Below are 72,089 nucleotides of genomic sequence, written 5' to 3'. Positions count from 1 at the left end.
TATTTGTATGTTCCAAAGAACTTTGGAAGTTCTGTTTTTGGTTGAAAACATGGTGCAATGGGATGTTGTATCTATTACGCAAATTGGTTGTACCAAAAATTATTGTGGACTAGTACTCAGATTTTGTCATAAGGTATCAGATCAAGGTTTTTGATATGGTTGTGTATGAATCATGTAGGTGGTAAGTTGCATGTTTTGAGCTTCCAATGGTGATGGTGTCTGGCGTTGGTAAGCTGGCCAGATACATTGTTCTTTCAAGTTGGTTCATCCATGAATTGACATTGTATCCATTGATTTAATTCATGATTGTTTGTAAGAAAAATTTTAATGTTCGATGTGTTGGTAATTATACTTCTACTAAGAAGTTTATATAATATTATTTGGTAGCTTACAAGCTTTATTTTTTGTCTGATTCTGGTAGTGTTTTGTCAGTTATTGGGTAGCATGATGTTGGTTGGGGGTGACTCTATTTTGTGTCTTAGATTTGTATGTCTTGGGTTTTCTCTTGAACAGGAGTCTTTGACAAGGCATATCTTTGATGAGGCATATCTGCCATGTTCATGTAGTTTTGTTTGCTCAAAACTTGCTTTTTTGCGACTTGCAATTGTATGACCCTTTTTCTGATATTGTTATGCTTCCATGCTTTAACATTAATGTTTTTTAGTTGGCATCTGTGTGTATTCTTGGATTTTTCATGACTAAATGACTGTACATCACCAATTTTTGAGTGTTCATCATGAGGGGAATTTGTCCTCAGTTTTCTTCGTTGGTGAGGTGTTTATGAATCTTAATTTTGTTTATTAGGAATTTCGGAGTATCTAATTTTGGTTGTATTTATTTATTGAATTGTGAATTTTTGTATTACATTATTGTTTCATGATTATCTTCTATATTGTTTGTTGATATTTCAAAACTATTCCAGTAGTCTATATTTTTTTAGTAATTTGCTAGGTTTAGATAGTAAGCTGAGTTGGAAAATGATAAGTGGAAGGTGTTCATAATTGTCTTCAGGTAACAATAAAATGTTATTTAGTAAAAAAATATAACTATTGGGAAATAAGCATATGATTGTTTGCAAGCATGTTTGAAAAACATGTGATGACAAAATTTGAAGCTTGAAGAATATGAGAAAAGGGTTATATAGCTATCTTGAAATTAAAGAGCATGTGTTTATTTATCCCTTGTGAATTTGCTTGGACTGTTTATGAGGATGTTATGATACTTGTGAGACTTTTTACTTGGTGTTGCATCTTTGAATTATTTTATAACTTATTCAGTATGGTGACAATTCCTGTTCAATTATGTTTGCTTTTTTTAATTATTACATTTTCCATGCTTTTACGACTAATTTACTGTGTTGAATGTATTTCCTGTTCAATCATGTTTGGTATTTTCTTTGACTACATTTTCCAAGCTACTATGATTATTAGATTACATTTTCTTTGACTACATTTTCTTTGTCGATATATTTAGCTACTATGCAATTTGGTTATTAGTAATTTGATTTTGTTGTTCGTATAGGTTGTAGCATATTTTGCAATTAGTATGAGATTTGCATTGATTATCGTTTATCAAACAGATGGGTTTGCTGTTTAGAATTTAAAATTAAATACAAAAACGAACAAGAATAGAAGACTGGTAAATTGGACATTGCAATAACCACTTTACTATCATTGTTGTTTTCCAAGCTTAGCTAAGAAGACTATAAAGTTGGATATTATGTGATTTGTAGTTGCATTGGATGTTTTTTATGTTCAGAAGTTCATTGTTGGATAGGTATTCTCCAGGGAGGTTGATCAACTTCTCCTTTTGTCAACATTTGGTGATTGCATTGGACTTCTACTTTACAGCTTGATTGTTTTATCTAATTCTATTTATGTATTCACATTTTTCTTCTTCACTTTTTTCCCTAATTGTCTGTATTTTTTCTGGTGGTTGGTAAATTTTCTATTGTTAATCATAAATTCTATAATGGTATTCAATTGGCAAATATGTTGGGCATATGATAGCTGTTGGCTTGAGAATTATGGGCATTATCTTTTTCCATGTGATAGCTGTTGGCTTTGTAGTTATCTATTGGTTCATTTTGTGAGAAGTCTGCTTCTTGTTTTGCTGTTCTGTTGTGACATTCCAGAAGCATTGTTCCATCACCTGGTGCAGTCTGGTTTTGCATATATAAGAGATATGATGACATCTATCTTGACTCTCTCCAGATAGATTATAAAGCCTGGTGACTGATACATCTGCTTATTTTCTACATATACACCTGGTCTCTTTATGTATTCATTTGTTGTCTTTCAGATCTTCTGAACATTGATCTCCTCCTTGATTTTTTGTTGTGTGTCATCCAATAGCTTTTTTGTTTCTGAAATTTTGGGGTGTCTTAGCTTCTGAACCTTAATTTTGGGTTTTTAATGTGATCTTTCATGATCATGGGGTCATCAAAATGTCTGTTTTTGTTGTAACTTTCTGTGATATACTGATAATGAAATTGGTACATTCTCTGTTCTAATGAGTTCATTACATCCATTGTTATTTTTCACTTGGCTATTGAAGAGCCTATAGTTTTTATGTCCTGGTTTTGGTGTTTTAGTTTTGGTTAATTTTTCAGAATTTCCTTTTTTTTTCCTCTTGACATTGCATTGGGTGGTACAAATTATTTTGTGCTTCATCTTTGTGAACCATTGGTATCAGAATTTCTGTGGTCTCTTTCCCTTTATTCAGCTTTTGCTTTTCTTTTCTTTGAGACACATGCCTGTTTCTCTTATTCTATGCTTCATTTATTGTTCAAGAAGCTAGGATGGGGCTAACAGTGAATGCAGTGAACCTTTGGTTGGTGATCTCGAGCAATAATGGTATGTAATTTTGACAGTCTGTTAAATATTCACCAATAGGGTCACTCAGCGAACTGGGTTTTCAATTCTATTATATTTTGTAGTTGCAGCAATCTGTAAGTCATTATATTTTGGTTTCTGAAATTTTGGGATGTCTTAGTTTCTGAATCTTGATTATGGGGTTTAATGCCATCCATCATGATGAGCATGGGCATTTTTATATACAAACTAGGTCATCAAAATGTCTGATTGTACGAATAGATCATAAAAGTGTCAAAGAACCTATAGATTAATTTTCACAATATCCTTTTTTTTTTCTTTGAAATAGATTTTAGTTATACATTGTCTTCAATTCTATATCACAATTTTTGTTGTTACTTTTTGGACATTGTATTGGGTGGTACAAATTATGTTGCACTTCATCATTGTGAACCATTGGTACTAAATCTCTCTGTTGCTCTCTTTCCACTTATTTAGCTTTTGCTCGTCTCTTTTTCTAAACATGTGCTTGATTCTCTTCTATGCTTATTGTTCAGAAGTTAGGATAAGGCTAACAGTGAATGTGGTAAACCTTTGGTTGGTGATCTTGACTAATAATGGTATGTAATTTTCACTTGTTTGGATGGTCTGTTAAATATTCATTAATTGGGTCATTTGGCAAACAAGTTTTTGATTTCTGTAATATTTTGAAGTGGCAGCATTCTGCTAGTCATGTTCGAGTCTAGGGATGTTCAGACGTACTCTATATATGAAGTTTTTTCTTTTGCATTATTTCTGAATTTTTTTTTTATTCCTATATGCATCTATCTCATGTTACTTATTTTGGTTTTGTATCTTGATCAAGGTTCGTGATTTCGTACCACACCAGAGTTTCGACGTTCGCTCGGTACGGTATGATACTGTATAACGAGCGATATATCGTTCAGTATACCGTTCGGTATATATATTTATATTTATATATATATATAATTCGGTGATGTGATCGAAGCAACGTCGTCTCGTTTATATATATGTATATATATATATTATATATATATATATAATTTATATATATTTATATATAAATATTCGTCGAAAAAGGCGATGTCGTAGAAAAAGGTGATGCGACGTCGCATATATATATATATATATATATATATATATATATATATATATATATATAATCGTTTCGTTATGTAACGGGCAGTTTGTGTATCACTCAGCTGACGGACCGGTATGTACTACCCGTACCGAACAGTATTATTCAAAATTGCATACCTTGATCTTGATTATGTTATAAATTATTTCAATATGGTTAAAGAGATCTTACCGGTCCGTATCGAGCTGACTAGTTGTTGGTATTGTACGTATCGAGCTGTATCGAATGTATCGAAACATGGTACATTGGGGCATATTGATATACTACCCATACCGGTTCCTTGTTGGATTGGTATGTACCGCTCATATCGGTACGCTCTGGTACAACGAACCTTGAGTGTAAGAGTTATAAATGAGTTCAATATCTCCTACTGACATCCACATAGTTATAGTTGCCTTGTTTTTTGTTTTGTGTTTTTTGTATGTTCGGTAAATTAATAATTTGTTTGTTTAATGTTTTCTGTTTGGCATTTGTATTGTCACAAAAGTTGCTTCCTCTTGAGTATCTTCAAGAAAAAAGAAACCATGCCCATTGGTGAACATTTTGTTGGCAGCATTCTAATGCATGTTAAGGAACATCATCATGATAATTATAAGCTTCTCTGAGAGCAGTTGTAGGAAAAACTTGGATTTTGTTCTTTACTGGCAGGGCTTATGAATGATACTGGTGTTTTGAGTTCGAGACTTAAATAAGCCCATTAACTTACTCTAGGGGCTGTTCTGGTTATGTAAGCCACACATTAATATGAGCAAATACATCAGAATTTCTAAATTGGATACTGGTGAACCTACATGGTACATGGATGCAGAATGGGGTATTCATAATTTCATATTATTGTCTATCTTATAGCTTGAGCTAATCAGCCGTAAGTGTTATTTTTTTGGTAATGTTGAAAAGAAGTTTCAGGAGTCCCCACAAAATTAAATGTTTCAGTGGCATCAATGTTATACAAACTCCATATACAAAATTCTTGTAAAAACTTCAGTGGTGAAGAACCTCATCGGTTGTCTACATTGATTTATTCAAGGATGTGGAAGGCATTAACAATTTTTTTGTAGTTGAAAGTTTTTTTGTGATGCATCAATATGTTGGCATCTGTTTTTTGTCTTCTTAGAACTCTGACATGTATATTCCTTTTATATTAGAGATCTAAGAAATTTTTATTTTTTATCCGTTGTTAGTTGTAATTTTTTACTAGGATGTTTTTTGATTGTGATGTCAAAAGAGTGCTCTTAAGTGATTTAAAGGTAGCACAGTTGTGGTGTTAGAACACTGTTTTAGTGATCATTCAAGTATTTAGATGTTATTTTAAGCACTATGTAGCCTTGTTTGGGTAACTACCTTTTTATGTCGTGTATTGTGTGTATGCCCTATACTGTGTATATGTAATGTGTACTTGTTGTGTGTATCAAAACAACAGGTGTTTCACATTACAAGTCTTCCCTTTCCTTTTATTTGCATCAGACTTTAGATATTTAGTTGTTTTGTAATTATATATGAATTTTTTGCATGTCTTGCGCAACTGATGTGTGTTCTGTCTTGCAATGTCTATAATTCAAAGACATGAGAATGTCTTGGTTGTTGCATTTGGTAATGTGTATTTATGCTAGATTTATTTTCGACTACATAGATTAGTAATAACTTTATATGTTATATTTATGTCCCTGTTCATGTCTAGTGAATTCATCATGGAAATTTGATATTGCTTAGAAATTGTGATTGTTCTGTTTTCTGAATATTTGTCATGTACTCTATATGTTATATTTATGCAACTTTTGATCCGTTTTCATCCTTTCTTTCTGACTTGTTATCCATTCCACGCTTAACTGACGGAAATTGTCACAATGTTGTATAGTGATGTCATTTTATTCTCCTTCGATAGTATAATTTTGAATTGCCTTGCCGTCCATTCGAACCAAAGAATTGTACCTAAACTATTAGACATACACTAGTTTAGGTCTAAGAATAATATTGAGTATTAGACCTATATCTGTTTAGTCCCACATTGGTATAGGTCTAAACCATATTGGCGGGGAAGGGTGTGGGCGAGGCATCACACATAGAGCCACGAGGCCTTGCAGTGGGAGCATAGGGCGAGGGCGACGGACGGGCTAAGGGTAGAATTACAACAATTAGGGGTACTATTTGGGTAAAATGAAAATAAGGGGTATCTTTTAGAAAAAAAAGGGCATCAACAATATGTTTACGAGCTCTTACTAAACTACTCAGTTGATTTTTCTTCTTTCATGTTGTTAGGGTTCTCTAGTATCATCAATTGAGATGTGATCTGTCATGAACTTAAGCATTCTTTGGTAGTTTTATTATTGTTATAAAATTCTATTTTTTTATGAACCTAGAAGGTCGGGCAGAGAACTATGCCAATAATGATAGCTAATATTTAGATCTGGGCTGTTGGTTATCATTGTGTTTGAAACATTAATTATAGAAGGAAAGCGGAATTTGGGTTTCTTAGTTTCTTTAGTTGATTCTTGGTCTGCTCATGATGAGTTGTAGTTTCTTCAGTTGATTCTTAGTCTGCTCAGGATGAGTTATAGTGTTTCTTTTATCGGTTCTTATTCTGCACAAGAGTAGTATATGATGTATAGTATGTCATCTTATTCTGCACAAGAGTAGTATATGATGTATAGTATGTCAGATTATTGGGAGTCCTGACATTGATAGTCAATTTCAATGAGTTCAGCTGGTTGGTTCATTAATTTCATACATGAAATGGTTCTGGATTTTGGATCCGCATTTTGTCAGTGTCATGAGCAAGCTCTGGTTATTCTAATTGATTAGGTTTTTAATTTGCTGATACTCTTCTCCAAGGGAACCATACTCTTAGCTAGAATATGAGCTTTTGCAATTGAAGAATGTAATTGTTGTGATTGGTCAAAAATGGTTTTAATGTTATGATACTCTTCTGGAAGGAACCATACTCAGTTAGAATATGGACATTTGCAATTGCAGAATATAATTTGTTGTAATTGGTCGAATAGGCTTTCCTATAATAACATGCAATTAGTAGGATTGGCTTGGTGCTTCCTTCAAATTTTTTAGAATCTTACTAATTTCTGAATCTTCCTGTCATTACATCTTAATATCCTTAAGAAAGTCGCTGGTCGGAAGTGAAACAATCGAAATTTCAACTTGCTCGGGTAGCTACGAAAGCGCATCTGCAAGAACATTCTCTTTCCCTTTTTTGTAAGTTATTTCATAATCAAATCCAAGAAGTTTTGTTACCTATTTTTGCTGCTCAGGGGATGATATCTTTCGCTCCAAAAAGTACTTGAGGCTTTAATGGTCGGTTTTAATTTGAAATCATCGGTCAATCAAGTTGGGTCTCCACCTTGTTGCTGTGCACGTAATGGCGAGCATCTCTCCTTATCATATGTTGACTTATTTTGATGGGAGGGAGATAATGCCTTGCTAGTGTATGTGAGTGGTCGATCATCTTGCATGAGAATGACTCCATTTCCGACTCCAGATGCGTCGGTCTCAATAATGAAGGGTCGGTTGAAATCTGGTAGTGTTAGCATCGGCGTCATCGTCATGATTGCCTTAAGTTTGTCGAAGGCAGCCGAGGCTTTGTCCGACCATTGGAAGACATTTTTTTTCAGTAAGGAAGTAAGTGATGCACTGATAGTTTTTCACGAACTTGAAGTAGTAGATCTACTGCCAGTTTTGCATTCCTCGGGGTCAGCCAGTTTTGCATTGCTCCAATTTTGAAAAGGAGTCTACTGCCACACCTTCCTATGATATGATATGTCCAAGATATTCCACCTTCTTTTGAAGAAAGCAAAAATTCATAGTGGTTGTTGTGTGTACAAAAGGTGATTTTCGGTATGTCTTCTTCGCATACTCGTATTTGATGATACCCGGATCAAAGGTCCAGCTTTGTGAATATTTGTGCTCCCTTTCATCTAGCAATTCATCTACTATTGGAATAAGGTATTTGTCCTTGATGGTTATGTCATTGAGAGCTCGGTAATCAATGTATATTCGTCATGTTCTGTCCTTCTTGCGTACATGTAGCACCGGTAAAGAGTAGAGGTTGCAACTGGTCGAATAACCCCTGTTTCGAGTATCTCTTTTACAAACTTTTTTATTTTATCCTTATGGAGAAGGTTTGTTTGAAAGAATCGTTATATAAGGATCATACCGACGGGTAAGAGATAGGTTGTGCGGTTCGTCAAATATATCTGAAAATTCAACAAGCAAAGGAAGTAGGTTTGGATCTTCAAATTCTATTGGCTCTCCGTTAGTTTGCTGCTCAAGTGTACCAAAAAGCCGCTGCATGTTTTATGCAAAACCTTCTTCATTTGTTGTGTGCAAATCGTCGTTACGTCGCCCCCATGTTTCCTATTCAATATCACCTGTTTCTCCTTACTGTAAAATTTCATAATTAGTTGTATAAAATTCCAAGAAATATCATCTAATGTCGTCAACCATTTAATTTTGAGCATGACTTCATGATCATCAAGAGGGAGAAGGAAGAAATATGTAATTATCTTTTGGTAAGGCCTCATGATCAGCAATAGTTTCACTTGCGGGCGCCTACGATCATACTTCAAAATCCATCCATCGGCGACCTTAACGTCAAACCTGTTGTAATTCTCGATAGGTAAGGCCATTTGGATAGTAACCTTACTGTTTAGAAAGTTATTAGTACTGCCTGTGTCGATGAGAACAGTGATCGGTTGTTGTTTGAGAAGGCTTCCAACTTTCATCGTTTGCGGGTTTGAGTAGTCGGCTAGTGTATGTACCGTAACTTCGGTCGGTTGTGGCTCTTCTTCTGCATCTTCATGTTCAAGGCTCTCTTCTAGATGTTCAATGACCTCTTCTTCTATTGGTTCAATTATAAGAAGTCTCCCTTTACTATATCGATGCTCACGGCTCGTCACAATGCCAACATAACCCCTTCGCATATTGCTCCCGAAGCTCTTCTCTTGTTAACCTCTTTGGTGTGGGGACTTGGTCGACAGTAGGGGGGCTGAGGGCTTCAATATTACTGGTTGAGGAGCAACCCTAGTCTTTCGAGCTTCATGGTTCAATTGCTCCTCTTGATATCGTGCGAAAGAGATGGCTGTCATAAGCGTATATGGTTGTCGCGCTTTAACTTCTCCTTGGATCTCCGGCTAAGCTCTCAATGAAGGTCCTCAATAGTTGTTTTTGAGACCAATCACGAGTTCGATTAGATAACCTTTCAAACTTGGTTTGGTACTCCTGAATGGTGGAGGTTTGTCGGATCTTTGCTAGTTGTCCGTCAATATTCTCGTAATCGATTGGTCTGAAGCGGATCAACAGTCATTCTTTGAATTGTTGCATTGAAAGGACTCCATAAGTATGTTCAAAACAGTCAAACCATTGTATAGCATCCCCTTCAAGATGTATAGCTGTAATTTTCACCATAGATGCATCCGCGGTTTTGTGATACCGAAAATATCACTCCGCGCGCGAGATCTAACTAATCGGGTCTCCTTCTTTCCATCTAGGGAAGTTCACTCTCATGCATGGATAGTTGGGGTCGGTCATAGAGCTTCCCCTCTCTTGAAAGTTATATCTTCGGGCTTGGTGTGATTGGGCAAAGCTCTATCCTTGATGATTTCTTTGGGCTTAGTGGTCGGCCCAATCTGAGTTCGGTAAAGAGCGTCCGAATCTTATCCTTCATTCGTGCCTCGAAGGCTTCGAATTTAGCATTGATTACCTCTTTAGATGTCATAGTATATGTCGCCAAATCTGTGATGTTAAGATCTCTCTTTTGTTGTCGGGTTAAAGATATGTATTGGTTGAGAGAGGTGATGGTCAAAAGAGTTGGTGGATTGGTGGATGTAGGCTACGGTTTAGGTTTGTTTTTGGCTATTTTGGGTGCAGTTTGAGGGTGTGGTTTGGTGGAGTTTTAGGGTTGTAGGTGAAAGTTTTGGATCTATGGTAGATGGTAGCAAAGGTTTGATAGAAATCGGTGGAAGTTGCAGCAAATATGTGCTGTCTTGTAAGAGTAGAATTGTCGTCGAAGAAACAACGGTTTCTCGACGTAATTTCCACCAAAGACTTGAGAGAATTGATGAGGGAATTGATAGCAAAATCACAGTTTATATGATAGCAAGGATATTTAATTTAATCAAGAAAATTTCGGCAGTATAACAGCAAGGAAATTGGTGCAAGTTGCGATTGTAGAATTCTCGTCGAAAATTTTCAGCGGGTTACAACGAAAATTTGCAGCAACACAAAATCGTTTTTAGAGATGAATTTCTTAATAGATCAATCTTAGATGGAAGCCAAGATGATCTATGAAGTGTATAAGAAATTTCATTCAAAAAAGATTGCAAATAGATAGGCTAAGGCAACAATATGCGCCTGAAATATTTTACAGCATAGATTTTTAAGTATAGCAGATTAGACGTAAAAGATCAGTGGTTTATATTGAAAATATTTTGATGAAACCAAAGGGAAATCCACTGTTAGTAAGTGTCAAAGCTATCATAAAAATTTCGTAGAGATTTGGATAGAAACAACATAGTATCAAGATCAAACAGACTGTGATATACGGTTGGAATTCTGCAATGTATCTTTCGTCGTAGAGATGAAAATTTTATGACGAAAAGTTTATGCAGCAATATAGGAATAATTTTTTTGGGCTTTTCAAATAAGGATAACTAAATTGCAGCAGTAGTAAGGTAGAAAACCAGAACCTGTTGCAATTCACGGGGAGATCAAAGGATGATCCGTGGTGGTGGAGATGACGGTGGAATTTGACAACGATCTCTTATGCAATTATGGGAATTGCTTTGGGCGGTTGTGGAGGGTTGATGGATGGCTATGGAAGGGCAGCGAGACGCCAAGAACGTTGCTCTGATACCAGGTGTTAGAACCCTTGTAGATTCTAAACTTGGGGTTGATCTCTTTAGGGGATCGGCCTCCTTGGAACTCTATAGGGGTTCCTCCCTTCAAGTTGCTGCTCAAAGGCTGCAGAAAAGATTCATCTATTGCTTATGAAAAGAGGTGGAATACATGACTATTTATAGGGCTTATAAACCCTAACTCCTAATAGGACTCTTACTTAAGACTCCTACTTCTAACCAACTCCTAATAGAACTCTTACTCAAGACTCCTACTTCTAACTAACTCCTAATAAAACTCATATTCCTTTACAACTCCTTATTCTTCTCTAAGAAATAACCTCCTAACCCTAGCCGGCCTCTTCACATCTTTAATAGGGGTCGGCTTAGGTAGGTTTTACATGAATGTCCCTCTCAATTAGGACTCTCATCGCTAGAGTCCTAACAATTTAGCACCGTTACAAATACTTCAATTTGGAGTGGATACTTTTGTCTAGTTGTGTAATAATTTGGAAACTTTTTTGTCTTCACATTGATTGTCTAAATGGATAAGAGGGGGTGGGCATTGTTGTAGATAATGCATGCGAGTGGACGATCGTAATGTGCTGCTTGTGAACGTGGATGCTTGGTTGTGGGTTTCTGTTGTGTTATAATTTGAGATTATCGTTGGTTGCATTTGTGTTTGTTTTGACATAATTTTTAGGTTTATTGCTTGACACTTCCATTGCATGTTTCAAGCCTGGATGAGAAAACGTGGAGGGGGCAATAGCTGATCGGTACCACTCTGTTGTAAACAATCCAAATGATCTGCGAGTATCACTACATGAGTGCATTGCTCAACCTGCCCATAGGAGCAACTTGTATGACTCTCATGTTTTCTTGATTAACATGTATTTTTTATTGTTAATAACATATCCAAGAAAAGTAAATTTATTAGTGCAAAAAGTATAATTTTTAAGATTTGCATATATTTTTTTTCTAAGTATATAATTTTTTTTAAATATATTACATGTTCATTTAAACTTTTGCTATACATAAGTATATCATCAAAATAAATCAATATAAATTTTCTAATATAATTTTGAAAAATATGGTTCATCATGTTTAGTTTTTCATTTGTCTCGCTCACGCATTCTTAGTAGATGTTATCTAGATTTTAAATTATTTTTTGAAAATATATAGGAATCGTGTAATTAATCCAATATGTTATCTTGCGTATGAGTAGGATGTCTATATCGTGTTTTTGTTGATGGTCTGCAATCAATGTATTTTTTTAAGATTCATCTTTTTGGTTCCCAACAAAACAAGAACTATACATGGATTCATACTTTCTTACACTTATTTTTGGATATCCTTGGTCTCTTCGGGGTTGTATTTATATGTTGGGTTATTTGGTATGCTTACAAAATCAATTTGATCCTCAATTTCTTAAATTAGTGTTTAATCCTTAAAAACTTCCTGGGGTAAGAGATATTTATTTTTTTTTCAAAAGATCAATAATAACACCAAACTTGTATCAATTTTATTAGTAATAATTAAAATATCTTTGTACATAAGTACAAATAAGGGTTGTTTCATGTTTAAGATTTTATTTACATCACTCATTTTGGTGTAAATATTTATTTATTTTTTCATAAGCTCTTTTTGTTCTCTCTTCTTCTGTTTCCTAATATTCTTATTTTTATCACTAATTTTTTTTTTCTTTCTTACTTTATCCCTAAAGTTTTGGTTAATGAAGACTCAAACTCCTCGTATTGTTGTTTTTTATATATTTGATATTAAAAAATTATCTTTGGAGGCAATGGTCGAAGCTGATATTTTTGCCTATCTATGATCAAAGAATAATGGTTCTTGAACCGATCATATATTATCCTTTGATCATATTGCCAAGGTTTTCCTAACATATAACCAACATACATATGTACTACATTACATCAAACTTCATCCTTATATTTACGAATTGAAAAATAAATTAACATTTGATTTATTTGTAGTACATTATCAATCAATCATTGTATTTTGTAAGGTTTTAGATGTTCGATAATAGGTAATTTCAGCTTCTCCACGAGCAAGGTGCTTGTCACATTTATTCAACTTCCATTATCAACATTCACATTGCATAATTTGTTAGTAATCAAATAATAAGTATGAAAAAGATTTTCATCATTTTAATTACTAAGTATGCATTGAACAATTAGATTTTCACCTTTAGTATACTATACATAGAATGTCATCATCATCTTCTCTCACTTTCAGATTTCATAATTTTATCATTCATAATTATAACTCTTTTATTAGGATATTAACGTGTCAAATGTTCATACCAAAGGCACTTGAAACATTTAATGCCTCTAGTTTGATTATGTTGATTCTTACCTAATTGATTCATTTTTGTCTTTGTTGTTTGATTTATTTTTGTTTTTAGTTTTATTAATTTTAAGTTTAATAATTAATGGGTTTATCATCATTTTTACTTTAATGTGATTTTCAAGAAGAATCCGAATAAGGTTTTGAATCATACCTTGTGCCTTTTATTTTGAGTTGTCTCTCAATCTTTATGGGTACATTCACCATGTCCTTAATCTCTACATATTGTTGCCAATCCCTATAGTAATAGCTAGAGACATCTCCTCATGATTTGTTTTATCTCCAACCAAATCTCCATGGGCTTTTTATCATTTCTATGTTTGTCTTTACATAATTAATCCCATCAAATAGTAACATAATTAAAAAATTCAACAACGATTAATTTTATCTTTCTCTTCGGAGTAGTTGTGATATTCAAAGATTAACTTCACTTTTTTGTTCCCACTTTAAATATGCATCTAGATTATTTTTCTCTTGAAAAGATGAAATTTTCATTTTGTTGCCGCTTATGATTTTATCCACACCATCAAAATGTCCTCTCTTAGTTTGTCTCGTAGGATTAACATCTTGATCAATTATTGTAATGTCATCTCCACCATCATCTTCATTATCAACAAAGGTTGATTCTCTCATGTTATGATTCACATTATAATCTATTAATTGTAACATCATGTCTTTTTAGATGATCGTTTACATCTCCCATCACTTTGAACATATGTTAAAATTGTTGATGCAAGAATTATTTGATGAAGAATTCATTTTTTTATCTTTAGACATGTTTAGAAAAACAAAGTTAGAATAACCTCACCGATACTTCCTCACGTGGTTCACTTAAGATTTGATTTATTCCACTTGTGTTTCACACAATTTTTGGTCGATCTCAATATTGATCTCACCACTCTTGTTTTGTACCTTTTTTGTTTTGTTCTATTCTTAGATTAACTAATATACATAAATAAATAATTTAAATTATGATAATTTGAGGATAGTAAAATTAGACAGATATAAAAGAAATTAAAAGATAGGCTAATTTAAAGATACGTGAAATATACTTCATTCATAAGCAAAGATTAGAATTCAAATATGAAAGAAGAATTTTTGGAATAAAGGAAGATTTTCATATCGAATCAAGAATTCGAACGAAGATAGAATTTCGTAATTGATAAGAATTCCTTGATTTTTTTTTAATTTTGATCTCTTTCTCTTCTTTTTTTTTACCATTGATCTCTCTCTCTCTCTCGCTCTCTCGCTCTCTCTCTCTCTCTCTTTGATATTTTTTACCATATTTTTACTTTTTGATTTTTTTTATTTTTTTTATATTATGAAGTGTGAAAAAAATAAACGAAAAATAGTAATAAGACACGAAGCAAAGATAAAGGAAGAATATCGATTATAGATATGGTGTTGAAAGAAGAAAAAAAAAAGAAAAGGAAAAGTTAAAAGATAACAAATAAATGGATACTCAAACTTATGTGTCGCGCTTTGATATCAAATGATGAAAATACAAATTAACATCATCTAGCGAATTGTAACAAGACGGATCGTTTAAGATTGAAGTAAGAAAAACTATTCTAATCATTTTATCAATAAAAAATTGATGAAATAATTGGAATAGTAATTTGATTTTCTTAAAATGTCACAAGCAGAAAAACTTGATAAGTTTTAAAGTTTCTTACAAGAACTTAAAAATAAAATACTCACCAGTGTTGAAAGATGATTATACTTTTTAATTGCCTCCTCACAAAGGGAGTCAGCTTTGTTTATATAGTACAAGGCCAAGTATAAAGGGGATAAATCTATTAAATATATTAAATAATGTTTATATTTTAAATTTATGAATGTAGATCATTTATGAATCTATCTTGAATTGTTTTGAATGATTATTCATGAATAAGCTCATAATTTCTAATTATTGAATTTTAAATTTTGATGATGAAATCAATTGGTAAATTGTTTGATCTAATATATATGTTGAGATAAGTGTGCAGGATTAACTACGATAGTGATAGACATGAGATAAATGTTGAGCCGGAGTTAAGATCGAGATTTTGTTGAAAGTTTGAGAGTTCGTCGGAAGTTCAGACATTCGTTGGAAGTTCTAACGGAATTGACCGAGATGTTTAATAGCTTGTCAAAGAAGCTTGCCATAACTCGCTAAGAAGATCATCGTAAAGTCCAAGAGCTTGTTGGGAATCCGTTGGATCATTGTCGAAAGATCGTCGAAAGTTTGTCAGAAGCTCGCTAGAAGAACAATCGACACACCAGATAGAGTTTGCTTGTTTAAATGTCTTAAATATCGTAATTAGACCTTAAGTTGAGTTAGGATTGAGAGGTAATCTCACTAACTCAGTTAGGTGTCAATTGGGCCCTTAATATGGCTGAATTGGGCCGGTTGAAATAGCTTATTTAACACCTGAAGTCACGATCGGCGGTGGCACACCTAGGGCCAGCGGTGGCACTGCTTATGACTCGGCCTCCTAGGTGCTCTAGGCGGTGGTACCGCCTAAACTGTATGGTGGTACTATCGATAGTTAATGTTATTAAGCGGTGGTATCGCCAAAGCTCTGTCAAGCGATGGTACTGCCTAGACTGAACGGTGGTATTGCCTAGTGTTAGTTTGCAAGTGGTGGTATTGCCCAATAATGGTGATGGTACTGTTAGTATCCTGAAATCCGAGGATGTGACATTTTTTTGTTCTAATTCTAAAGTCATTGGGGTCTATAAATATCCGATCCTTTTTTGAATGAAAGGACATGAAAGTATGAACAATATCTTGAATTCTTGGGGTGTTAAAAGTATTGTAAAAGTACAAAGAGTCACCCCTTTCTAGTATTGTGATCATTCAAGAGAGGTGTGAGGCTTGTAAGGGTTACCTCCTAAACCCGTGAAAAGGAGAAAACGTTGTAAAGAGATGGTTGGTCTTTGTCTATTGAAAGAAGACCATTAGTGGACACCGGTGACCTCGACGGAGGAGGAATTAAAAGTGGATGTAGGTCACAACGATTGAATCATTAGAAATTTTGATTTGCATTTCTATTATTGTCTTTTACTTTGCAATTGCTTCACTTCCTCCTTGGTTTTTTACTTTTCAAGCAATCTTTCGAGATCGATTTTTATGATATGAAGAAATTTTTCGGATTGTATAACCCTATTAATGGCAAAGTTATTATTAATAGAAATGTTATATTTGATGATCCATTGCAAATGAAGTAAGGATCAGATGGAATTTTTATTTCACAAAGAAAGCATGCAATGGATCTATTCAAAAAATAACTTTGCCACTAACAGGGTTATATAATCAATATGCTTTCGATTGTAAGGAATAACCAATTAAGATATATTTTTTAGATATTTCATCAGGCTTATGATGATTTTGTGAATTCACCAAAGCATAAGCAATATAACAAAAAAATTTTAGATGTCTAACACTTGGTTTTATACCATACCAAGTCTCAAAAAGAGTTTGATTCATAACAGCTTTGTTGGTGAAATATTCAATAAATAAACTGCTATTACAATTGCTTCGGCCCAAAATTGATTTGGAATTTGTTTTCCTTTAAGCAAACTTCTTGTCATTTCAATGATAATCTGATTTTTACGCTCAGCTACAACATTTTGCTCTAGTGTATATGGTGTTGTCAATTATCTGTGAATATCATTTTCTTCATAAAAAAAATTAAACACATTAGATAAAAATTCACCACCTCTATCTGTCCGAAGTGTCTTTATGTGTCTACCACTTTGTCTTTCAACAAGTACCTTGAATTTTAAAAAATTATCAAATGTTTCATATTTCAATTTCAGAAAATATATGTAACTCATGCAGCTATAATCATCAGTAAACAATAAAAAATATGGAAATGGTTTCAAAGGTCCACATAAGTCAGTATAAATTAATTCAAAACAATTAGATGCTCTCCATGCTTTTCCAATAGGAAATGGTTTTTTACTTTGTTTACCATAAATTCATCCTTCACATACATCAAGTGTATTAATCTTGGGCAATCCGAAAATCATTCCTTGTTTACTTAACAACCTTAAACCCTTAATGTTAAGGTGTCCATATCTTAAATGTCATAAATTAGACTCATTCTTTTGAGTTGCAACAAGCGCATGCTTTTCAATATTTGACACATCAAGTGGAAACATCTTGTTTTGTGTCATGCAGACATTTACTATAATCAAATCAGATTTTTTATCTTTAATAGTGCATGAACTATTATCAAATATAACTGAATATCCATCATCTATCAATTGTCAAATACTCAACAAGTTATGTAATAAAGTAGGAACAAAGAAAACATTATCAAGGTATTTTACCTTCTCTTGATGTCTTCACCTCAATTGTTCCTTTTTCTTCAACTTGGATATACTTGTTATCTCCAAGCCTAACTTTCAATTTGTGAGTTTCATCAATATCTCTAAATTTTGATTTTATGCCTGACATATGATTAGATAATCCACTATCCAGAAACCAAATATTATTTGAGATATCATGAACTTATGAATGAGTCATAAATAATTTACTATTTGTTTCATTTTCCTCCATATAGCTTGCTTACTTTTCTTTTTTCCAGTAATCTGCCTTTATGTGACCAAACTTTTCATAATAGTGACATTGAATTTCACTATTGTAATTTTTTTTATCATAATTTGATTACCTTAGTTCATCATGCCCATCAAAGTGTCTATCTTCCTCTTCCTCTTTCATTTCTTCTACCATGAAATCCTCCTCTACCACGTCCTCTTCTTGTTGATTTTATCTTCTTTTGAAGTACAAGACTCCTCCTTAACTTGAAATGTTTTTTCTTCACTTTTTTCAAGTGACCTGTTCAACCTTGCTTCATGTGCTTGTAAGGAACACATTAGTTCATCAAATGAATATGTAGATAAATCTTTTGACTCCTCAATTGTGGCAACAACATGATCAAATTTCGGAGTTAAACTTCTCAAAACTTTTACAACAGTTATATGATTAGGAAGATGTTCACCATAAGATTTCATTTGACTTACAATTTCAGTCACTCGAGAAAGAAAATCTTGTACCGATTCATTGTCTTTCATGAATAAAATTTCAAACTCACAACGAAGGGTTTAAAGTTTTATCGTAATCACCCTTGATGAGCCTTAAAATTCATTTTGAAGTATCAACCAAGCTTGCTTTGAGGTTATCGCTGCTACAATTCTCGAAAATATTGTCTCATGTATAGCTTGTTGAATGAAGAACAATGCCTTTGAGTTCTTCTTTCTATTCTCCCTTAGCCTGATTTCGTTATCTGGATCTGCATATCCACTTTCTATTAAGTCCCAAAGATTTTGAGACTTGAATAAAGTCTTCATCTTGATACTTCAAAATTCATAGCATTTGCCCGAGAAGATGGGAATAAAGGGTTGAGACATGGAATTGCCATTGAAAGCAATAATGCCTTGTTTAGATTGAAACTAGGCTTTGATACCACAAATGTTGGGGATAGAGGAGCAAGAAAAAAACAGAATACTATGATGCAAGTAAAAGAATCCATTCGATTTAGGAAAAGCGATGTAGTATTTAAAACAAGAGGATTGATACGAACACTTACAAGATATTCCCAAGTGTACACACTCCCTATATCCCTTGCTTCATGAATTATGGTCCTATTTATAGGACATAGTGGTAACTACCTCAATCATGGGTGACCACTACCTCACTCCTTATGTCACCCATGATTGAGGTAGTTATTGAAACTATCATATAATTGCTAGATCATGATTGAGGTAGTTATTGAAACCACCTATAACTACTAGATCATGATTGAGGTAGTTATTGAAACCACCCTATAACTACTAGATCATGATAACTATATAGATAACTATGAATCAAATATTATCCCAATGGACACCTCTTTATACACCTCAGCTCAATGGTGTCTTTGGAAGGAGGAATCGTACGCTGTTAGATATGATACGGTCCATGATGAGTTTCAACTTTACGTAGGTCTGGTAGAGTATCTTATCCTCCTGAGAGATATGTGGGACATATTAAAGGAGAGGATGTTGAGGATATTGATCCTTAGACCTACGAGGAGTCTATTATGAGTATAGACTCCGGGAAATGGCAAGAAGCCATGAATTCTGAGATGGATTCTATGTACTCCAACAAGGTTTGGAACCTAGTTGATACGCCCGAAGGTATTGTACCTATCGGTTGTAAGTGAATCTTTAAGAAAAAGATCGGAGTAGATGGAAAGATAGAGACCTATAAAGCAAGGCTAGTGGCTAAGGGGTATCATCAAAGGCAAGGTGTTGACTACGACGAAACCTTCTCACCCGTAGTAATGCTAAAATCCATCAGAATTCTATTGGCTATTGCAGCACACTATTAGCAGATGGATGTGAAACCCGCATTCCTCAATGGGAACCTCGAGGAGGAGGTGTATATGATGCAACCTGAGGGATTCGTGTCCAAGAACTGCCCAGATAAGGTGTGTAGGTTACTTAGATCCATTTATGGACTAAAGCAAGCTTCCCGAAGTTTGAACATAAGATTTGATGAGGCAATCAGATCTTATGACTTCGTTAAGAATGAAGATGAGCCTTGTGTGTACAGGAAGGTAAGTGGGAGCGCTATCAACCTTTTGGTGTTATATGTGGATGACATCCTGATCATTGGGAATGACGTAGGAATGTTATCCACAGTAAAGGCTTGGTTATCTAGACACTTCTCCATGAAGGACTTAGGGGAAGCATCCTATATCTTAGGGATTAGAATCTATAGAGATAAATCCAAGAGGATGCTTGGCTTGTCCTAGTCCAGGTACATAGAAACCATTGTCAAAAGGTTTGGCATAAAAAATTCCAAGAGAGGTCTCATACCGATGAGACATGGGATATCACTTTCTATGAGTCTTTTAGACTTTTTTTGATTAGTTATCTCAATTGTTTGTTTCACAGAACTTTCAGTAATTAAGCCTATCCTCAAGTATACTTCCAGTAGTTATCTTCACTGATCTAATCAAGGTCTAATACACTAAATACAAATTGCATATGCTCAAGTCATTTAATTCAAAAAATATAGGGATATTTATAAGAATACAATAAAGGGAGTATCACTATGATAATATAATATTAATGCTTTAAGTTATTCAATAAATGTTGAACTATTGATATCATCTCTATTTCATCTTGGGTAAAATATTGGCATAGTTAGTGTTCATATAAAATTATTTATGAATGACTTATAACATCGTCATGAAATAATATTGTTACCTTTGGGAATACAACCCTAAACTGTAAGGATATCAAAAACAGTATTATCCTACCCTATCACATAATTATTCAAAATAGATTCTCCTTTGGGATTATCTAAATCTCCTAATCATGTATGATATTTTGAATATTATTTTTTAATATTATTTACGACTAATTCTTTAATATAATTTTATAGGTTATTGGTCCAAATCACTTTGGTGGCTACATAACCAAATTTAAAATATCATATAAATGATAAGACTTTTATTGTAATTCATATTTCATAAGCCTAATATCCCAGGTTATGAAAGGACATTTGTACCCTCAATGATGTAGTGATTGTGCAGTGTCAATGTGTACAACGATTGCAACAGCATTGCTGCTACTGATTGTAGTAGCTGTGATAGCATCGCTGCTAGAAGCCAATATCAAATAGGTGGCGATTGCACCACGCGCAATGGTTGTGACTGGCAGCTACGACACCTTGCATAGTGGTTGTGGGTGACAGTCATGTCACGTGCAGACGATGATTCTTGCGATTTACATTGCAACAACGACGCATTACGTAGTGGCTGTAGTGCCTCACCCAAGTGGCGATCGGGCACTACAACGATCATGACCCTCTCAAGTGGCGACCACCCTCAATGACACTATCACCAATAACAAACTATCGATAGTGATCCATCAATCAAACATAAGAAACCTTACATCATCTGCAAGCAGGTGATAAGATAAATTGAATAGAAAAACATATCGACAATACTAACGAATCCTTTATGCATCATAAATAAAAACATCTAACACTGTTTTGCAAGTGAAAGATGTTAACAAATAGATCAAAAGTATCTAATTTTAAAACCATAACTTTGATACCAATTGTAAGCATAAAAACATAATATGCTATTATTAAGTGAAAGAATTTTAATGTCAAAAATCTGAAATCAAATAACAATATATACGATGTGTATCTTTCAATGTTGTTCAAAAAATTATTTATCGGATCTATAAGCTCACCATCGTTGAATCTGAGATCTATGTGATGTCGATCTGCAAGAAGAACTAAACTCACTTTCTCCTCTCTTCCTTTCATTCATAGGACCAATATGATCAATGAATTTAGGAAGAAAAAGAATATTAGAGAAGATCTATAATCCTTTAAATGTCACGTGACTAGGGAAGATAAGAGAAGATATATAATCTCTCAATCATGTCATGTATCCACGCATTCTCGTACCTATGTATTTGTATATCCATATATTCAATTAGGCATGTTTTATTATTATGTTAAGTTTCCAAGAGGTCTTGTCTATTTATATGCGAGAGTAGAGGATCTAAGATAAGTAATTAGAAGAGTTCCTCCTATCAAAAATATCTCCTAAGGAATCCTATCATAATTAGACTTCTTTTCTATTGATTAATAACCGTTATCAAAATTTAATTATGTCTAATATATATTACCTAATTAGATAAAGACATAATATAATAGATATATCACTTAATAAGTCCTCCTTACATAAATCATCAGTATAAGATGATCCACGTTTCAATTACCCCTTCCATAGATACGTGTCATTCGTACAATATCGACTCAGAGTGAAAATACAATCTACGTTCCTCACCAGGTTCCATGACTCACTAGTATATAAAAATAATACTATCCAGCTAATCTTAAGTGCCTAATGATGACAGATGGTTCTAGACCGTTAGCCCTTCTTGAAGCACTTCAGCAAGTAGTGTTAATATTTGTTGAAACAGAGGACTGAGCCCCAGGAAAAATAACTAGTCAGACTGCAAGATGATTTAGCAACTTAAAATGGCTAATAAAGTAAAAGAAAGTTTCTTTGCCACCGTTTCCCAATCTCTTTATGACGTTTGAACATTCTTCACTACAAGTTGATCATTGTTTCCTTTGTAATATGGATTCTGAAGCTTTCGATCATATCTTTCATGCTTTATTGTTTTGGGACCTACTCCATTTTATGCTCTCTTACCACTTCAAATGGTTTGATACATAACACCAAGGAGCTTGGTTGGAAGAAGGTTCTGATATTGATAAATCTTCCACCGCCAAACTTTGCTACATCATTGCTACAGGTTTTTAATTCCATTGAAATAATAGAAATAATACCAAACATTACAATCGTTCGACCAAACCTTCCTCTTTGGTTTTTTGTGTTCTATTCTTTGCTAATGATAGTTGGTAGGTTGCTTCACTTCCTCATGATTGTTAGAGACAAGATAGCTACCAATCCCTCTAAAGAAAGTTGTGATCAATTGAAACAGATGACTTTGAACTTACTTCTTCTTCCTATTAGATTTTATGGTCCTTTTATAATTGAATAAGATATACAATATAATAACTAATTGGGTTCGGAAAAGAGGAGAAAGGATCTTCTCCTTGTACTCCTTGCAGACGGTGACGGTGCGTGCAGCAATCTTGGATCGATGACTGCAGCAATCTTGGATCAAAGATAGTGCTTAGCAGATCAAACGAGATCTCTGAAGAGATGACATCAAAAGGTACGCATCGTAATAATTAGATCTATACACTTGATTTCAATCCTGGCATATAAGTTATTTTCGCATTTCAGATATAACATAATTATAGATTTTATGCTTACAATTGGTATCAAAGCTCAGTTTTTGAGATCAATCATGGGGATATAAAGAGGAATAACCTTTGTATATGAACAAATACTAGAAGACCATAATACGCAGTGGAATAAAATGAAAACACAATCAAACAGAACACCAAGATATACGTGGAAAACCCCTTCAATGTGAAGGGTAAAAACCACGGGGCAAACTAGAGATAATCCACTATGAAAATAATGAATATACAAATCTCAATCTCTTGCCCAAAACCCTAGCAACAACCACAAGAGAATAACTGGGATACAAGAATCACGTCACTGCCCACAATATCTAAAACCTCCCCAAGTAATCACAGCAAGAGTCTACTGTAGATTTGATCTAACCTGAGATGAGAATACTGCTAGATGATTGAGAACAGTCTCTCTGCGTTGTCCTTGTCTTCTTCCCTTTCTTTCTCTTGTTTTTCTGCCTTGTTCTTCTCTCTTTGTTGCTACGAGGATGTCAATGTTGCTGCCTTTTTCTGCCTTTTTTCTGCGTCTGAAACGCAGCCCCCACACCCCCCTTATATTGATCTAGGGTTAGGTCAAAGGGGTGTGGGTTGTGGGCTGATAAAGCCCACCATGGGCTGAACCCACTTTGGGCTGCCAACCCAACAACCTCCCCCTTCAGCCCATAAGGGAGGCTATCCCATGACTCCTCAATGTGAAGCCATGCCGACCAACTGTCGGCATATCTCCTGTCTTTCTTTTGGTAAGGTCTTCGTCAACATGTCTGCTCCGTTGTCATTTGTATGAATTTTCTGAAGCTGCAACTGCTTCTCTTCAAATACATTTCGAATCCAGTGGTATCTGACATCTATATGCTTTGACTTGGAATGAAACATTGGGTTCTTACACAAATGGATGGTACTCTAGCTGTCACAATGCACCACATAATTTTTTTGTTTCAACCCCAATTCTTGTAAGAATTCTTTCATCCATAACATTTCTTTGCATACCTCTGTAGCAGCAATATATTTTGCTTCTGTGGTGGAGAGAGCAATACACCTTTGTAACCTGGATTGCCATGACACAGCTCCCCCTGCAAAAGTAAGTACATAACCTGAAGTGTACTTCCTCCTATCTATATCTCTTGTCATATCTGCATCTGTGTAACCTGTCAATATAGGTGGTCCACCTCCAAAGCTTAAACAAACCTTAGAGCTCCCTCTGAGATATCTAAAAATCCACTTCACTGCTGCCCAGTGCTCTTTGCTTGGATTTGCAAGAAATCTGCTAGTAACACCCACTGCATATGCGATGTCCGGCCTCGTACATACCATTGCATACATTAAACTTCCAACTGCTGAAGCATAAGGAACCTTTTGCATTTTCTACTTCTCATCATCACTTGATGGACTCTGTTCTGAGCACAACTTGAAGTGACCTGCAAGAGGAGAACCAACTGGTTTTGCATTGCTCATACTGAATCTTTCCAATACCTTCTCGATGTATTTCTTCTGTGACAACCAAATCTTCTTGTTTTTCCTATCACGAGAAATCTGCATGCCTAGTATTTGCTTTGCTGGCCCCATGTCCTTCATTGCAAAAGACTCCCTCATTTCCTTCTTCAACCTGTCAATTTTAGACATATCTTTCCCAAGAATAAGCATGTCATCAACATAAAGTAAGAGAATAATAAAATCCTCACCAAACCATTTGATGTACACACAATGATCTGAAGCCGTTCTTTTGTATCCATTTTCTGTTATAAATGAATCAAACTTTCTGTACCACTGTCTTGGAGCTTGCTTTAGCCTATACAAGCTCTTCTTCAACTTGCAGACAAAATTATCTTTACCTTTGACTTTGAAGCCTTCTGGTTGCTCCATATAAATTTCCTCCTCTAAATCACCATGAAGGAAAGCTGTCTTCACATCTAACTGCTCAACCTCCAAGTCCTGGCTAGCAGCAATACCAAGAGCAACACGAATAGAAGACATTTTAACAACAGGAGAAAATATCTCTTCAAAGTCAATACTTTTCTTTTGACCAAAGCCTTTCACAACCAATCTAGCTTTGTACTTTGGTTGAGAACAATATTCTTGAGTCTTCAACCTAAAAACCCACTTGTTCTTCAAGGCTTCATTCCATTTGGTAGCAGCACCAAATCATAAGTGTGGTTCTTCTGAAGAGCATCCATCTCTTCCTGCATAGCAACTAACCACTTCTCTTTCTACTCACTCTCAATTGCTTCCTGGTAACTCTCTAGTTCACCTGCATCAGTAAGCATCACATACTCATCTGTAGAGTATCTTCTGGAAGGTTGACGTTGTCTAGAAGATCTTCTCAACTGAGGTTTTGCGGGAACTTGCTCTCCTACTTCTTCTTGCTCAACATGTCCTGCAGGTAAATCAACATCAGGCTCTACACTATTTTCCTGCACATCTCCCCCATCACCCTGATATACTAGAGGAATAATTGGGTCACAATCTGTTAATCCTTCTGCAAAAGTCTTGGCTGGTGCCTTCTTCTTCAAATCCTCAAAGAAGATCACATCTCTGCTCCTGAACACCTTCTGCTTTTCTGGATCCCAAAGCCTGTAACCAAACTGATCATGTGAGTAACCAAGAAAAATACATTCTTTAGACTTACCATCCAGCTTGGACCTCTCATTATCTGGAACATGTGCAAATGCACGACAACCAAACACTCTCAAATGCCTGTAGGAAACATCTTTCCCTGACCATACATGCTCTGCAACATCACCATCTAGGGTTGTACATGGTGATAAGTTGATCACATCAACTGCAGTCCTCAAAGCCTCATCCCAAAACCTTTTGGATAGCTTAGCCTGTGAAAGCATACATCTGATCTTTTCCATGATGGTGCGGTTCATCCTCTCTGTAATTGCATTATGCTGAGGTGTACCAGGAACTGTCATCTCATGTTGGATCCCATGTGACCTGCAATAGTCATTAAACAATCCCGTATACTCACCACCATTATCTGATCTTATGCGTTTCAATTTTCTTTCTGTCTCCCTTTCAACCCTGGCATGAAACTCTTTGAAGACATTAATAACCTGATCTTTGGTCTTCAAAGCATAAGCCCAAACTTTCCTGAAAAAATCATCTATAAAAGTGACAAAATAAAGTGTACCACTTATACCAAGAACATCAACAAATCCACCAGGAGTTTTTATCCTCAAAGGACCACATACATCTGTATAAACACGGTCTAAGGCATGCATTTTTCTAGACAAAGTAGCACTAGCAAATGAAACTCTATGTTGTTTACCAGTCAAACAATCAATACAATGGTTCAGATGTATACCTCTAAGATCTGGCAATACCTCTCTCTTAGAAAGAGCTTGCAGCCCCTTCTCGCTCATGTGTCCCAATCGCCTATGCCACAACTCCATACTGAAATCTTTCTCTGTAGCATTTAACTGCTCACCATAAGCTTTAGCCTGCAACATGTACAAAGTATGACATTTCTTTCCACTAGCTATAACAAGAGAACCCTTACTGAGCTTCCATTGCCCTTTGTGAAATCTGCTTTCATACTCTTCATCATCTAGTCTTCCAACTGAAATTAAATTCAGTCTCAAGTCAACCACATGCCTCACATCCTTAAGTACCAACTTGCAGCCAAGGTTGGTCTTTAAATGGATATCATCCATGCCAATGATGTCTGTTGTGCCATAGTTGCCCATCTTGACAACACCAAAGTTTCTAGACTTGTATGTAGCAAAAAACTCCCTCCGTGGTGTAGCATGATAAGAAGCACCTGTGTCAATCACCCACTCAAGATCCTGACACACACAAGAAAAAATATCATCAGAAGGAGACAAAATCAAATAATCACCACCCTGCACTATAGCTGTAATATTATCCTTTGACTCTGTAGACTCCACTTCTTTTCCCTTTTTCTTGTTCTTCTTAGGTTGCTTACATTGGTTCTTGTAATGTCCTTTCTCACCATAGTTATAGCAAACAATATCTTTTCTTGATCTTGACTTGCTCCTACCCATACGTGAATTGCTTCTAGACTTTGACCTTCCTCTGTTCTCTGAGATAAGTGCTTGTGAATCATTCTGAGATGTTGCCGAACTCTTTCTTCTCAACTCCTCATTCAACAAACTGCTTGTTACTTGACCCATAGTGACAATACCATCTGGCGTAGAATTACTAAGGGAAACCACCAGTGTCTCCCAACTTTCTGGTAATGAACTGAGAAGTAACAATACCTGCAACTCATCATCAAGAGACATTTTCATAGAGGATAACTGGTTAGTAATACTCTGCAATTCATTCAAATGCTCAGCAATAGAAGCACCCTCTCTATATTTTAGGTTCACAAGTTTTCTGATCAAAAAAGCTTTGTTGCCAACTGTTTTTCTTTCATAGAGACTTTCCAATTTTTTCCAAAGAGAATATGCAGAAATTTCAGTAGAAACATGGTGAAAGACACTATCATCAAGCCACTATCTAATAAACCCAATTGTTTTTCGATCTAACCTCTTCCACTCATCATCTATCATAGTTGTAGGTTTTGCACTATCCCCTTGCAAAGGTCCATACAAATCTTTGCAATACAAAAGATATTTCATTCTTGGTTTCCATATCATCCAATTATTTCCATTCAAACTAATCATGCGAGAAATATTACTGGCCTCTATGTTCAAATACAAAAATTAAATCACCAAAACCCCGCTTTGATACCAGTTGATGGGGATATAAAAAGGAATAACATTTGTATATGAACAAATACTAGAAGACCATAATACGCAGCGGAATAAAATGGAAACACAATCAAACAAAACACCAAGATATACGTGGAAAACCCCTTCAATGTGAAGGGTAAAAACCACGGGGCAAACTAGAGATAATCCACTATGAGAATAATGAATATACAAATCTTAATCTCTTGCCCAAAACCCTAGCAACAACCACAAGAGAATAACTGGGATACAAGAATCACGTCACTGCCCACAATATCTAAAACCTCCCCAAGTAATCACAGCAAGAGTCTACTGTAGATTTGATCTAACCTGAGATGAGAACACTTCTAGATGATTGAGAACAGTCTCTCTGCGTTGTCCTTGTCTTCTTCCCTTTCTTTCTCTTATTTTTCTGCCTTGTTCTTCTCTCTTTGTTGCTACGAGGATGTCAACGTTGCTGCCCACGTTGCTGCCTTTTTCTGCCTCTTTTCTGCGTCTAAAACGCAGCCCCCACACCCCCCTTATATTGATCTAGGGTTAGGTCAAAGGGGTGTGGGTTGTGGGCTGATAAAGCCCACCATGGGCTGAACCCACTTTGGGCTATCAGCCCAACAATCAAATGCATTAGATCTGTAAATTTATTTACGACGCATAAAATTACCTTTATCTTCCAAGAATTGCTAAGCAGCAATGGTCACCGTTGACCTCGTTGTGAATCTGTGACTACGCCAGGTAGCGTGCGCATCTGTGACACGGCCAGAACCCATGCATACGACGGTCGGCCACATGTAGGCAGACAACCCAGGTGGCGGTCATGCGTGAGTAGGTCGTGCACAGGCGGCGGCCACGCGCTGGCAGGAACCGCCGCAGCGGCAGCGGCCGTGCGTGAGTAGTAGCAGCCCCACAGTGGTGGCGTCGTGGTGGTAGCGGCCGCGCGCTAGCTAGAATTGCCGTTGACAACCGCGTACAAGCGACAGCCTGCAGCCGCATACAGGCGGCAACCGCGCATAGGCTGTCGCACCGCAGGCAGCAACAACAGCGCCACTCGCGCAGGCGGCGACGGCGAAGGCAGATTAGGGTTTTTGGCATAATTACGATTTTACCCTCGAGACTAGGGTTTTGTAAATATTACAGTTTTACCCTTGTAAATTTCATAATTTCAGGTTATGTTCTGTCAACATATTTATAATTTTACCCTCGGGTTTAATTTATGCCAAAATTACAGTTCTGTCATTCGTATATTTCTAATTTATAACATTTTAAATATTTACGGTTTTATCAAAATTGAGAAATTTAGTTTATATTCTCAATTATAAATTGATAAATATGATTTATTATAATTATGATTAATTTTAATCATAATTATATTTTTGATTATTTGATTGGATTTAATTTTTAATTTAAAAAAATATAAATTATGGTTTACTTTATAGTTTTCTCATATGAATTATTGATTATACATGTGGTAAATAAAATTAAAATCCAATTATTGTTTTTAGAATTTTATTTACTTATTCACATGTATATATATGAAATTGTGAAATAATGTATACCTTTCACATGAATGCATAATTTATATAAATTATTGATTTTACATGTGATAAATAAAATTAAAGTCTAATTATTATTTTTTGGACTTTTATTTATTTATTCATATGTATATATATGAAATTATGAAATAATATTTACCTTTGACATGAAGGCATGATTTATATGTTATCATGATTATCATATGAGTTTTCTTACTCATTAATGTTCAATAATTATTATTGTTATTTATTATTGAACTACTTAGCATTAATTTTTAATAATTATTATTGTTATTTATTATTGAACTACTTAGCATCAATGTTCAATCATTATTATTGTTATTTATTATTGAATTGCTTAGCATTGTTGTTCAATAATTATTATTGTTATTTATTATTGAATTGCTTAGCATTAATGTTCAATAATTATTATTGTTATTTATTATTGAACTGCTTAGCATTAATATTCAATAATTATTATGATTATTTTATTATTGAACTGTTTAGCAAAAATTAAAGAAATTGATGAATATTATTTGTAATTCATCTCCCTAAGTTTTATCTGACTAGTAGCTACCAAAGTGGCCTAAAGTTTTATCTGACTAGTAGCTACCAAAGTGGCCTAGGATGATAGACTTTTGTGATATTAATTACAATAAAAGTTTTGTTATTTATAAGATATTTTTTTATTTTATATTATTGCATTAGTCTTATAGCCACCAAAGTGATCTGGACTAATGACTTATAAAATAATATTAAGGAATTAGTCCTAAATGACATTAAGGAAATAATATTCATAATGACACATATAATTAGGAGATTTAGATAATCCCAAATGAAAATATAATTCAAATAATTATATGATGGGATAGATGATACTGTTTTCGTATATCCTTGCAGTTTAGAGTTGTATACCCAAAGGTAACAACACTATTCCATAAGGATGGTATCAGTCCTCCATAAATATTCTTGAGTGAAAACTAGATATGTCAATATTTCACCCAAAGGTGTAATATAGATGATATCAATAATTCATCAATTTTTGACAAACTCAAAGCATTAATGTTATTATATATTTTTTTGCAGTGGTACTTCCGCATATACATTCTTATGCATCTAGTGTCCTTGTACTATCTGGATCAAATTATTCAGAATGGTTAGAGCATGTGCAATTCACATTGAGTGTATTAGATCTTGATTTAGCATTACTTGTTGAAAAGCCTGCAGACTTGATTGATGAAAGTACTGTAGAATAAGTAAATGAAATAAAGGCTTGGAAAAGATATGATAGACTTAGTTTAATGTTCATAAGAATGACAATTGCAAATAACATAAAGACTTCGTTACCGATTGCAACTAGCGCAAAGGAATATTTAAAGGTTATTGAAGACATATTTAAATCTGTTGATAAGTCATTAGCTGACACATTAATGAAAGAACTGACTACGGCTCAGTATGATGGCACTCGAGGAATTCAAAATCATATCCTCAATATGGCTGACAAAGCTGTAAAACTTAAAACATTAGGCATGAATGTTGATAAATCTTTCCTCGTGCAATTTATTCTCAATTCTCTTCCTTCTCAGTTTGGCCCATTCAAGATTCACTACAACACAAATAAGAATAAGTGAGACTTGAATGAGTTGACTAGCATGTGTGTTCAGGAAGAATTGAGATTAAGGCAGGAAAGTTCATATAATGTCATGGCCACTATTCAAGGAGCTGATAATAAGAAAAGAAAGTTGAAGCATTATCAATCAAAGAAACTTGCTGGGTCTGGAAATATTAAATGGACTAATGAAAAGAAAGCATTTATTGTAAAGTGCTTCTTTTGTGGCAAGAAAGGACACGTGAAGAAGGATTGCATTAAACGCAAGACTTGGTTTGAAAAGAAAGGTATTAACTCGACCTTTGTGTGTTTTGAATCAAACATTACAGAAGTTCCTTCTAACAGTTGGTGCTTCAACTCATGTTACAAATAACATGTAGGGATTTCTTTCAATTCGGAAACCAAAAGAACATAAAATATTCATCATTATGGGAAATCATCTTAAATCGAAAGTGATATCAATGGGAACTTATCGTCTACGCTTAGAGACGGGTCACTTGATGGATCTTGTTGACACATGTTATGTCCCTACAATTTCTAGAAATTTAGTTTCTCTTTCTAGAATTGATGAGTTAGGATATTGTCTTTGTTTTTGTAGTGGCAAACTCAGTATATTTTATGATTTAATAAAAGTTGGTTATGGAATTCTTTGTGATGGTTTGTACAGAATTAATTTGGATCTTGAGTTTGCAAAGACATTAATGACCCTACAATCAAATGTTGGATTGAAACATAGTTTCAATAATGAAAGATCTTCTATATTGTGGCATAGACGATTGAGGCATATCACCAAGGAAAGAATTGAAAGATTAGTGAAGGATAATATTTTGGAACATTTAGACTTCACTGATTTTGATGTTTGTATATATTGCATTAAGGGAAAGCAAACTAAACATATAAAGAAAAATGCCACAAGAAGTAAAGAACTCCTTGAGATTATTCATACTGATATCTACGGACCACTCCATATTCCTTGTTTTAGTAGAGAAAAATATTTCATCACATTTATAAATGATCTGTCTAGATATTACTATGTTTATCTAATACATAAAAAGTCTCAAAGTCATTGATACTCTTGAAGTATACATAAATGAGGTTGAGAGACAATTAGATAGAAAAGTTAAAATTGTCAGATCTGACAAAGGTGGTGAATTTTATGGCAGATATGATGGATCTAGTCAGAATATTGACCCTTTTGCTAGATTCCTAGAACAACGGGGTATTTGTGCTCAATATGCATTACCAGGTGTGCCATAGTATAACGGTGTTGCTGAAAGGTGAAATCGTACTCTGATGGATATGGTTAGGAGCATGATGAGTTATTCCTCTATACTTGAGTCGATGTGGGGTGAAACTCTCAGGACAACTATGTATATATTGAACAAGGTTCCTAGTAAGTCAGTTTCATCGACTCCATTTGAGTTATGGACTGGTAGGAAGCTCAGTCTAAGACATTTACATATTTGGGGGTGTCCTGCAGAGATAAGAGTATTCAATCCACATGAAAAGAAATTAGATCCAAGAATTATTTCATGATATTTTATTGGTTATCCAGAAAAATCCAAGGGATACAGATTTTATTGCCCTAATCATAGTATGAGAATAGTAGAATATGGTAATGCAAAATTCCTAGAAAATGACGAAATTAATGGGAGTGAAAAATCTCGAAAGTTTAATTTTGATATCGAGAAGATTTAGGTTAATTCTTCTATATCATCTCTTATTCGAGAGATTGTTGTTCCTCAAATCAATGAGAGTATTGATGAGGGTGAACAACAAAATAACATCGAAGAACTCTCACATGATGTTGATATCACCGCTAATGATCTTGTAGAACAATCATAATTGGCAGATTTGAGAAGATCTCAAAGGAAAAGAAAATATGTCATTTTTGATGATTATGTGGTATATATACAAGAATCAGATTATGATATAGAAATAAAAAGAGACCCCTTATCATTTTCACAAGCCATAGAAAGTAACGATTCTGAAAAATGGTATGATGCAATGAAAAAATAGTTAAAATCAATGGTTTAGAATGGTGTTTGGGATCTCATTGAATTGCCCAATGATTGTAAAAGAGTCGGTTGTAAATGGGTCTTTAAGACAAAACGTGATTCAACGGGCAATATCGAACGATATAAAGCCAGACTTGTAGCCAAAGGTTTTTCTTAGAAGGAAGGCACCGACTATAATGAGACTTTTTCTCCAGTTTCAAGAAAGGACTCATTAAGAATCGTCATGGCATTGGTAGCTCATTATGATCTTGAGTTACATCAGATGGACGTGAAAATAGCATTTCTAAATGGGGATCTGGATGAGAAAATCTATATGGAACAACCTGAAGGATTCATTAAAAAGGGAAAAGAAAATTGGGCTTGTAAACTTAAGAAATACATTTATGGCCTTAAACAAGCTTCTAGACAATGGTATATAAAATTTCATAATACCATTACTTCCTTCGGATTTAAGAAAAATACTATTGATCAGTGTATATATATCTAAAGGTAAGTGGGAGCAAGTTTATTATATTGATTTTATATGTGGATGATATTTTACTTGCCAGTAGTGATCTTGGTTTATTGCACGAAACCAAGATATTTCTCAACAAGAACTTTAAGATGGTTGATATGAATGAGGCAGCCTATGTTATTGGTATTGAGATATTAAGGGATAGATCTCAAGGATTATTAGGATTGTCTTAGAAAGGATATATTGATCGTATCTTAGAAAGATTTAATATGCAGCTTTACTCAGCCAATGATATACCTATTACTAGAGGTGAAAAATTTAGTCAAAACTAGTGCCCAAGAAATGACTTAGAAAAGAATCAAATGAAGAATATTCCTTATGGGTGCGTCGTTGGAAGTCTGTTATATGCTCAAACCTGTACATGACCAGATATCAGTTTTGCAGTTGTAATGTTGGGAAGATACCAAAGCAACCCAGGAATGGAACATTGGAAAGCTGCAAAGAAAGTATTGAGATATCTGTAAGGGACGAAAGATTATATGCTCACATACAGGAGATCAGATCAGCTTAAAGTGATAGGATATTCAAATGCTGATTTTGCAAATTGCCTCGACAGTAGGAAGTCCACTTCAAGATTTGTATTTATGTTAGCTGGTGGGGTAATTTCTTGGAAAAGTGCAAAGCAATCGCTTATTGCATCATCAACAATGGAAGCTGAATTTGTGGCATGCTTTGAGGCCACAAATCAAGCTTTATGGCTGTAAAATTTCATCTCGGGACTTGGTGTGGTCGATTCAATTGCCAGGCCGCTGAAGATATTTTGTGATAACACTGTAGCAATTTTCTTCTCTAAGAATGGCAAGTACTCTAGTGGTTCCAAGCACATTGAGATAAAGTACTTGGTGGTTAGAGAAAGAGTCCAGAAACAACAAGTGCCAATTGAGAACTTGAGCACCACTATGATGATTGCTGATCCACTGACAAAAGCCTTACAGTGTAAAATATTCAAAGAATATGTTCTTAGAATGGGGCTTGTGAGCAAGTCATAAAGGATATGGTGATGCATGTTTATGTGGATGCTATTATTGACATTCTTCTTGCTTAATTAAAGTTATATGTTTCTGCTATCCTGTTTACATTTATGTTTATGTATATTATGGTTGAATGTAATAACAGGATTATCTTGACAAGACAAATTACAGGGGTCATTATGGACTATATTAGGAAAGATTAACAATGTTGTGATACATAGAAGGGAGTATGACATTAATGAAATACAATCGCTATGACTTGCATTGATAGTTGGACTTAGTATAGTATTATTGTATTTATTGGACTTATTAGCTTATTTTAAAACATGATCATGTATAAAATGCTTTTCAAAAAAAAATTCTTGGAATCCAATTAGGTAAAATTATTTTTAAACAAATTTTGTTTTGTTTATTTTGGATATACTCCTTGCGGTGCCGGCAGTAATCTTGGATCAAAGACGTTGCTTAGCAGATCAAACAAGATCTCTGAAGAGATGACATCAAAAGGTACGCATCGTAATAATTATATCTATATACTTGATTTCAATCCTGACATATAAGTTATTTTCGTATTTAAGATATAGCATAATTATAGATTTTATGCTTACACTTCCTTCATATAATCTTCATCTTTAAGGTTGGAGGGTCGTTATTCTAGCGAAGGCCCACATGATACTTCGAAAACTCTTGATGATAAAACTGACTCTATCCAATATTTATATCAACTTTAATTTTTTTCATCTTACATATTTTGTATATTTTGTTAAAGATTCATTGAAATAACTTTTGGTTCTTAAGCGCTCTTCTTTGCGATCATATATATATATATATATATATAAGTGTAATTAATTTTTATTGACATTCATAATTTATCGAACGGTATATATAATAGACTGATTATATAATTAATTTTTATTGACATTCTTAGTTTATCGAACGGTATATATAATACACCGATTATAACATAAGTTTCTTTTTACCAACTAACAGTTTGTAATCCAATTTAGATTCAGTACATTTTCCTTTTTAGAACAAATAACGCTCACCAATGATCATGATAGGCTTCTGGTATTTATTTATTTTAAACTTTATAAAATTTGTCTATTAATTAAATACTATTTATCTCTTTGTCTACCATTTCCGGTTGGTGGTCATCTTGGGTTCCGATTGTATCCTTCTTTTTATTTTTAGTTTTTTAAGACTGAGTTCACAAAGTTATGGTGAAACTTGACCACCTCCTCCGGAGGTCAAAGTTTGGAGCTACGTTTCCGGTCAACAAAACACACCGCACCACGTGACGAACGGAAGCTTTATCCACCGCTATCTCGTTTCCACAGAAGAATTCTGATATTTATTTATTTATTTATTATATTATTATTATTATTTCTTATGGCAAGCAGCGTTTCGGGTCACGAAATCAACGGAGTGCCTCGAGGATGCGTCCGGGACTCGGGAACCTTCGTCCACCTTCGGCGTAGGCAATTGCGTATATCCAACGCAAACGTCTACCCAACACCGACCGTTCCACGGACCCATCCTTGTCGGCCACAGCTAAGAAGGATCCATCTCAGCCGTTGCTTCTTTCTTTTATTCTCTGATCTAGATCGTTGGCTGCCTCACCGCAACCCTATAAAGGACGGGCTCCCTGCCCTTACTTGCGATCGTTGTTTTGGTTGTTGGCTTGCGTGGTTACGCGTCTGCGGTGTCCTTTAAGTGGATCCTCAGCCATCCGTAATCGATGATTTCGTTTTCGGATTGGACGATCCATCGATCGTTGATTTCGTTTTCGGATTGGATGATCTGTTTCCGATAGGTGGTGCATCCAAATCCTCAGCCATCCCTTAATCGTTGATTTCGTTTTCGGATTGGATGATCTGTTTCCGATACTTGAAACTGATCTACTTTCCATGCGGGGTGTATCAAAAGCCTTGAAACTGATCTGTTTGGATGATCGTTTTCGGATTGGATGATCTGTTTTCGGATAGGTGGTGCATCCAAATCCTCAGCCATCCCTTAATCGTTGATTTCGTTTACGAATTGGATGTTCTGTTCTCGGCACTTGAAACTGATCTACTTTATGCCGGGTGTATCAAAAGCCTTCTGTTCATGTGGCTTTCGTTTTCGGGGACTTGGACATTGGTCTTGAGCGAATCGGGTGATCTATTTTCAATCGCTGCGGATCGGAAGCGTTTGATATCTGTTGTTTTCGTTTTCTGAACGAATTGGATGATCTATTTTTTTCCCATAGGAATATTGAGAGGCTAGGAGTTCCGATTATTGGAATCCGACTAGTGGATTATTCTTTAACCGCTCTTTTTTTTTTTCTTGCGATCTATCAGAGGGCTTCACAATTTTGCCGGATTAAGGCCATTTGCGACAGATTTTATATGTACTTTCGAAGCGGTAGGTGAGGCTTTGGTGTTTGTGTGGGTATTATCTTAATGGAACCCTCGCGGAGTCTGTGAGGCAATTTGTGAAGGTTGCTCTGGTATGCGTTGCACGATTAAATATTTTTTCCATTAGATAGTGTTCTATTTAAGGGGTTTCCTTACTGTAATGAACGCTGCTTATTATCATGGATGCAGGTTTTCCGAAATGATCTGAACAAGGGATGTGTCCTTTTTGATCTGGTTTAGTTGGCCTTCGTTACTTTCAACTTTTATTTGTTGCATTTATGTCCACCAGTTGGTTATGTTTGTTTGTTTTTATTTTTTGTGTGCAAGGGAAAGCTTCTGGATATGATATTTGAAAGAGAGATGTGTGTGTTTTGCTACCATGCTATGATATTTGGTTTGAGATATACGCTAACGGTATCTGCATCAATGCTGTGTCTTTTGGATACTCTAGTTGGATTTAGACGGGTATCAGGGAAGAGTTCCATCAACTTCTCATTTTTTGAGGTTGCCTGTTAAATTGTTGATTATTTTTCCTGTCCTCCTTTTGTCAGCATTTTATATATATTGAAGTTAAGTTCTCTTTGTTTTCTGAATGTTCTATTCCTAGGGTTTTTGTGGGCAGTTGCCGAAGCATCATCGTTAGGCATGATTCTATTAAATAGAGATGGTAACTCACCTTTGTTGGATTGTTTTTGGTATCAGACCTAGGATTTTACATTTTTGATAAGGCTAGTTTCTGTGGCAGATTCTATATGTGTCATCGACGCTGTTGGTGGGGCTCTGGTGTTTTTGTGATTATTATCTGTATGGAGCCACACGTAGCTGTGATGCAGTTTGTAAAGGATGCTCCAATTAAGGATGCTCTGGTTTTTGTTGAATGATTTAAATAGGTTTTCCATTAGATAGTGTTATATTTAAGGGGTTTCATTGTTGTGACATACGTTGCTTATTATGATGGATCCAGGGCTTCCGAAATTATCTGAACAGTGGATATGTCCGGTTTGTGCTGGTTTAGTCAGCCCTTGTTACTTTCAAACATTAATTGTTGCCCTTACGTGCACAAGTTGGTCATTTGATACGGTTCTCATCAAAGTATGGTTGTTTGTTTTTATTTGTTGTCTGCTAGGGGAAGCTGATGGACATCTAGTTTTGCATGGGCATGGGACATTTTTTTGAAAGTGAGATGTGAGTGTTCTGCTACCTTCCTATGGTATTTGGTTTCGATATGTTCTACTCTATCATCATTCATGGAAGAGGTTCCTTTCACTTTTCATTGGCTATCTAATTGTTGATTGTCTGTCTACTTATTCCATTGGCATGCTTGGTACATTTTATAAATTTGCACTTTTGAAGTCAGTCTTTCTCTTTGTTTTCCGAATGTCCTATTTGTAGGGTTTTTGTGTGCAGTTGCAGAAGCATCAGTATCAGCATTAGCCATAAGCCTGGTTATTAGGATTATGACCTTTCTTGAATAGAATTTTTGGTATGAGACATACGTTTTGCCTGTTTTAAAAGGATAGTTTAGATTTAGGTGTTTAATTTATGCATGTTTGTGATATTAAGTTTTTGTCCAATTGTTAATTGTTCTTCTTGTTATGAATTTTTAGCTGTTACTTGCTTGGCAAGTCTTTTTGGTCATACTAATGTCTCATTTGTCTCTTCTTGGATTCTTTGTTAGATTTCTATTTTGCAGCTTAATTATCTTTTTGTTTTAACCTGCCTCTGGTCATCTGATGTTTGGTTTCAGTTAGCTTGTAGATGTTTTTTTAGTATGACATTTAATCATTTTTTGCTTTGAGTAAATAACTTTGATTGGTCTTTACTTTGATTGGCTCATGTTCTATTGTTTTTTATTCTACTTTATCTCTTATTTGTTGGCATTTTTTAAGTTCTCTGTACAATTTATAGTTTTTTGTTCCATGTAAACTTTTTGTCCTTGTGTGTTTCTAGTGTAACTTTTGACTGGTGTCTTTTATGTTGCCCTATAATGCTGATGTGGCCTCATATGAGAGATTATTTTACCGTAAACAATTCATCATGTTGTTTGTTTGCAGGATTTAAATTGGGTATATGGAAGGTTATTTTGTTTGCCTATTTGGTTTATTACATCCAGTTGTATTCTTGGCTGCTCTTTCCAGATGAAATTTGGATTTTCTGTCCTGGTTTTCTACAATTAGTTATGACGTTTGGTAGCAGGATTTTATTTTGGAGTTCATACATTTCTAAATTGGGTTAATTACATCCTTTGGTGTTCTTGGCTGGTTGTATTAGAGGAAGTCAGATAATTTTGTTGAATAACTTGAATTCTGTGGTCATCATTTCCATTGGCGTCATTGCTGTTCATTTATTGCCAAAATGCAGTCCAACAGTGCAAAGTTGTTACATTTGAAAGGTCATTATTTTCACCGACTTTTTGATCCTTTGGCTTATAAAAGTTCTCTGCTGCATTTCTCTTCCTTTTAATTAACTTCCATTTCTCTTTTGAATCATGTTTCCTTTATCTTGTGTGGAAGCTAGGACGTGGTAATGATTTTACGTACAGGTACCTATGCTATTAAGGTGTCTTTGTTGGTGATCTTGGGTTATGATAATTGTACTTGATTGTTATATCGATTTTTGAATCAATTCAATGGCACAATTGATGGCTTCAAAAACAAGTGGGTTTTAAGATGCATTGTTACTTTTTTCTTGTATCAAGTTGGAGGGAGGTACAGACATGCTGTGTTCTCTTGTTTTTCCTTGAAATTCATTTTATATTGCTGATTTTTATGAGAAGTTATCTTCTCAGGCTGATGTACTTTTTGCTGCTCATTTTATGTGATGTTTGTCTACTTGAAGCTTGTTTTGGGAGCTGGGTTTCATGTTAAGAAAGTTGGGTTTCTCTTCAGTATGGAGCCTTCATATTGTAAACAAAGGAGTCCAATTTTCATCAAGGAATATTCTTGTGGGAACCCAATTGCTAATTGAATATATTTCCTTTTTGAAGATTCTTCAACCATAGCTGATACAAACAAGTTTACAAGATTGTTGTTTTGGTTTGCATGATGAAGAGAATAGAAGTTCTACCTGTACTCCTGGTAATTTTCGTCAGCTTGTCATTTTATGTGATGTTTGTCTACTTGAAGCTTGTTTTGGGAGCTGGGTTTCATGTTAAGAAAGTTGGGTTTCTCTTCATGGAGCCTTTATATTGTAAACAAAGGAGTCCAATTTTCATCAAGGAATATTCTTGTGGGAACCCAATTGCTAATTGAATATATTTCCTTTATGAAGATTCTTCAACCATAGCTGATACAAACAAGTTTACAAGATTGTTGTTTTGGTTTGCATGATGAAGAGAATAGAAGTTTTACCTGTACTTCTGGTAATTTTCGTCAGCTTGTCATGTTGAACGGAGATATCTTCTGGAATGGGCCCAAAAAAATTCATTATTTGCATGTTGTTTTTGATAGTATGTGTAGACAATATACTTAGTTCTATTGTGATCAACATTAGGTCTTTGGGAGTTTATGATATCATAATGTCACGGACTTAGCTAGAATTGCCTAAGTCGTGAGGCACCATTGCAGCAATTGTCACGGACTTAGCTGGAGTTGCCTAAGTCGTGAAGCACCCTTACGTCTACTTCTCAAATTTAGTTGGGATTTCCTAAGTCATGAGGCGCCATTACGATATATGCATCCGTAAAGGGTCAGCCTAGTTGTAACCTTATGCAGGTCTCGAAAGACCTGTTAAACAACAAGTTAATTAGTTTGAAAACGGACAAGTCTCTTTGTTTCGCAAAGAGGGAAGCTTTACAAGCAATTCAGTGAGCACCTTGAGTGCAAGAGAGAAAAGAGAGGAAGAAGGAAACAAGGACTTTAGAAGGTTGATTGAACAATTCCAAGTCCGCAAACAATTGCCCACCAAGTATCGGGCGCGAAGGCAAGTTCCTATCAAGTTATAATGATTATAACTGAGATTCTTTATTGTGAGAGCTTAAGAATTTTGTTGCCAATTAACCTTCAAAGATGTATAAGCTATGACTTGCAGCTCCACCTTTTCACTTCAATCATTGATGTTCTAGCTTTGTTTTTTTATTAGTTACTGGTCATTGCATGTGGACATGTTGGTGGATTTTTTCTTCTGATGGATTTTGACTTGTCATTTGATTAATCCAGTGATGGGGTTGGATGTCTCTTTAGTTCTCCCGGTGTACTTTCTTTTGTTTGGGTAGATAAAATAATTTGCTTACTCTTATTTTGGTGTATATTTTGGTTTTAATAACCATACAATGTCAAGAACTACTGTTGTTTCCTGTGTTTGTTGTATTATGGGCTTATATGGCTTTGAATGAGTATGTAAGCTTATAATTTCTTTGTTTATATGTGTTGTATTTCAAATGTGTTTGGGAAAAAGAAGATTTTTGAGGGCAAGGTGCATCTTTTCTCTTATATCAACAGAATAAACAATTTTGGTTGGTTCTTTTATTTCAGTATTCTGAATTTAGAGACTTGAATGAGTTCTATGATGAAGCAAAGACGTACGATGCTAGGAACCAAGATTGCAAAATGTTTGTAAGCTAACTATTGATTTCTTCATTGTATAATAGTCATTGTTTTCTTCATTGGATTACAGACATGAAAAGATCGACTTTCTTTTACAAAGCTAATTATTAATTTCTTCACTGTAGTTGGAACCAAGGTAGGTAATACCGAATGATACCGTCCGGTATGGGCGGTACGTATCGGTCTGACGGCATACCGGTACGCGGACCGCCCGCTATCGGGCGGAACAAAAAATAATAATAAAATAATATATATTTATATTTATATATAAATATTTTAGAAGAAGGCGAGGGGAAGGAAAAGGCGATGTCGCCGAGGTGATCTAACGTCGCCTTAAAAAGGCGCTCGGTCGCTCGCCTCGCTTCACTTCCAGGCAACGTGCTTTAAAGAGGCGTCGCTTGGGCGCTCGCCCAAGCCCAGGCGTTGGGCGCTTCGGGCTAGCGCCTGGGTTAAACCAGGTGATCGAACCAAGATTTTAGCGCCTTTTGTATATTGTTCTTCTTCCTTCTTCTCCTTCTGTATACTGTTAACAGTATACAATATACTGTTAACAATATACTAATAATAGTATTTATATTTATTAGATTAATAATATATTATTTTGATTTTAATACTGTTAATTTTCTTAATTTAATAGTATATTTTTATTTAAAATTTTAAATAATTATATTTATTAATTATATTATATATTTTTATATTTTACTGTCTCGCTTCGCTCGGGTGAGCGCCTGGGCGAGTGCCTAGTGCCTCAAGCGTTTTTGGACCTTAGCGCCTTTTGGCGCCTAGCGCTTTTTAAATCATCGATATATATTTAATATATATATATATACCGCTCGGCATATCGTTTCGTACTGTACCGAGCGAACGGCGAAATGTCGATACGGTACGGTATTGGGAACCTTGGTTGGAACATCTACATAAAGCCTAGCATAATCAATGTTAATGGAAATTCATGGGAAAGACCCATGATTAAGTAGATTGAAAAGCTTGGAATTGACTTTTGAGTTGATCCGCTAGTCCCCATTGCTGTTGCCCATATTGTTGGCAAGTTTTGATTTTGTAGTAATTTCCTGTTTGTACATTTTTATATGATTCAAAGAAATGTGGAAGGTTCGATTAGGACACTGAAAAGGGTGGAAAATGACTTTAGAGTTGATTCGCTTGTGTCTGTTGCTATTGCCTATGATGTTTTGCAATTCATTGTTGGATTTTGTTTTATTTTCCTGTGCCCACATTGAATGATTTGCTTATGTTTCGTTACAGGTGATGTGAACAATGTAGTTGGAACATCTACGGAAAGCCTAGCATGATTAAACAGAAATTCATGGGAAAGATTTTATTGGCTTTAACTGGTTTTCCCAGGATTAACATTAGATTGAAAAGCTTGGAACTGACATTTGAATTTATCCACTAGTACCTGTTGCTATTCCCCATGATGTTTGCAAGTTTTGGTTCAATTTTGTTCTTTTCCTGTGTGTACATGTTTATATGGTTCAAAGAACACTGGAAGATTGTGTTTGGTTGAAAGGGGGCGGTGCATTTGGATTGAGATTAGCAAATCGAAAAGATTGGAAAATGACTTTTGATTGAGATTAGGGCATCGAGAAGGTTGGAAAATGATTCTTTAGTTGATTCGCAAGTCTCAGTAGCTATTACCGGTGATGTTCTGCAATTTATGGATGGATTTTGTTTTATTTTCCTGTGCCTACATATTTGTATGTTCCAAAGAACTTTGGAAGTTCTGTTTTTGGTTGAAAACATGGTGCAATGGGATGTTGTATCTATTACGCAAATTGGTTGTACCAAAAATTATTGTGGACTAGTACTCAGATTTTGTCATAAGGTATCAGATCAAGGTTTTTGATATGGTTGTGTATGAATCATGTAGGTGGTAAGTTGCATGTTTTGAGCTTCCAATGGTGATGGTGTCTGGCGTTGGTAAGCTGGCCAGATACATTGTTCTTTCAAGTTGGTTCATCCATGAATTGACATTGTATCCATTGATTTAATTCATGATTGTTTGTAAGAAAACTTTTAATGTTCGATGTGTTGGTAATTATACTTCTACTAAGAAGTTTATATAATATTATTTGGTAGCTTACAAGCTTTATTTTTTGTCTGATTCTGGTAGTGTTTTGTCAGTTATTGGGTAGCATGATGTTGGTTGGGGGTGACTCTATTTTGTGTCTTAGATTTGTATGTCTTGGGTTTTCTCTTGAACAGGAGTCTTTGACAAGGCATATCTTTGATGAGGCATATCTGCCATGTTCATGTAGTTTTGTTTGCTCAAAACTTGCTTTTTTGCGACTTGCAATTGTATGACCCTTTTTCTGATATTGTTATGCTTCCATGCTTTAACATTAATGTTTTTTAGTTGGCATCTGTGTGTATTCTTGGATTTTTCATGACTAAATGACTGTTCATCACCAATTTTTGAGTGTTTGTCATGAGGGGAATTTGTCCTCAGTTTTCTTCGTTGGTGAGGTGTTTATGAATCTTAATTTTGTTTATTAGGAATTTCGGAGTATCTAATTTTGGTTGTATTTATTTATTGAATTGTGAATTTTTGTATTACATTTTTGTTTCATGATTATCTTCTATATTGTTTGTTGATATTTCAAAACTATTCCAGTAGTCTATATTTTTTTAGTAATTTGCTAGGTTTAGATAGTAAGCTGAGTTGGAAAATGATAAGTGGAAGGTGTTCATAATTGTCTTCAGGTAACAATAAAATATTATTTAGTAAAAAATATAACTATTGGGAAATAAGCATATGAGATTGTTTGCAAGCATGTTTGGAAACATGTGAAGACAAAATTTGAAGCTTGAAGAATATGAGAAAAGGGTTATATAGCTATCTTGAAATTAAAGAGCATGTGTTTATTTATCCCTTGTGAATTTGCTTGGACTGTTTATGAGGATGTTATGATACTTGTGAGACTTTTTACTTGGTGTTGCATCTTTGAATTATTTTAGAGCTTATTCAGTATGGTGACAATTCCTGTTCAATTATGTTTGTTTTTTTTAATTATTACACTTTCCATGCTTTTACGACTAATTTACTGTGTTGAATGTATTTCCTGTTCAATCATGTTTGGTATTTTCTTTGACTACATTTTCCAAGCTACTATGATTATTAGATTACATTTTCTTTGACTACATTTTCTTTGTCGATATATTTAGCTACTATGCAATTTGTTTATTAGTAATTTGATTTTGTTGTTCGTATAGGTTGTAGCATATTTTACAATTAGTATGAGATTTGCATTGATTATCGTTTATCAAACAGATGGGTTTGCTGTTTAGAATTTAAAATTAAATACAAAAACGAACAAGAATAGAAGTAAGACTGGTAAATTGGACATTGCAATAACCACTTTACTATCATTGTTGTTTTCCAAGCTTAGCTAAGAAGACTATAAAGTTGGATATTATGTGATTTGTAGTTGCATTGGATGTTTTTTATGGTCAGAAGTTCATTGCTGGATAGGTATTCTCCAGGGAGGTTGATCAACTTCTCCTTTTGTCAACATTTGGTGATTGCATTGGACTTCTACTTTACTGCTTGATTGTTTTATCTAATTCTATTTATGTATTCACATTTTTCTTCTTCTCTTTTTTCCCTAATTGTCTTTATTTTTTCTGATGGTTGGTAAATTTTCTATTGTTAATCATAAATTCTATAATGGTATTCAATTGGCAAATATGTTGGGCATATGATAGCTGTTGGCTTGAGAATTATGGGCATTATCTTTTTCCATGTGATAGCTGTTGGCTTTGTAGTTATCTATTGGTTCATTTTGTGAGAAGTCTGCTTCTTGTTTTGCTGTTCTGTTGTGACATTCCAGAAGCATTGTTCCATCACCTGGTGCAGTCTGGTTTTGCATATATAAGAGATATGATGACATCTATCTTGACTCTCTCCAGATAGATTATAAAGCCTGGTGACTGATACATCTGCTTATTTTCTACATAATACACCTGGTCTCTTTATGTATTCATTTGTTGTGTTTCAGATCTTCTGAACATTGATCTCCTCCTTGATTTTTTGTTGTGTGGCATCCAATAGCTTTTTTGTTTCTGAAATTTTGGGGTATCTTAGCTTCTGAACCTTAATTTTGGGTTTTTAATGTGATCTTTCATGATCATGGGGTCATCAAAATGTCTGTTTTTGTTGGAACTTTCTGTGATATACTGATAATGAAATTGGTACATTCTCTGTTCTAATGAGTTCATTACATCCATTGTTATTTTTCACTTGGCTATTGAAGAGCCTATAGTTTTTATGTCCTGGTTTTGGTGTTTCAGTTTTGGTTAATTTTTCATAATTTCCTTTTTTTTTCCTCTTGACATTGCATTCGGTGGTACAAATTATTTTGTGCTTCATCTTTGTGAACCATTGGTATCAGAATTTCTGTGGTCTCTTTCCATTTATTCAGCTTTTGCTTTTCTTTTCTTTGAGACACATGCCTGTTTCTCTTATTCTATGCTTCATTTATTGTTCAAGAAGCTAGGATGGGGCTAAACAGTGAATGCAGTGAACCTTTGGTTGGTGATCTCGAGCAATAATGGTATGTAATTTTGACAGTCTGTTAAATATTCACCAATAGGGTCACTCAGCGAACTGGGTTTTCAATTCTATTATATTTTGTAGTTGCAGCAATCTGTAAGTCATTATATTTTGGTTTCTGAAATTTTGGGATGTCTTAGTTTCTGAATCTTGATTATGGGGTTTAATGCCATCCATCATGATGAGCATGGGCATTTTTATATACAAACTAGGTCATCAAAATGTCCGATTGTAGGAATAGATCATAAAAGTGTCAAAGAACCTATAGATTATTTTTCACAATATCCTTTTTTTTTTCTTTGAAATAGATTTTAGTTGTACATTGCCTTCAATTCTATATCACAATTTTTGTTGTTACTTTATGGACATTGTATTGGGTGGTACAAATTATGTTGCACTTCATCATTGTGAACCATTGGTACTAAATCTCTCTGTTGCTCTCTTTCCACTTATTCAGCTTTTGCTCGTCTCTTTTTCTAAACATGTGCTTGATTCTCTTCTATGCTTTATCTATTGTTCAGAAGTTAGGATGAGGCTAACAGTGAATGTGGTAAACCTTTGGTTGGTGATCTTGACTAATAATGGTATGTAATTTTCACTTGTTTAGATGGTCTGTTAAATATTCATTAATTGGGTCATTTGGCAAACAGGTTTTTGATTTCTGTATTATTTTGAAGTGGCATCATTCTGCTAGTCATGTTCGAGTCTAGGGATGTTTAGATGTACTCTATATATGAAGTTTTTTCTTTTGCATTATTTCTGAATTTCTCTTTTTATTCCTATATGCATCTATCTCATGTTACTTCTTTTGGTTTTGTATCTTGATCAAGGTTCGTGATTTCGTACCGCACCAGAGTTTCGACGTTCGCTCGGTACGGTATGATACTGTATAACGAGCGATATATTGTTCGGTATACCGTTCGGTATATATATTTATATTTATATATATATATATAATTCGGTGATGTCATTGTAGAACGTCATCTCGTTTATATATATGTATATATATATTATATATATTATATATATTATATATATATATTTATATATAAATATTCGTCGAAAAAGGTGATGCCATCGAAAAAGGCGATGCGATGTCACATATATATATATATATATATATATATATATATATATATATATATATATATATATATATATATAATCGTTTCATCCAGTAACGGGCGGTTCGTGTATCAGTCAGCTGACGGATCGGTATGTACTACCCGTACCGAATAGTATTATTCGAAATTGCATACCTTGATCTTGATTATGTTATGAACTATTTTAATATGGTTAAAGAGATCTTATCGGTCCGTATCGGTATACTGACTAGTTGTTGGTATTGTACGTATCGAGTTGTATCCAATGTACCGAAACATGATACATTGGGACATATTGATATACTACCCATATCGGGCCCTTGTTGGACTGGTACGTACCGCTTATATCGGTACGCTATGGTACAACGAACCTTGAGTGTAAGAGTTATAAATGAGTTCAATATCTCCTACTGACATCCACACAGTTATAGTTGCCTTATTTTTTGTTTTGTATTTTTTGTATGTTCTGTAAATTAATAATTTGTTTGTTTAATGTTTTCTGTTTGGCATTTGTATTGTCACAAAAGCTGCTTCCTCTCGAGTATTTTCAAGAAAAAAGAAACCATGCCCATTGGTGAACATTTTGTTGGCAGCATTCTAATGCATGTTAAGGAACATCATCATGATAATTATAAGCTTCTCTGAGAGCAGCTGTAGGAAAAACTTGGATTTTGTTCTTTACTGGCAGGGCTTATTAACTTAAATAAGCCCATTAACTTACTCTAGGGGCTGTTCTGGTTATGTAAGCCACACATTAATATGAGCAAATACATCAGAATTTCTAAATTGGATACTGGTGAACCTACATGGTACATGGATACAGAATGGGGTATTCATAATTTCATATTATTGTCTATCTTATAGCTTAAGCTAATCAGCCGTAAGTGTTATTTTTTTGGTAATGTTGAAAAGAAGTTTTAGGAGTCCCCACAAAATTAAATGTTTCAGTGGGCATCAATGTTATACAAACTCCCTATACAAAATTCTTGTAAAAACTTCAGTGGTGAAGAACCTCATCGGTTGTTTACATTGATTTATTCAAGGTTGTGGAATGCATTAACAATTTTTTTGTAGTTGAAAGTTTTTTTCTGGTGCATCAATATGTTGGGATCTGTTTTTTTGTCTTCTTAGAACTCTGACATGTATATTCCTTTTATATTAGACATCAAATAAATTTTTATTTTTTATCTGTTGTTAGTTGTAATTTTTTACTAGGATGTTTTTTGATTGTGATGTCAAAAGAGTGCTCTTAAGTGATTTAAAGGTAGCACAGTTGTGGTGTTAGAACACTGTTTTAGTGATCATTCAAGTATTTAGACGTTATTTTAAGCACTATGTAGCCTTGTTTGGGTAACTACCTTTTTATGTCGTGTATTGTGTGTATGCCCTATACTGTGTATATGTAATGTGTACTTGTTGTGAGTGTCAAAACAACAGGTGTTTCACATTACAAGTCCTCTTCCCTTTCCTTTTATTTGCATCAGACTTTAGATATTCAGTTGTTTTGTAATTATATGTGAATTTTTTGCATGTCTTGCGCAACTGATGTGTGTTCTGTCTTGCAATGTCTATAATTCCTTGTACAAGACCATACTAGAAAGACATGAGAATGTCTTGGTTGTTGCATTTGGTAATGTGTATTTATGCTAGATTTATTTTCGACTACATAGATTAGCAATAACTTTATATGTTATATTTATGTCCCTGTTTATGTCTAGTGAATTCATCATGGAAATTTGATATTGCTTAGAAATTGTGATTGTTCTGTTTTCTGAATATTTGTCATGTACTTTATATGTTATATTTATGCAACTTTTGATCTGTTTTCATCCTTTCTTTCTGACTTGTTATCCATTCCACGCTTAACTGATAGAAACTGTCACAATGTTGTATAGTGATGTCATTTTATTCTCCTTCGATAGTATAATTTTGAATTGTCTTGCCGTCCATTCCAACCAAAGAATTGTATCTCAACTATCAGACATACACTAGTTTAGGTCTAAGAATAATATTGAGTATTAGACCTATATCTGTTTAGTCCCACATTGGTATAGGTCTAAATCATATTGGCGGGGAAGGGTGTGGGCGAGGCATCACACATAGAGCCACGAGAACTTCCAGTGTGAGCATAGGGTGAGGGCGACGGACGGGCTAAGGGTAGAATTACAACAATTAGGGGTACTATTTGGGTAAAACGAAAACAAGGGGCATCTTCTGGAAAAAAAAAGGGCATCAACAATATGTTTACGAGCTCTTATGCAAGAGCCATGGGATAAAAGCACCACCTTGTTGTTTCAGCCGTTTTGTGTTTCCTGATATTACTAAACTACTTAGTTGATTTTTCTTCTTTCATGTTGTTAGGGTTCTCTGGTATCATCGATTGAGATGTGGTTTGTCATGAACTTAAGCATCCTTTAGTAGTTTTATTATTGTTATAAAATTCTATTTTTCTATGAACCTAGAAGGTCGGGCAGAAAACTATGCCAATAATGATAGCTAATATTTAGATCTGGGCTGTTGGTTATCATTGTGTTTGAAACATTAATTATAGAAGGAAAGCGGAATTTGGGTTTCTTAGTTTCTTTAGTTGATTCTTGGTCTGCTCATGATGAGTTGTAGTTTCTTCAGTTGATTCTTAGTCTGCTCAGGATGAGTTATAGTATTTCTTCTATCGGTTCTTATTCTGCACAAGAGTAGTATATGATGTATAGTATGTCATCTTATTCTGCACAAGAGTAGTATATGATGTATAGTATGTCAGATTATTGGGAGTCCTGACATTGATAGTCAGTTTCAATGAGTTCAGCTGGTTGGTTCATCGATTTCATACATGAAATGGTTCTGGATTTTGGATTTGTATTTTGTCAGTGTCATGAGCAAGCTCTGGTTATTCTAATTGTTTAGGTTTTTAATGTGATGATACTCTTCTCCAAGGGAACCTTACTCTTAGCTAGAATATGAGCTTTTGCAATTGAAGAATGTAATTGGTCAAAAATGGTTTTAATGTTCTGATACTCTTCTGGAAGGGAACCATACTCAGCTAGAATATGGGCATTTGCAATTGCAGAACATAATTTGTTGTAATTGGTTGAATAGGCTTTCCTATAATAACATGCAATTAGTAGGATTGGCTGGGATGCTAATTAACAGTGCTATATGATGTATAGTATGTCAGATTATTGGGAGTCCTGACATTGATAGTCAGTTTCAATGAGTTCAGCTGGTTGGTTCATCGATTTCATACATGAAATGGTTCTGGATTTTGGATTTGTATTTTGTCAGTGTCATGAGCAAGCTCTGGTTATTCTAATTGTTTAGGTTTTTAATGTGATGATACTCTTCTCCAAGGGAACCTTACTCTTAGCTAGAATATGAGCTTTTGCAATTGAAGAATGTAATTGGTCAAAAATGGTTTTAATGTTCTGATACTCTTCTGGAAGGGAACCATACTCAGCTAGAATATAAGGAGGCGATGAAGACATGAAAGGAAGCGATGAAGACTTGTATAACACAAAAGAGAATTAATTCTTAAAACTAGGAACTCAGAACTTAGAAATTGAACTTTAAAAGCTTACAGGGTTGAGCTCAAGTAAGACTCTGGTTGTCTACCGATGTCTTGCAAGAGTTCTAGGCAAGGGTTTATATAGAAGGGAAGGATAGAATCGGGTGCTCATTGGGCCCCATTGCGTTCATATCCACTCCTTTTTATATAATTCTTGCTTGCAGCTATTACCAGCTGTTATGCACTATGAGCGGCTCCCCGAGGCTCAGCTCATTTCTTGAATGCTAAGAAAACTAAGTACATTGATTGTATAAACACTACTGGTGGTTCTTTTGTTCTTATTTGGCGGCGAAGAAAAGTTGATTCTTTCAGCTGATTGTAGGGGTCCGCCTTTTCCTACATGCTGAAGCTGGTTGTTCTCTGCGCTACGTCTTTTACCAGGGATAAGGCATCTTCCAGCTGTTGTTGCTGTTGAATGATGACTGGTAACCAATCCCTGTACCAGTTGTCTTTTCCCCCACTTCTTTTCTTGTATTCTTTTGTCTTGATTGAGTGGATGTTGATGAATTGCTGGAGCGCACTAACTGCCTGTCTGGAGGCTTCTTTCTGGATGGCTCCCAGTCTTCTTTCTGACAGTCCCATTTTGTTGAATGAAAGTCCTCCACGTATTCCGGTGGTGATCTTATCCAATTCTTGTTGGTATTGTAGGAGGAGGTCACTTGATTTATCATCTGGCTCAGGTGAGCCACTGCCCGAGCATTGGGCTTGGCCTGTACTTCTTGGGTGGCTCCTAGGATCAGAAACAGAGATTCGCTTGGCCATCCTGCAACCAAAACATTGATTAGTCTAGATAATGAATCAGCTAGGACATTATTTTCTCCTTCAATGTGTTCGAATTTGATGTCCACGCCGCTTCCAGTTATATAGTCCACGAAGGCCATCCACCTGACTCTGGAAGGTTTATTTTGAGATGATTTGTTGAAGAAGCTTATTATGGCTTGACAATCTGTTCTTATAATAATCTCCCTTTTGTCCAGAAAATATATCTTCAGGGCTTCTAGAGTCTTCATGACAGCGTGCATTTCTGCATCAATGGTGGATTTGATTGGACTGAACTTGCCGCTTGCATATGCACATATCTTTTCCGTGCTCTTGGGATCATACTTCTGTTTTTTCCACTTGCAAATTCCTCGCCATCCCTCCATACACCCATCCGTTTCTAGGATTATGAAACAATTTTCAGGGGGAACTTCCAAATCAGGGAGATTTTGTACTAAGCCCTTGATTTTTCTTATCAGCTTCCAGTCTTGCTCATTCATTCTTTTTTCTCCTGTCGGGCTTGTTTTTGAGTATAATGGGCTTAGAAGTCTGCCCAAGTTAGGTATGTAATTCCTGGCATAGGTTAGAATACCCAACCACGATCTAAGGCCTTTCTTTGTGGTTAAGTCTTCCTCTTTGTACTCTGCAATTTTCTTGATAATGTGGGGCTGGAGCTTTATCTTTGAGTTTCCTAAAATTGCTCCAAGAAACTCAATTTCTCTTACTGCTATCTTCATCTTTGTTGGGCTTAAAATCAGTCCATTCTCCTGACATATCTCCAACATTTTAGCAAGATGTTGCCCGTGCTTCCTTTCATTTTCTGAAAAGACCAAAATGTCATCTATATATACTGCAATAAAATTTTCAGTGCCCTTAAAGCAGTTATCCATTTTTCTTTGAAACACTGCGGGGGCATTCTTAAGTCCGAATGGCATTGCCAGCCATTCATATAATCCCTCGGGGACCCAGAACGCAGTCCATTCAATGGATTCCGGGTGCATAGCGACTTGGTGAAATCCTGATTTCAAATCAAATTTTGAATAAATTTTGCTGTTGCTAACCTTTTTAAGGATTGTGTTGATACCCGGAAGGCTATATTGGTCTTTCTCGGTGATATCATTGAGTCTTTTGTAGTTGAAGACCATTCTTTCTTTTCTTTTCTTTTCCACCCCAGATATTGGGTCCACCGTTGTTCCCGAATTGACAATTATTGCAGTTGTTCTGTGCTTACTCTTGCTGGGCCTGATGACCCCAATTTCAAGTAATGCCTTTACGTGCTTAGAAAATGCATCCTTCGCCTGTGGTGTTAGATGCCTCAAGGGTTTGTCTTCTACTATGAAATCCTGGTTCTTGATTTCCAATTTGCACATTATCTTGTTCTTCTTCCAGTGTCTGAGAGGATCTTCCCCGATATATCCCTGGGCCTTTAGCTGGTCTAGCAAGCTTCCGAATTTAGCCCTTATAGTTTCATAGCCCTGTTGGTCCTCAGCTGAATATAACACCGATTCCTGTATTTGTATGTAATCATCTTCGTCTAAATCCAGTTCTTCTATTGCTGAGGCTGTTGGGATGTAAGGTAGAGTATTAATAGTCGTCAGATTCTTATAGAATGTAACAGTGTTACCTTCTATCCTTACTCCTCCCTGCATGGCTCTGATAAAATTGCAGCCTATTATCATCTGGATATCATCTCCGAGTTTCATATGAAACGCATAAGTGTACGGGATCCTGAAACTGTTGTTTCCAATGGTCATTTTTCCTCCCCTCAATTTTTTGTTGGCTGTAGTTTTGGATGTGATCCCACTAAAGTGCACTACATAGGGATTTTCTTCTAGCGCCAACTTTGGTACTGCCTCCTCATCTATGCAACAGGTTGTGGCTCCTGTGTCTAGTATTGCATTTATTTCAAAAGGTGGAATATTTAAAATTTCCATTTGTACCTTGAGATTGAAGAGCATGTTTTTGGATTTTCTTGATCCTCCCGTTTCCTCTGTCTCCATGGAGAGGATCTTTTGAGTTTCATCTTCCAAGAGGACAAAAGCCTCTTCATCTTCTTCACTTTCTTCAGTTTTTCTCTTTCCGAGCTTTTGTATTTCTTTAAGTAGATCTACCTTTTCCAGTCGTAGTTGATCTACCTCTAGTGTTTCTCTTTCCAATTTTTCATATTTTTCTCGGAGTTCCAAAAGCTCCTTCTTTAGCTGAAGATTTTCTTGTGCAGTTGCTATTGCTTGAACATTTATTTCCTCAAGCTCCTTAGACTTTTGTCGTTCAAACTCAACTATCAGCTTGAGTCTTCTTATTTCTGCTTCACAATGATTAATAAAATCTTGCTGGGTTTGAAGCAGGTTCTTAGGTTCGTACCTTGGTGGTTCTTCCATCATGACAGGCGTTCTCTTGTCAAAATAGTAGATGCTGCACATTCCGCATGACGTGATTTTACATAAGGGGCAATGTCTCCTATGCCTCCTCTGGGATTTTCTCTTGCAGTATTTGCATTCCTCTAGTGCTGGTGGTAGTTCAGTATTAATTTCCCATACATGCCTGCATCCTGCTTGCTCCTGGGAAACTTGTACTCGTGCCCTGTAGCCTATATCTGGTCCAATCCACCATGTTCTACTATCTTCTATTAATGCAAAGATTTTGTGGGTAAAGAAGTGAATACCATGTTGTAGATCCTCAATGTCTTCACCTTCTGATATTGAATATATAGCATCGCTTTGATTCTCCCCTTCTTGAACAGATAGAATTTCATAGTCTTCCGGGATGTCCAGTTGTTCAAACATTGCTACTCTCTTGATATTCTTCCTGTCATTAGGGCATTCCCTTGCAAAGTGTCCTTCGCCGCAAAGGTAGCATTTGCACTTCTTGTTTCTCACTAAATGCTTCCTTTTCTCAATTCTTGCATGGGAAGAATGGGGCTTTCCTTTGTACGTGGTTGATCTTCTCACCCCGTATTTCTTTTCTGGTTTATTATAATATCCCGGGATAGGGATTTCACTACAGAAAGATAGGTCCTTTAGTGCTCGTCTGAAGGCGGCATCTTTGCATTCTGCCTCCAGATATTTGTAGGAAAATAAAATCCTTGGGATTACTCCTATAGTGTTCCCTCTATACTTGGCTTCAAATGCCCCTTTAATTCTTTTTCCCAATTCTCCTGGCATCTTGGACCATAATTTTTCAGAAAGAAGCCTCCAGACAGGCAGTTAGTGCGCTCCAGCAATTCATCAACATCCACTCAATCAAGACAAAAGAATACAAGAAAAGAAGTGGGGGAAAAGACAACTGGTACAGGGATTGGTTACCAGTCATCATTCAACAGCAACAACAGCTGGAAGATGCCTTATCCCTGGTAAAAGACGTAGCGCAGAGAACAACCAGCTTCAGCATGTAGGAAAAGGCGGACCCCTACAATCAGCTGAAAGAATCAACTTTTCTTCGCCGCCAAATAAGAACAAAAGAACCACCAGTAGTGTTTATACAATCAATGTACTTAGTTTTCTTAGCATTCAAGAAATGAGCCGAGCCTCGGGGAGCCGCTCATAGTGCATAACAGCTGGTAATAGCTGCAAGCAAGAATTATATAAAAAGGAGTGGATATGAACGCAATGGGGCCCAATGAGCACCCGATTCTATCCTTCCCTTCTATATAAACCCTTGCCTAGAACTCTTGCAAGACATCGGTAGACAACCAGAGTCTTACTTGAGCTCAACCCTGTAAGCTTTTAAAGTTCAATTTCTAAGTTCTGAGTTCCTAGTTTTAAGAATTAATTCTCTTTTGTGTTATACAAGTCTTCATCGCTTCCTTTCATGTCTTCATCGCCTCCTTATTTGTCTTCATCGCTTCCTTTCATGTCTTCATCGCTTCCTTATTGGTATCAGAGCCATGTTTGAACAAATTTCTTCTTCGATACTTGGCTTCAAATGCCCCTTTAATTCTTTTTCCCAATTCTCCTGGCATCTTGGACCATAATTTTTCAGATAATTCAGGTCCTAAAAACATTCTTCCTGTTTTGGATGCCAATCGCATATAATCATTTAAGAACTGAATGATATACTTAAGGTTAGTGCATGATAACCTTTCAAGATCACGGTAGGCCTCCTCCTGAGCCGTGGTAGATCCCTGGAACGGATCTTCTAATATAAAAATTGTTCTTAATTGGGAAAGAATATTTTGTATACCTCCCGTTCCATCCGCATTGGCTATGAGTAATTGATACTCCTCTGGGTATGCCATCCTCCATTGGATCCATGCCAATTTTTCTGCCTCCCCGAGAAGGTTTTCTATGAACTCCATTTTTGCCAGTGTATCCGTGAATCCTTGTAAAGATACTAAATTTTTTGTTATGGATTCCCATCTCATAAATACTTCATCAAACATTCCCAATTGTGTGGGGATTATAAAAATCGCTCCTTGTTGTTGAAATGCTGAGGGAAGGTTCCAGGCTTCAGAAAAGCTTTTGGTTTTGAACCTGGGTCTTCTCGAGCTTCCCTCATATTCAGGCTGCTGTCTTGTGGACTCAATATTTACTGCTGGGGGGTAGTTTACTGGCCCCATTGTTGAGTCTTCGGGTGGCCTGTAATTTGAGATGGCAGATGATGAGTATATCTGATGTGATAATCTTGCCAGTTGCGGGTATTCCATGACTAGATCTTCTTCTAGTCCTGCCGCAATTAATTCCTTCTGAAGTTTCTGGGGATACGGCATTTCTACGTCCTCGTTTGAAGTGTAGATCTTCTGGAAGTAGTTGTTCAGATTTTCTTGTAATTCTTCCGCATCATTTTCACTTTCGTCGGATAGCTGAATATTGACAGCTATTATGTGGCTTCTTATTTCTTCTTCATCACTGAAAGTTTCATCATCAGCGTTGTTGTAGCTAATTCTGTTTGATGTTGAGGCCGCCTTGTAATTTTCAAAACTGATGGAGATCCTTCCATCAATGAGATTCCTGCTCCTGAGTTCAGCAGGTTGCATGGGGATTGACACCTGAGTAGGTCTTATTGTCCAATCCCTTCCTCTTATGTCTGCTGTGGAGTACCTTCTTCCTGGTAAAGCCCTTACGCCATGACTCGTCAGGTAGTCCACCACCCCTGAAATTTCATAGGCAAAGGCGACATTCGGGGTATTTGAAAGTCGCCCTACCATCCCCCTGGTGATTAGCAAATTGGCTTCTCCATTTTGCCATGTATCATATCCGCGGGTCAATATAGACAGCTGTATGTTGCGGTAGAAGTCTCCTACCGTCATCATTGTGTCTGGTACGACATAGACCAGCTGGCTTCCTCTGGTCAAATCTACCTCCATGGTTGCAATGATGGACCTATCATCGGCCCATCTATTGTCTCTGAACACTAGTAGAGCTAGTGTCCCTTCTTCTTGTCTGTGGAGTGTTTGGATCCTTGTTTGTAGAATCCCGAGGTGAACGTACCTCATTCCACTTCGTATAAGCTGGTCAAAGCTCTGTTCTTGGATAAATGCTCTGTCCTCTTGGTTGTTTGTGACCAGCATGGCTTCCTCTGATCTGTGTGTGTAGACCCGATGGTGTGCGTCATCTCTTCTTGAGTGGTATAAAACCTCAGCAGGTGCTATTGCAGCTCTTTCTCGCATGGATAGCTGTAGTTGTGCCTGGGGGTCTATTTGTTGTTCCAGAATTTGTGTATTTGTGTCTGAATTTCTGAAAATAAGCTGTCCTAGTCGCCTTCTGGCGTTGAATATCCTCCTCTGATTTCTTCTGTAGCTCCGGATTTGGTCTTCTACAAGAGGAGCGGATGTAGATGCTTCCTGGGTTTGAGTTCTGGAAGTCATCCTTTTGCTTCTCGGAAGATTTTTATGGGATCTTTGAATACCAGAATTTTTCCTTTAGTTTCCTTAGGCCTTTCTGAAGGTCCTAGGCTGAGATTTGTAAGTTTGGTGATTAGTTCGTCAGGACCACCTGGGATTGCACAGCCTTAGATTGCTGTAGTTCCCTTAGTGTCTGTAATTCTGCTCTTATTCCTCTAATGTCCTCAGCAATTTGTACCAGAAGCTGGATTTGTACGTTATGTTGTTTGATAACTGCTACCTGGTGACTGAGAGCTCCTGGGAAGTCACTTGATTTAAGGAAACCAAGTGATGGGGGTTCAATAGATTAAGAAGCTTTAAGGTTATCCAAAAACCTGGACCAGAAGATCCAAAGGATTGAAATCCTGCTTTCAAAAATCGAAAAGCAAATCTTTGGATGAGCCATATATCCTCACGAAGTACCGAGTCATATAAAGAAGCACTAAAAGCGGGCATTTGCAATTGCAGAACATAATTTGTTGTAATTGGTCGAATAGGCTTTCCTATAATAACATGCAATTAGTAGGATTGGCTGGGATGCTAATTAACAGTGCTTTTGAATTTGAAGAATGTAATGGTCGTGGCTGACTGAAGAGTTTTGTTATGCTCATGCAAAGTTTGTTAAATTTGTTTGTGTTTAGGAGGAAAGCCAATTATAATTCTTTTTGCAGCCTCAAAAAAAGTTTTTCATGTTTGGGCTTTTGAAGTTGATCTTGTGATTGCTTGACAACCATCAGTATCTTGCGGTATGGATTAGATGTGCAAGGTTCATATAGATGGTGCAGGTTTTATTATGTAAAGAAATAGAACACTTCGCCTACAAGCCTTGGTTTCATTATTATTCTTTTTTCATTTCCTTGCTTGGTTGGCAACATGAGCATTGGCATTGGTAGCGGATCATGTAAATGTGAAGCTTGTTATATTGGGTTGAAGCTGCTAATAACTTGATTGATGGTTCTTTGTTTGGTTGATTGGTTGACTGATCATCCCAATGACACTGGAATGGTTGATTCAATTTGTTGGGACTGACCATGGTTGTCTAGTCATTGAGTTATTAGTTGGTACTGACTGTTGAATAATGCTGCAGCATGATGCCGATTATAGTTTATAGTTTTGACTGGCCATCATATAATGGCACTGGAACTGTTTGTTGGTGAAGTTGTGGAATAGTGGTGCAGGTTTTAGGTTGTCGTAGGGTTCAGTTTGATTGGGCTTTGCTAATCAACCACCCTTACCATGTGTATTTGTTCTTATTTCAATGTTTTTTTATATTAAGTTTGGTTTGACATCGTTTTGCTAATGGCAGATGTTGATTATAGTTTGTCTAAGGTAAGGTTCAGTTTGAGGGTTTTGCTAATCGACCACCTCTACCATTTTATATTTCGTTCTTATTTCAATGGTTTTCTACATTAGGTTTGGTTCGACAGATTGGAATGACTGAACAAATATGTCATTGTATGTACCTTTGCACTTATATGCCTTGTACTTTTGTGTGTAGCCTTTTTGTGGGCTTGAAACTTTTCTGCATTTATTTTATGTTTCAGTAGTGTTGGATGGTTTTGTTTGTTGCCTAATAATGTGTGATCATATTTTTTTTCATATAAATACAAATTTAGTTGAATTTGATTGTTTCTTTCTTTTTGTCGAACATTAGTCTTTGAATGTTTGTCATTTTGTTGATTTTGTTGTATTTGGTATATTTTAATATATTATTTTTCTTTGGTTTCTGTATGCTTTTGTTGTAGATGCGGGATGACCCAAACTACCTCTTTCCAATGTTTCTTCAATTTGGAGTTATGATAGTATAATATTGGTTGGTTGGTGGTAGCTTAACGTAGATTGTTTGTAATTTCTTTTGTAGGACTTTAATGTTATGTTTAGCACTGTTACAAATGCTTCAATTTGGAGTGGATACTTTTGTCTAGTTGTGTAATAATTTGAAAACTTTTGTGTCTTCACATTGATTGTCTAAATGGATAAGAGGGGGTGGGCATTGCTGCAGATAATGCATGCGAGTGGATGATCGTAATGTGCTGTTTGTGAACGTGGATGCTTGGTCGTGGGTTTCTGTTGTGTTATAATTTGAGATTATCGTTGGTTGCATTTGTGTTTGTTTTGACATAATTTTTAGGTTTATTGTTTGACACTGCCATTGCATGTTTCAAGCCTGGATGAGAAAACGTGGAGGGGGCAATAGCTGATCGGTACCTCTCTGTTGTAAACAATCCAAATGATCTGCGAGTATCACTATATGAGTGCATTGCTCAACCTGCCCATAGGAGCAACTTGTATGACTCTCATGTTTGGTTTTCGAAATTCGAACTCTAGGGATAATATTTCTCTTTGAGGTTTCTGTGTAGTGTACATTGTATGTATAATATCTTTTCAAAATGGAATGTTTTTTTAAATTAGAATTTTTTCTAGGGAAATATTTCTATAGATGTATTAGAACTTCAAGCAAGTTTGAGATCCTTTTTTTTTGGACAATAGTAGATGTTTCTGAGTGTCATTCAAAAGTTAAGTGTCTTCTATAAAAGTTAATCATAAAAACTTTTAACATCACTAACACTAGTGGGTTTTGGTCACTTTTTAATTATTTTCATGTTTTCTTGATTAATATGTATTTTTTATTGTTAATAACATATCCAAGAAAAGTAATTTTATTAGTGCAAAAAGTATATTTTTTAAGATTTGCATAAAAAAAATATATTTTTTAAGTATATCATCAAAATAAATCAATATAAATTTTCTAATGTAATTTTGAAAAATATGGTCCATCATGTTTAGTTTTTCATTTGTCTCGCTCACGCATTCTTAGTAGATGGTATCTAGATTTTAAATCAAAATTTGAAAATATATAGGAATCGTGTAATTAATCCAATATGTTATCTTGCTTATGAGTAGGATGTCTATATCGTGATTTTGTTGATGGGTCTGCAATCAATGTATTTTTTTAAGATTCATCATTTTTTGGTTCCCAACAAAACAGGAACTATACATGGATTCATACTTTCTTACACACTTAATTTTGGATATCCTTGGTCTCTTCGGGGTTGTATTTATATGCTGGGTTATTTGGTATTCTTACAAAATCAATTTGATCCTCAATTTCTTAAATTAGTGTTTAATCCTTAAAAACTTCTTGGGGTAAGAGATTTTTATTTTTTATTTCAAAAGATCAATAATAACACTAAGTAAACTTGTATCAATTTTATTAGTAATAATTAAAATATCTTTGTACATAAGTACAAATAAGGGTTGTTTCATGGTTAATATTTTATTTACATCACTCATTTTGGTGGAAATATTTATTTATTTATTCTTAAGCTTTTTTGTTCTCTCTTCTTGTGTTTCCTAATACTCTTATTTTTATCACTAAATTTTTTTTTATTTCTTATTTTATCCCTAAAGTTTTGGTTAATGAAGATTCAAACTCCTCATATTATTGTTTTTTATATATTTGATCTTAAAAAATTATCTTTGGAGGCAATGGTCGAAGTTGATATTTTTGCCTATCTATGATCAAAGAATATTGGTTCTTGAACCGATCATATATGATCCTTTGATCATATTGCCAAGGTTTTCCTAACATATAACCAGCATACATAGGTACTAACTACATTACACCAAACTTCATCCTTCTATTTACGATTTAAAAAATAAATTAACATTTGATTTATTTGTAGTACATTATCAATTAATCATTGTATTTTGTAAGGTTTTAGATGTTCGATAATAGATAATTTCAGCTTCTCCACGAGCAAGGTGCTTGTCACATTTGTTCAACTTCCATTATCAACAATCACATTGCATAATTTGTTAGTAATCAAATAATAAGTATGAAAAAGATTTTCATCATTTTAATTACTAAGTGTGTATTGAACAATTAGATTTTCACCTTTAGTATACTATACATGGAATGTCATCACCATCCTCTCTCACTTTCAGATTTTATCATTCATAATTATAACTCTTTTATTAGGATATTAATGTGTCACATGTTCATACCCAAGGCACTTGAAACATTTAATGCCTCTAGTTTGATTATGGATTCTTACCTAATTGATTCATTTTTGTCTTTGTTGTTTGATTTATTTTTGTTTTTAGTTTTATTAATTTTAGGTTTAATAATTAATGAGTTTATCATCATTTTTACTTTAATGTGATTTTTAAGAAGAACCCGAATAAGGTTTTGAATCATACCTTGTGTCTTTTATTTTGAGATGCCTCTCAATCTTTATGGGTAGATTCACCATGTCGTTAATCTCTACATATTGTTGCCAATCCCTATAGTAATAGCTAGAGACAAATCTCCTCATGATTTGTTTTATCTCCAACCAAATCTCCATAGGCTTTTTATCATTTCTACGTTTGTCTTTACATAATTAATCCTATCAAATAGTAACATAATTAAAAAATTCAACAACGATTAATTTTATCTTTGTCTTCGTAGTAGTTGTGATATTCAAAGATTAACTTCACTTTTTTGTTCCCACTTTAAATATGCATCTGGATTATTTTTCTTTTGAAAAGATCATGTCTTTTTAGATGATCTTTTACATCTCCCATCACTTTGAACATATGTTAAAATTGTTGATGCAAGAATTATTTGATGAAGGATTCATTTTTTTATCTTTAGACATGTTTAGAAAAACAAAGTTAGAATAACCTCACCAATACTTCCTCACGTGGTTCACTTAAGATTTGATTTATTCCACTTGTGTTTCATAATTTTTTGATCGATCTCGATATTGATCTTGCCACTCTTGTTTTTTACCTTTTTTGTTTTGTTCTATTCTTAGATTAACTAATGTACATAAATAAATAATTTAAATTATGATAATTTGAGGGTAGTAAAATTAGATAGATATAAAAGAAATTAAAAGATAGGCTAATTTAAAGATACGTGAAATATACTTCATTCATAAGCAAAGATTAGAATTCAAATATGAAAGAAGAATTTTTGGAATAAAGGAAGATTTTCATTTCAAATCAAGAATTCAAACGAACGAAGATAGAATTTCGTAATTTATAAGAATTCCTTGAATCCATAATTTTTTTTTAATTTTGATCTCTTCCTCTTCTTTTGTTTTTTACCATTGATCTCTCTCTCTCTCTTTGATATTTTTTACCATTTTTTTACTTTTTGATTTTTTTTATTTTTTTTATTATGAAGTGTGAAAAAAATAAACAAAAAATAGTAATAACACATGAAGCAAAGATAAAGGAAGAATATCGATTATAGATATGGTGTTGAAAGAAGGAAAAAAAAAAAAAAAGTTAAAAGATAGCAAATAAATGGATACTCAAACCTATGAGTCGTGCTTTGATATCAAATGATGAAAATACAAATTCACATCATCTAGCGAATTGTAACAAGACGGATCGTTTAAGATTGAAGTAAGGAAAACTATTCTAATCATTTTATCAATAAAAAAATTGATGAAATAATTGGAACAGTAATTTGATTTCCTTAAAATGTCATAAGCAGAAAAGCTTGATAAGTTTTAAAGTTCTTAAAAGAACTTAAAAATAAAATACTCACCTTTGTTTATATAGTACAAGCTCATAATTGGTATTAAATAGTATAAGCTCATATTAAATGGTACAAGCTCATAATAGTATTATATAATTGTTTATATAGTACAAGCTCATAAGTATAAAGGGGATAAATCTATTAAATATATAGTACAAGCTCATAAGTTTTAAAGTTCTTAAAAGAATTTAAAAATAAAATACTCACCAGTGTTGAAAGATGATTATACTTTTTAATTGCCTCCTTACAAAGGGAGTCAGCTTTGTTTATATAGTACAAGCTCATAATTGGTATTAAATAGTATAAGCTCATATTAAATAGTACAAGCTCATAATAGTACTATATAATTGTTTATATAGTACAAGCTCATAATTGGTATATACTACAAGCTCATAAGTATAAAGGGGATAAATCTATTAAATATATTAAATAATATTTATATTTTTAATTTATGAATGTAGATCATTCATGAATCTATCTTGAATTGTTTTGAATGATTATTCATGAATAAGCTCATAATTTTTAATTATTAAATTTTAAATTTTGATGATGAAATCAATTGCTAAATTGTTTGATCTAATAGATAAGTGTGTAGGATTAACTACGATAGTGGTAGACATGAAATAGATGTTGAGCCGGAGTTAAGATCAAGATTTCGTTGAAAGTTTAAGAGTTCGTCGGAAGTTCAAATATTTATCGGAAGTTCTGACGGAATTGACCGAGAAGTCTAATAGCTTGTCAAAGAAGCTTTTCGTAACTCGCTAAGAAGATCATCGTAAAGTCTAAGAGCTTGTTGGGAATCCGTTGGATCATTGTCGAAAGATCGTCGGAAGTTTGTCAGAAGCTCGCTAGAAGAACAATCGACACACTAGATAGAGTTTGCTTGTTTAAATGTCTTAAATATCGTAATTAGACCTTAAGTTGAGTTAGGATTCAAAGGTAATCCCACTAACTCAGTTAGGTGTCAATTGGGCCCTTAATATGGCTGAATTGGGCCGGTTGAAATAACTTATTTAACACCTGAAGTCACGATCGGCGGTGGCACACCCAGGGCCAGCGGTGGCACTGCTTATGACTCGGCCTCCTAGGTGCTCTAGGCAATGGTATCGCCTAGACTATGTGGTGGTACTATCGATAGTTAATGTTATTAAGCGGTGGTATCGTCAAAGCTCTGTCAAGCGGTGGTGCTGCCTAGACTGAACGATGGTATTGCCCAGTGTCAGTTTGCAAGTGATGGTATTGCCCAATAATGGTGATGGTACTATTAGTATCCTGAAATCCGAGGATGTGACATTTTTTTGTTCTAATTCTGAAGTCATTGGGGTCTATAAATACCCGACCCTTTTTTGAATGAAAGGACACGAAAGTGTGAACAATATCTTGAATTGGGCCCTTAATATGGCTGAATTGGGCCGGTTGAAATAGCTTATTTAACACCTGAAGTCACGATCGGCGGTGGCACTGCTTATGACTCGGCCTCCTAGGTGCTCTAGGCAATGGTACCGCCTAGACTATGTGGTGGTACTATCGATAGTTAATGTTATTAAGCGGTGGTATCGTCAAAGCTCTGTCAAGCGGTGGTGCTGCCTAGACTGAACGATGGTATTGCCCAGTGTCAGTTTGCAAGTGATGGTATTGCCCAATAATGGTGATGGTACTGTTAGTATCCTGAAATCCGAGGATGTGACATTTTTTTGTTCTAATTCTGAAGTCATTGGGGTCTATAAATACCCGACCCTTTTTTGAATGAAAGGACACGAAAGTGTGAACAATATCTTGAATTCTTGGGGTGTTAAAAGTATTGTAAAAGTACAAAGAGTCCTCCCTTTCTAGTATTATGATCATTCAAGAGAGGTGTGAGGCTTGTAATGGTTATCTCCTAAACCCGTGAAAAGGAGAAAGCGTTGTAAAGAGATGGTTGGTCTTCGTCTTTTGAAAGAAGACCATTAGTGGACACCGGTGACCTCGACGGAGGAGGAATTAAAAGTGGATGTAGGTCATAACGATTGAATCATTAGAAATTTTGGTTTGCATTTCTATTATTGTCTTTTACTTTGCAATTGCTTCACTTCCTCCTTGGTTTTTACTTTTCAAGCAATCTTTCGAGATTGATTTTTATGGTATGAAGAAATTTTTCGGATTGTATAATCCTATTAATGGCAAAGTTATTATTAATAAAAATATTATATTTGATGATCCATTGCAAGTGAAGCAAGGATCAGATGGAATTTTTATTTCACAAAGAAAGCATGCAATGGATCTACTCAAAAAATAACTTTGCCACTAACAAGGTTATATAATCAATATGCTTTCGATTGTAAGGAATAACCAATTAAGATGCTTGGTTTTATACCATACCAAGCCTAAAAAAGAGTTTGATTCACAAGAGCCTTTGTTGGTGAAATATTTAATAAATAAACTACTGTTGCAATTGCTTTTGTCCAAAACTGATTTGGAATTTGTTTTTCTTTAATCAAATTTCTTGCCATTTCAACGACAGTCTGATTTTTATGCTCAGCTACAACATTTTGCTCTGGTGTATATGGTGCTGTCAATTCTTTGTAAACATCATTTTCTTCATAAAAAAAATAAACACATTAGATAAAAATTTACCACCTCTATTTGTCTGAAATGTCTTTATGTGTCTATCACTTTGTCTTTCAACAAGTACCTTGAATTTTTAAAAATTATTAAATGTTTCATATTTCAATTTCAGAAAATATATCCAACTCATGCCGCTATAATCATCAGTAAATAATAAAAAATATTGACTTCCACTAAATAACTTTGTATTCAAAGGTCCACATAAGTCAGTATAAATTAATTCAAGACAATTAGATGCTCTCTATGCTTTTCCAATAGGAAATGGTTTTTTACTTTGTTTACCATAAATACATCCTTCACATACATCAAGTGTATTAATCTTGGGCAATCCGAAAATCATTCATTTTTTACTTAACAACCTTAAACTCTTAATGTTAAGGTGTCCATATCTTAGATGCGATAAATTAGACTCATTCTTTTGAGTTACGGCAAGTGCATGCCTTTCAATATTTGACACATCAAGTAGAAATATCTTGTTTTACGTCATACAGACATTTACTATAATCAAACCATATTTTTTATTTTTAATAGTGGATGAACTATCATCAAATATAACTGAATATTCATCATATATCAATTATCTAATACTCAATGAGTCATGTGATAAAGTAGGAACAAAGAAAACATTAACAAGGTATTTTACCTTCCCTTGATTTGTCTTCATCTCAATTATTCCTTTTCCTTCAACTTGGATGTACTTGTGATCTCCAAGCCTAACTTTCAACTTGTGAGTTTCATCAATATCTTTAAATTTTGATTTTATGCCAAACATATGATTAGAACATCCACTATCCAGAAACTAAATATTATTTGAGATATCATGAACTTGTGAATGAGTCATAAACAACTTATCAGATTTTTGTGAATGAGGGCAAAATAAAAACTTGGAGAAGCTTCAGGTACATTCATTATCAATCTCCAATTGACAGATTTTTGTGATAGTGCATTGGTATTGGATGTCAGTATTGCTTATCACATCTACAATTTATTGTAAATTCTAGCAAAGCCGAAAGGAGATTGGCGAGAGGAATATTGCATCAAGGTTTGTTTATGCTAGACACTACTCCACATATCATGAATGTAAGTGTCTAAGAGGAAACGAGATGAGGTGAACAGTATATACCTATGGCATTGTAGGTTAGGTCACATCCATGAGGGAATGATTCAAAAGTTGCTAAATGATGGATATCTAGATCCATTCGACTATGTGTCATATGCAACTTGTGAGCCTTGCCTTCGCGGAAAACTAACCAACTCTCCATTTAGTGAAACTAGAGAGAGAGCCACTGAGCTATTGGAACTCATACATAGTGATGTATGTGGACCCATGTTAACTCATGCCATTGGTGGTTACTCCTACTTCAATACCTTTACTGATGATTTCTCAAGGTATGGATATGTGTACTTAATGAAGTAAAGTCTGAGGCTTTCGAGAAATTCAGAGAGTATATGAATGAGGTGGAGAACCAGACTGGAAAGAGTATCAAAACTCTTCGATCAGATCGAGGAGGTGAGTACGTAAGTACAGAGTTTACTCAGTTCCTCAAGGACCATGGGATATTATCCCAATGGACACCTCCTTATACACCTCAGCTCAATGGTGTCTCTGGAAGGAGGAATCGTACGCTGTTAGATATGATGCAGTCCATGATGAGTTTCGCTGACCTACCCATCTTATTCTAGGGATATGCCCTAGAGATCGCAGTTTACCTTTTGAACAGAGTTCCAACTAAGTCGGTAGTGTCTACACCATATGAGATATGGAAAGGGAAGAAGCCTGATCTTAAGGTTGTTAAGATTTGGGGCTGCCCTACACACATTAAAAGACACAACCCTGATAAGTTAGAATCAAGGACAAAGCGATCTAAATTTGTGGGATACCCCAAGGAAACTTGTGGGTATTATTTCTATCATCTCGAGGACCAAAAGGTCTTTGTAGCTAATAGAGCAGTGTTCCTTGAGAAAGATCATTCTTGGCGGAGACAGTGGGAGAATGATAGAGTTGAGCGAGGTTGGAGAACCAAGCTCAAGCACCACTCTACAATTCGAGTCTATTCAGGTACCTAATGTTGAATCTCGGATTTTGATGATGAAGTCAATTGTCATTTGTTATCTAATCTATATGTTGAGATAAGTGTGCAGGATTAACTACGATGAAAATAAGATATGCAGCAGGAGTTGCGCCGGAGTCAAGACAATGATCACGTTGGGAGTTCGAGAGTTCGACGGAAGTTCGGACGGTCATCGGAAGTTCTGCGGGAACAAATCCGAGAAGTCCATGAGCTTGCCAAAGAAGCTCGTCAGAACTCGCCAAGTGGATCGTCGCAAGTCCAGGAGTTTGCCGGAAGTCTACAGGAGCATCACCGAGGGTTCATCGGATGATCGACGGAAGTTCGCCAGAAGCTCGCCGGAAGAAGCGATTGATGCACCGGAGCAAGTTGCAGTAAATGTCTTAGGAAATATCGTAGTTAGCACAATGATTAAGTTGGAAATGAGAGGTGATCATATTAACTTAATCTTGGGGCAATTGGGCCCCTGAAAAACCCAAATTGGGCCGAATGGATCAACCCATTCGGACCCTGATTTCTGCCAAGTGGTTGAACCGCCCAAGCCAGGCGGTGGCACCGCCTGCGCTCAGTCTCCGAGCGAGACTGGGCGGTGCAATTGCCCCTGACAGGAGGTGGCACCGCCTGGGCTCGGTCTCCGAGCTCTGGCTGAGCGGTGCAACCACCTCAGTCAGGCGGTGGCACCGCCTGAGCTCTGGCAGGAGGTGCAACCGCCACTGACAGGAGGTGGCACCGCCCAGAGGCTCAGTCTTCGAGCTCTGCTAGGCGGTGCAACTGCCAGATCCCAGAATTCCGGGAATTGACAGTTTTGAGCTCCAAATTCAAACTGGGTTGGGGCCTATAAAATACCCCACCCTTTCAGCACTGAAAGGGCACCCAGAAACCATCGAAATTCTGATTTTACTTTGTGATTTTTAGAGCTCAAAAGTGTTGTATGAGTTGAAAGTTCTTCTTCCTATTTTCTTTCAAGTTCTAATCTGTTAAGAGAGGAAAGGAAATTCTGTAAGGGTTGTCTCCTAAGCCCGTCAAAAGGAGTGAAACTGTAAAAGGGTAGTTGGCCTTCGCCTATCGAAGGAAGGCCTCTAGTTGACGTTGGTGACCTCGTCGGTGAAGGAAGCCAAAAGTGGAGTAGGTCAAGATTGATCGAACCACTCTAAATCTTGGTTTGCATTTACTTTGAGCATCTTATCTTTACTGCAAACCTCCTCAAAAGCTTACTGCCTTCTGCGCATATACGATCGTGTTTCAAGCTTTGCATTTTCCGAATCGGCGTTTGGACGTAAATCAGTTTTATCATACGAACATCATATTTCACTTTGCGCTTATATTTTAACTTTCATCATAACTGCAAACTGCCTTCATAGATTTCCTTTAACTACATCTCGCTTGATTACAAGTTAAAGAGATTTACGAATCGACTCTTCTACCGAAATCGTTTTTATCATACGAACACTTTTTTAATCGTCGAAAGTTTTCCGCTGCACTAATTCACCCCCCCCCCCCCCCCCTCTTAGTGCTCTTGATCCTAACACCTAATACACAAGTTTCAACTTTACGTAGGCCTAATAGAGTATCTCATCCTCCTGAGAGATATGTGGGACATATTAAATGAGAAGATGTTGAGGATATTGATCCTCAGACCTACGAGGAGGCTATTATGAGTATAGACTTCGGGAAATGGCAAGAAGCCATGAATTCTGAGATGGATTCTATGTACTCCAACAAGGTTTGGAACCTAGTTGATACGCCCGAAGGTATTGTACCCATCGGTTGCAAGTGAATTTTTAAGAAAAAGATCGGAGTAGATGGAAAGGTAGAGACCTATAAAGCAAGGCTAGTGGCTAAGGGGTATCGTCAAAGGCAAGGTGTTGACTACGACGAAATCTTCTCACCCGTAGTAATGTTAAAATCCATCAGAATTCTATTGGCTATTGCAGCACACTATGATTATGAGATCTGACAGATGGATGTGAAACCCGCATTCCGCAATGGGAACCTCGAGGAGGAGGTGTATATGATGCAACCTGAGGGATTCGTGTCCAAGAACTGCCCAGATAAGGTGTATAGGTTACTTAGATCCATTTATGGACTAAAGCAAGCTTCCCGAAGTTGGAACATAAGATTTGATGAGGCAATCAGATCTTATGACTTTGTTAAGAACGAAGATGAGCCTTGTGTGTACAGGAAGGTAAGTGGGAGCGCTATCACCTTTTTTGGTGTTATATGTGGATGACATCCTCATCATTGGGAATGACGTAGGAATGTTATCCACAGTAAAAGCTTGGTTATCTAGACATTTCTCCATGAAGGACTTAGGGGAAGCATCCTATATCTTGGGGATTAGAATCTATAGAGATAGATCCAAGAGGATGCTTGGCTTGTCCTAGTCCAGGTACATAGAAACCATTGTCAAAAGGTTTGGCATGAAAAATTTCAAGAGAGGTCTCATACCGATGAGACATGGGATATCACTTTCTATGAGTATGTCCCCAAAGACTCCAGAAGAAATGGCGAACATGGATATGATACCTTATGCCTCAACAATAGGGTCTATCATGTATGCCATGCTATGTACTAGGCCTGATATAGTGCATGCTCTAAGTGTCACGAGCAAGTATCAGGCGGATCCAAGCTTGGAGCACTGGAAAGCAGTAAAGTGTTGTTAGGATCAAGAGCACTAAGAGGGGGGGGTGAATTAGTGCAGCGGAAATCTTTCACTATTAAAATCGAAAGCTGCGTTCGTTTGATAAAAACGATTTCAATGTAAAAGCCGATTCTAATATTACTTTAACTTAAGATTAAGCGAGATGACGTTAAAGTAAATCTACGAAGACAGTTTGCAGTTTATGATGAAAATCAGAATGCAAGCGCAAACTGAAATGCGACGTTCGTACGATAAAACCGGTTTACGTTAAATGCCAATTTTTTAAGATAATGAACTTTGAGATACGTTTTATAAATGCGCAGAAGGCAGTTTGCAGTTATGATTGAAATCAAAACGTAAACGTAAATTGAAATGTAATGATCGTACGAAAAAGTCGATTTACGTCTAAACGCATATTCGGAAAGCCCTGAACTTAGAAACTCGTTCGTAAAAGCGCAGAAGGCAGTAGCTATTTAGGAGGTTTGCAGTAAAGATAAAATGCTCAAAGTAAATGCAAACCGAGATTTAGAGTGGTTCGGTCAATCTTAACCTACTCCACTTTTGGCTTCCTCCATCGACGAGGTCACCGACGTCAACTAGAGGCCTTCCTTCAATAGGCGAAGGCCAACCACCCTTTTACAGTTTCACTCCTTTTGACTGGCTTAGGAGACAACCCTTACATAAATTTTCTCTCCTCTTTTTACAACTCAAAACTTTGAAGAACAGAGGGGGAACTTTTGGCCTTTACAACAATTTTGAGCTCTAAGAATCACAGAAAAAGATCAAGATTTCGAGTGCAAGTTATGCTCTTTCAGTGCTGAATGGGTGGGGTATTTATAGGCCCCAACCCAGTTCAAATTTGGGGCTCAAAACTGTCAATTCCCGGAATTTCGAGATCAGGCGGCTGCACCTCCTGACTCGGGCGGTTGCACCACCTGGCAGAGCTCGAAGACTGAGCCTCTAGGCGGTGCCACCTCTGTCAGGGGCGGTTGCACCTCTCTGCTAGAGCTCGAAGACCAAGCTCAAGCGGTTGCACCTCCTGACTAGGGCGGTTGCACCGCCTGCCAGAGCTCGAAGACCGAGCTCAAGCGGTGCTACCTCCTATCAGGGGAGGTTGCACCGCCCAATCTCGCTCGGAGACTGAGCCCAGGCGGTGCTACCTCCTGGCTTGGGCGGTTGCACCTCCTACAACAATCAGGGTCCGAATGGGTAGATCCATTCGACCCAATTTTGGTTTTTCAGGGGCTCAATTGCCCCAAGATTAAGCTAATGGGATCACCTCCCATTTCCAACTTAATCATTGTGCTAACTGCGATAAATCCTAAGACAATTTCTGCAGCTTGCAACGGTGCGTCAATCGCTTCTTCCGGCGAGTTTCCGGCAAACTTCCGTCGATCATCCGATGAACCCTCGGTGATGCTCCTATAGACTTCCGGCAAACTCGTGGACTTGCGACGATCCACTTGGCGAGTTCCGACGAGCTTCTTTTGGCAAGCTTATGGACTTCTCGGATTTGTTCTCGCAGAACCTCCGATGACTGTCCGAACTTCCGTCGAACTCTCGAACTCCCAACGTGATCATTGTCTTGACTCCGGTGCAACTCCTGCTGCATGTCTAATTTTCATCGTAGTTAATCCTGCACACTTATCTCAACACATAGATTAGATAACAAATGATAATTGACTTCATCATCAAAATCCGAGATTCAATAATCTTCCTCTTTTTGATGATGACAATCAATTGATAATGGAGTTAACCTTAACTCCCCCTGTCTATATGCCATACTTGAGATAAGTCATTCTTGAATTCAAAACCTTAAGAATTAAAGAGACATATTGATAAGTTAAAATCATTTGAACTTATCAATATTCCTATCATGATTCCTATCATGATGTCTCTCTCTGAAGATGATGTCAAGGCTTGACATTCATTTTCAAATTTTACATTACAAGTTTGAATGATGGTAATAGTAACAATTCATCATATTGTAAGATATCAGTATGTAAAACTGTGAAGTAAGATTTTGATATCATTACATGATGTACACATTTCAAGTACACATTTCAAATATTTTAGCAAGTATTGCATTTCATCACACGGTAAGATATCAACTTGTAAAATTACGATGCAAGTTTTTTGTTT

At 35.6% G+C, this 72,089-nt stretch overlaps 2 long non-coding RNA genes across 25 annotated transcripts in view; both read left to right on the top strand.

Moving 5' to 3' along the window:
- LOC135595629 (uncharacterized) overlaps window positions 1-154 on the top strand; it is a 7,228-nt gene extending 7,074 nt beyond the window's left edge. For all 13 annotated transcript variants that reach the window (XR_010480579.1, XR_010480581.1, XR_010480569.1 and 10 more), the window contains one exon: window positions 1-154. This exon is cut by the window's left edge and continues 447 nt beyond it. This is a non-coding gene — a long non-coding RNA (uncharacterized LOC135595629).
- Window positions 155-35,988: 35,834 nt separating this feature from the next.
- LOC135595620 (uncharacterized) lies at window positions 35,989-59,505 on the top strand. Of its 12 annotated transcripts, XR_010480553.1 has the most exons (9): window positions 35,991-36,158; window positions 36,685-36,833; window positions 36,931-37,245; window positions 37,349-37,408; window positions 37,487-37,926; window positions 38,796-39,818; window positions 42,549-45,856; window positions 46,377-46,439; window positions 58,843-59,505. It is a non-coding gene; the product is annotated as an uncharacterized LOC135595620 (long non-coding RNA). The 12 variants fall into 12 exon arrangements; XR_010480552.1 differs by having other exon boundaries at window positions 35,989-36,158; window positions 42,549-46,439; XR_010480561.1 differs by lacking the exons at window positions 46,377-46,439; window positions 58,843-59,505 and having other exon boundaries at window positions 35,999-36,158; window positions 37,487-37,740; window positions 37,868-37,926; window positions 42,549-43,149.
- Window positions 59,506-72,089: the final 12,584 nt, after the last annotated feature.

This window comes from Musa acuminata, chromosome BXJ1-2, assembly GCF_036884655.1.
Source record: "Musa acuminata AAA Group cultivar baxijiao chromosome BXJ1-2, Cavendish_Baxijiao_AAA, whole genome shotgun sequence".
Lineage (NCBI taxonomy): Eukaryota > Viridiplantae > Streptophyta > Magnoliopsida > Zingiberales > Musaceae > Musa > Musa acuminata.
The sequence above is the reverse complement of the archived record's forward strand: the minus strand, read 5'-3'. Positions and strand labels throughout refer to the sequence as shown.